At 40.6% G+C, this 72,089-nt stretch overlaps 2 protein-coding genes across 4 annotated transcripts; one reads left to right on the forward strand and one right to left on the reverse strand.

Moving 5' to 3' along the window:
- The first annotated feature begins 306 nt into the window (after positions 1–306).
- On the forward strand, positions 307–8,728 carry DEXI (Dexi homolog). 2 transcript variants are annotated; one of them, XM_054080873.1, is made up of 3 exons: positions 307–716; positions 6,214–6,428; positions 7,581–8,728. In XM_054080873.1, exon 1 carries the CDS (start codon positions 307–309, stop codon positions 586–588), a length of 282 nt encoding a protein of 93 aa, XP_053936848.1. In that variant the 3' UTR covers positions 589–716; positions 6,214–6,428; positions 7,581–8,728. The 2 variants fall into 2 exon arrangements, with proteins under 2 accessions (XP_053936848.1, XP_009558641.2); XM_009560346.2 differs by lacking the exon at positions 6,214–6,428 and having other exon boundaries at positions 7,581–8,723.
- Positions 8,729–13,353: 4,625 nt separating this feature from the next.
- On the reverse strand, positions 13,354–37,675 carry EMP2 (epithelial membrane protein 2). Of its 2 annotated transcripts, none has more exons than XM_054080656.1 (5): positions 37,521–37,675; positions 22,624–22,735; positions 20,325–20,418; positions 18,835–18,981; positions 13,354–18,246 (listed from the first exon to the last, which is right to left on the reverse strand). In XM_054080656.1, the coding sequence occupies exons 2-5, from the start codon at positions 22,699–22,701 to the stop codon at positions 18,062–18,064; spliced, it is 504 nt and encodes a 167-aa protein (XP_053936631.1). In that variant the 5' UTR covers positions 22,702–22,735; positions 37,521–37,675; the 3' UTR covers positions 13,354–18,061. The 2 variants fall into 2 exon arrangements, with proteins under 2 accessions (XP_053936631.1, XP_053936633.1); XM_054080658.1 differs by having other exon boundaries at positions 37,500–37,671.
- Between the last annotated feature and the right edge of the window lie 34,414 nt (positions 37,676–72,089).

Raw genomic sequence — 72,089 nt, forward strand, 5'->3', positions numbered from 1 at the left:
GCAAACCCATCTCGGGGCGGGGCGGGGCGGGCAGGGGCGCGCTACGGGACTCTCGGAGGCGGCAGGCGCTCCCCTCGCCTTCCGCAACGCGCCTGCGGCTCCTTCTGCAAACTTTGCGGGCGGGGGCAGGCGCTGCGGGGCTGCAGCCGGGCAGGAGATGCCCCTGGCGGCGGCGGGGCCGCGGCAGCGCCGCTGAGAGTCGCCCGCCTCTTCCTCCGGGGCAGCCCCCGGTCCCTGGCTGGGGTCGCGCCCTGCGGAGGCCGGCGGGCGGAGGTCCCGCAGCCCCGCCGCAGCCCCGCTCGCTGCATGCACGCCGCGGTTTCGGCGCGGCTGGATTCGCTGGAGTCCTGGGCCTTCCACGCGCTGCTGGTGCTGCCCTATATGTTTTACGTGGGCTTGTTCTTCGTCAACGTGCTGATCCTCTACTATGCCTTCCTGATGGAGTACATCGTCCTCAATGTAGGCATCGTCTTCCTGCCCGAGGACATGGACCAGGCTCTGGTGGATCTCGGGGTGCTCTCCGACCCCGGCTCTGTGCCCTACGAGACGGACAGCGAGCTCGATGTCTTCGAGGGCTACTTGGAGTGACGGCGGGGTTGGGGCCGCCTGTCCCGGCGAGGCCGGAGCCCGGGCACGGCCGCGATGCGGTTCGGCTCCTCCCGCTGCTCTCGCATCCCGCTGCCGGGCGGCTGGACACGCCGGAGGCTCGCGGGGAGGTGAGTCCTTTCCTCGGGCTCCTGCCTCCGGCGCTATAGGGGCGAGGGTGTCGCCGCCTGCGGGCGCTATAGGGGACGGGGTCACTGCAGGGGTCAGGGTACCGCTGCGGGCGCGATAGGGGCTGGGGTCGCCATAGGAGTCGGGGTACCGCTGCCTGCGGGCTTGATAGGGGCTGGGGTCGCTATAGAGGTCAGGGTACTGCTGCCTGCATGCGCTGTATGGGCCGGGTAGCGCTGCCGCCCTAGGCGCTCCCTCCCCGTCGGCCCGGCCCGCTCCGTGTCCTCTGATGCCTTCTCTGATGAGAGAGAAGGGCTCTCCCCAAGGAGTGGTTTTCACCGCAGCTGTTGTGCTGGGTGTTGTGTTTACAGCTGGTCAACAACTTCTCTAATCCGGCCTTGAAAGCAGCTTTGAACCTAACTGAACACCCGGACTAGTATTTATTAACATCCAGAGACCAGAGCCGAGCCAGAAGTACAGCCTAATCAGATGCCCTTTAAAACCTCGGTCTTTAGTAACAACGAACCTACCAAGCTCTACCCTGTTAATTATGGCCTCGGGGTTTGCTCTGCAATTTATTGTTGTCGTTTTGAGTGATACTAAAGCTCTGGAAATGTTGTAAGGATTTAGCATTTTAAAACACTGCGATGCAATTGGGAAGAAAATCACTATTTCTGGCTAGGACTTTCTGTGCCAAATGTATGTTAATGAAAACATTCACAGTTTAAATTAAAATGTGTCAGAAAATCTGCCAGAAGAAGTTTTAGCAAAATACTGTCTATAAATGCAAAAAACAGTTCAGGATTCCTTTTTATTTCCAATCTGAAATTATGGAAATAGGAAGTCCTGTTGTAAGGTTATAAACATAACCCTGATGAACATACTATACAAATACCATTAACATCAAGCTATTTTAAGCAGTCTAATTTAAAACAAACAAACAAACCAACCAACCTTTCCCCTGTAGTGCTGTCCTTCATGTTTATTAAGACTGTCTCCTAAATATTTCTATTCAGATTGCATATAAAGCAATGGTAGCTAATTTTGGTTTTAGTTTAGAAGGAAAAAAAAACCCAGAAATTTTTGGTGTTGGAGTAACGTTGATTGCACAAACACAGCTGAACAAAGCTTGGTCAAATGTACATGAGAACATAACAGCTCAGGGAACAGATCTTTGTTGCTACTGAAAAAATTCCACTGCACATATTTACTGCAAATGAAAGTGTCCATGCCAACGTTTTGTGGCCCATCTCAAGCATCTGGATTAGAATAATTTCTGCTAGAAAAGAAGGTGTGGAGCAGAACTAAACTGCCCATGAAACACTGATGGCTATTTTTGTGGCTGTCTTCTACTCTCCCCTGTTCAGTTTGGGCAAATAACACACATGCTCTGTATTCCAGGAAAGAAATTAATAAAAACTAATGGAAAATTAAGCAAGGTCTTTGTGGCAAAAAGCCCTAGCCATTTTCTCCCTCAAAATACCTTTCCCCAAACCCCAAATCTTATTACTCCAACACCACCTAATACAGGAATTTAAAATGTTTTCTTTAATCACTTTTTTTGTGGACTAGGATTTGTCATGTGAGTTGCATGTAGTTTTCAGGAAGATCTAAGGAGAACTAAAGACAGTTTTCCTCAGTGGATTCTTCCTACTTTAGGAACACATAGTTTGATAGAGCACAATTCTATTCAGTACAGATAAATGGGCTCCTTAAAATTTTCCTTCATATTAATAGGATAAGCAGCTCTGTAAACTTCTTGTTATTCTAGTTATAAAACCATGTAATGGTTCACCTCCATAAGTGGAAATCAAAATAGAGGTCTTCACAAAGCTCAGAAGTAAGTCTCAGTCTGTACCCACCTTGAGCTCACGGAGTTCTGCACAGGTACCAACTCCAGCCTTGATCCTTTAATCTGGAAGTTTTCATGTTAGATGGTGGTGTCCACCGAGAATCAAATCACAAATCCCTAAAGTTAGGTCAGTTAATAGAGAGCAAAAAAGATACTATTACTCTGCTTCATCTATTTAATTTTATTTACATGGGTAGCAACCAGGCCACAAATTGCATAATTATTTAGCTACCAGGCAGGCCCAGCATGTCACCAGGAAAAGGAATTTGTGTTAATATCCTGGTTACATGTTTCTCCACTGTTCTGTACCATTCCCTCTCACTGGTTCCCTGGCAGGACAGGCAGAAGAGGGCCCTGACTTGGAGCTGTGTTTTCTGCTTTGGGAGAAGGAGGAAGGCACTGTAAGGGAAGATATAAATTCCTTGGGTGTCTAGCCCGGATTCTGTACGAGTGGTAACCCATGTTCTTCATGGACCTTGAGGGGCTTCCTGCCTGCCCTGTTCGCTTAGAACCAGAAGTGCTGAGGATTCACAAGACACTGCAGAAAGAATGGGTCTCAGTTTTACCAGCAGAAAAATACATAGGCATACTCTTTGCACTAAATGTCAGAGGAGTGTTTTTCATGTGAGTCACCAGTGATTACTGAGAACAACCAAAAAGCTATGATTAGCCTTAGCTGAAACCCTGGAGTGTGCTCCTGGCATTTAGAAAGCGATGCCTTGCACTCAGGAGGTAAGTGGTATGCATGGCAGGGAAACAAAGGGAGGAAATCCCGTGAGACCATTCAGCAAAATGTGGAAAGGCTAATTTAGATGTGAAAAATAAAAGAGCATGTGGATCAGAAAAGCTCTGGTGTCTCTTCAAGCAAAACCCTCATTTGAATAAACTAAACAGGAGCAAAACGATGTCCAGGTTGCTGAGCATAATTGGTAGCAGAGAATGAAGGTAAACAACTAAGCAGCTCAAAGATGCTTCCTATCTTATTCAAATGGAGAAATCCATCTGTGTAAACAGAGCAGAATTGAGCTTTCTTATGTCATCTGTTGTTTCAGTGTGAGTGTGCCAGGTTCCTTGTTATATTTGAAGTCCCCTGGAATAAGGTAATATGAGCGTTCTCCTCGTACTTTCTTAAAATTAGATGTGACTCATCACAAAATACTCTAACCAGAGCCAAAGTAATCAATAATGAAAACTGAATAGGAAACATTGGATTTATTTGATCTTCCAGTACAAGCATTACCTCTTTATTTTTTTCACCAAGGTGAATTGTGGTGAACACCTTCAGTGAGCAGAATCCAGCACTCAAACTAGTGACTCAGCACTTCTACTGAATGCCAGCATCTAAATCCTAAATCGAGGAAATAGCTTTATTCATTAGCTCTTCAATATGGTACCAATGAGAAATGCAGGCTCACTGTCTGTGAGAGACAGCATGACCCAGGAGAGAGGGAAATAAGCATCCCGTGTCTGCTACTGATTCTTCTGTGAGCTTAACTCACTTGTGCCTCTCTAAAAGAGAGGTGCCACATAAAGGAACAGATCAGAACGTTATCAGTAGCAGTGCCAGGATACACATAAGCACATCAGAATCCACCTCCTGACTTCTTCCTTTTCAGACTTTGAGTCTTAAAGATAATGAGCACAGTCATTTGTTATTTATTTTACTTTGTTTTTCACTATGGTCTCCCCTTATTTGTAGAAATATCCACATTGTTTAAAAAAAAAGGTGGCTCATTGACTGTGTGATACAGTCAGCTCTTTTGTGAGCTACAGGAACAACAACAGGATTAAGAACAATAGCTGTGATTTTTAGAACTCTGTTTTGAATTATTAGGTGTTATTAACACTAACAGAAGTTGAGTGTTCACCAACAGCTCTGCTTTAAAGAGACGTTTGTACTCTGACTCTTCTTAGTCATCCGTCGTGGATGGAAAGAAGACAAAATCATGGTTAACTGATGAACAGTCCATACAGACCCATTAACCACAGCCACATACAGTTCTAAGTGATTTTCTACCAAATGCATTCATTTGTATACTGCAAAAGGAGGCAGATTTTAGAAAAATGTTTTCCAAAAGCTGCTGTTAATAACATGAATTAAAACTAGGCATAGAAAATAAAAAGGCATTCAATTTAGGATAGAAATATTTCAGGCCTGAATATTTCATGTGTTAAAAGCCCCAGCCACAAGTGATTTTAATAAGAATAATAAAAGAATTCTGTTTCTTCCATATAAAAATCAAGATTACTGTAATGAACTTGCCTGAATAGATGACAATAGCCAATTACTGTTTGTAAGCTAGGAATTAAGGAACAAATCCAATTTAATTCTTCATGTTTGTTTCCTCTGGAGGAGGGGCAAAGTGACTCTATAGTTCAGGCAGCAATTAGTAATCCTCAAAGAGAAGAAAAGAACAACTTGTTTAGTAACATTTAGTTTGTATGTTTGGCCAGTCCAGCTCTCTGCAATTTGTCTCCTTGTAATGATTCTAGTTTATACGGAGTACGACTGTCCCCCAGAATTAAATAGTACACAGAAGTGGCTAAATCTTTCCATTTCTTCAGAGAAATTGTCAAACTGTCTTCCTTTTCCCAGCTGAGTTTTAGCAAGTTGGCCATAAACTTGGGAAAAAAACCCAGCTGAATAGTTTGAATGATGCTCTCTGAGGACACAAATGTTTCCAATATATGGGGATAAAAAAGGGTAAAGAATAATAGCAGCCATCTGTGGAAAATAATGGCATAATGTAAAGTCATAACACGCACTGAATGATATATTGCTGGGTAAAGCTCTAGTTCAGGTAATAGATGTAAAGCTATGTACTCTTTGAAGGGCCATGAAAAAAAGACACAAGGCTTGCTCAGACGATAGAGCCCAAATAGGCCATGAGATCTGAAACACACTCCTGCAGAGAGTCAGGGAACAGAAAGCAGACAGTGCCAGAGTGTGAAACAGAGTCACCGTATTTCCTCTGGTCCAGCCTGAATTGTAAAGGATAGTATCATCAGAGAGAGAATTAACAAAAAGATAATTACTGAATTTCTCCTTTTAATGCCAGAGTTACGCTCTAGCAGCTTTGCTGTTAAATGCTTACAAGTATCCTTTAGGCTACTGGAAGACTACAGGTTTGAGATGTTAAAAATATTTGCTGCCTTTTCATTTTCCACTACTTTTTGAAATTCTTGACATTTTCTTTTAAAAATCAAGTTCACATGAAATTTGAAAGACAGACTTCTAATCGGCTAAATAGAAAGGTAAGATTGCATATCTTGGTCAATTGTATCACTCACACCCCATTTAATATCTGCCACTACAAATTACAGTCGTGGACTAGTGGCCCTACAGCAGTATTTGAGACTTCCGTTAGGCAGCTTTGTACTTTGCTTTGGAGGCCAAATGCATTCTACTGTGCTACAGTGCAGAAAAATTGGTCCCTGGTGTACCCTTCTACTGACTTGTTTCCTACTCAGCTTTATTCTTTGCTTGCAGTCTTTTAATTTGTTTTCAATCCATAGAGGACTCTTTCCTGCAGTACTGCATCAACCTCTTTGCTTTTGGCTTCCTTAATGCCTTTGTTGATAACACAGTATTCCTCAGTCTGTCCATGCTCAGACAGAACCTGTGATCATTGTGTTTCATTCTTCAGTGAGACTCTTCGCAGATTTTGTTATGCCTTTTGCTCCTGAAATGGTGCACCCCTCCTGCCTCAGGACCCCTCGTGCCGGACAGACTAACGTATTTTCTACCGAACCTCTGCTCAAAGCACAGAACGAGAAGAACAGGAGAGAGGCTCTGTTTTGCCCTGCGGCACAGCGAGAGCCTTTTCATAGAGCTCCATGCTTAAAGCAGATCTGTTAGCAGGTGTGTTACAGCTCTGTACCACAAACTCCCCCCGCCCCGCCCCGTTATACGGCCAGCACCTTTACTGTGTAGGGTCCCCTGCCTTTTCACACTGCACAGGAGGCCTGTAATACCTATAGAGGGGAAGAAGGGAAGAGCTGGCCTTCAGAGGTTTGCTCCACACAGTGCAGATCACCTCCTGAGCTGCAGGCACTCAGGGCACCCATTCTTGGTCTTCTGTACCTCAGCTTTTCTTCAACACAGATCCATCCCCAGACAATCATCTCCTGTCAGAGCTGCACCATTCTACACTATATAAATTAGTCATCTGTAAGACCACAAGACCAAATGGGTACAGTCTTTGTTGCCCAGCATTTTCATAACCCACAACTCTGGTTTTACTTAAATGCAGCTTCTCAGACCTTGTGTTTATCTCTGATGATAGTAAAAAATCACCTCTTAATAGCTGTTGGATACTTTGACCCAGTCAAGGCAAATTAGATGAACTGGGATAAAGCAATATAACCACCATTTATTCCTGTCAGTATGACTTAAGAAGTTACGCCAACGTGTCATCAAAGTCCATAACTACTTACCAGTAGATCCAAAATGCTTTGAACAAAGTGAGTCTAAAGAAGTAAAAGAGAAAGTGACCGAAATCGGAGGCTATAACAAACATAGGCAATACATAATTAACACAATTACACAAAAAATAACAAGTCTAATGAACAGCATCTGGTTAAGAAAATGTAGCCACTTAAAAAATCAGTTTTAACAGGTAGGTCTATAGATATCAAATCTAGTATAAAATAGGCCATCCCACTGCATGTCACACCTGTCTGTACTCTCTTAAGAGCACCCCTTATGAACTGATGGGATAGACTCCTTAATCTCACACCCCTCACACTAATACCTTCATGCCTGTGTTAAAATTACACTAAGGACTAGTGTGCTCTGACATTGACAGAAACTGTTACATTGATTTCTCTGAAAGGTTGTTCAGGTGTTTACTTCTCGAATAATTACTATCCATAGTCACAAAAGGTTTTAATTTTTCTTTTTTTTTTTTTTTAAAGTCAATAGCAAAGTGATGTATCTAACATACGCAGTGACTTCTCTGTTCATTTTAGTTATAGAGGGTTATCCTGTATTTATGTATTTTCTTTTAAACAGATTCATTAAGCACCTGAAATGGATTATGACCAGGTTAATGGACCATGTCATGGAAAGAAAATATACTCTGAAATGTAGAGGTGAAAAGAAGGACAGTGGGACAGCAAGAAGGGTTGTCATCAGACCTTGTCAGTTGTGACTTTTCTCCATGGTCGTTGCCTTCTGAGTGTGCACTAACTGCAGTGATTCACGCACCGTACTGGGCTTCCATAGGTAATTCTGGGATGGACTGTATGAAAAATTAATATAAGCTATGTTCTATTATAAAAGAAAAATCAAGGTGTTACTCAGATTTGCTAAACTTTTGAATAAATACCATGTCACTCAAGTGGACACACTCTACATCCTGCTTATGCAAGTTTTACAATCACACATTGAAAACTCTACCAGCCAGCAGTTCAAAGACAGGGCTCTCTCAGGGGAAGATACACAGGAGAGATTGTAAGGAGGTTCTGTTCAGGGCAGTTTGACGGCAAGAACTGTGCCAGTAAGATATTTTATTTAAACTGTGAGTTTTGAAATAGATCAGAGAGTGAATTTTATATAAGTCAAATGGATTCATTATCTAACACAGGATACTTTGCACATTGTTTAAGCTTACGTTCCTAAGTACAGATGTGAAAGCAATACAATAAAGACTTACTTTTTCCATGAAGAAGTTAAACAGTCGTGTTGGAGTTGTTTTTTTTCAATCTGAATGCAAAAATAATTGAAATAAGCTTTTCAGGAAATTCCGGTCTTCCTATAGGTACCTGGAAGTAGTTCCAGACTGTTGAGATGGCCAGCACGTAGAAATCCTTCTCACAAACAACTTGAAAAACCAGAGCTGAAATTTCAGAAACTCTAGTGGGAGGGAACACCATGTTATTGAGGGCAGGTGGTGTACTGGGTTTGCCTTATGCTTATACTTTTTAGGAAAGTCTGATTTTCATAACTGCAGTTGTTAAACCAAGTTGACGTATCAAGAACATTTCAGATTCTCAAATTCAGTCACTGTAAAGTGCAGCTGTGGAATAAATCCCTAAGGGGGCATTTGTCATCCAAAGCTTAGTTAAGAGAAGCCAAGACAAGGGTTTACCATAAATCTGCATGGCTGGAATGCTTCAGGCTGATGGGACTATCACAGACAATTTGAGTCAAACTACCTCCCATTCAAGCAGCTGGAAGAGAAGTGTAAATGAGATTTATTTTTTTTTTTTTTCTCCATGATTCTGGCTAGACAGAAGAACCTTGCAGATAGTTTGAAAAAATACCACTTTCTAGTTAACAATCATATTCTCCATAGCGTTTTTCCACCTTACTCTCTTCTACTATTTCCTTCACATACTATGTCTGGTTCCCTGCTCTCCTTTGCTTAGCAGAAACAACAAACCAGGCCTACCTACCTACCCCTCCCTCCTTTAATTTGCCTGCCCTCCATCCCTGCTGACAAGATTCTGCAGGTGCTGAAACTTTAGCCAAGAAGTATAATTAGCTAGAAGGAACATAAATATTGTGGGTTTGAACTGCTTTAATTGGAGACTATTTTAAAAATCAAGTAACAGAGTATTTGAGAGGTTAGTTGAGAGATTCTAGTTTGCACTGATTCTTGGGTCAGAATTGTCAGTGCTTTGTAGCAGGAGACTTCGAGGGGGTTGTTGAGCTAACCATGAAGTAGAGATCTCCTTTTGCAACTTGCAGCATATCAAATATTCCTAGTTTTTTCCAGCTTCCACATGAATCCAGTCTCTTTGGTTAATATCACCTTTACAACCAAGGCCTCCTAACCAAACCAACAGAAACCAGATATTCACAGAAATCTTCAGTTAATGTCAAGACCAAACATTTGCCTTTACAACCAAAGCCACCCCACAGAAACCAGGTTCTCACGTGCAAACAAGACCTACACACAGAAATCAAACATTTGCCTTTGCAACCAAGACCCAAGCCACTCCAATGTATGCCTATAAGACGCTGGCAGTCCGGCATACGCTCACTCTGCATCATATGGTAACGACTTTCGAGCCAAACCAAACGGACCGATGTCCAAACCCAAAAGTAAGATTTCTAAAGTGTACCTTTCAATCGAATGGTCTTGTCTGTCCCCACAGATTCAGCTGAGGAGTCTCTCTGCAGAAATCCCCCGGGGTACCCAAGAGAGTCCCGATCTCAAATGGGCCCTGCAGCCAGGCAGAGAGGAGTCCCATCTGGGGTGCCAAATCTGAAACAAAGAAACTTACACTTCAGAGTTTAATTGAACCGTTAAGGCAGGTACACTTTATTCAGCGCTGGAGAAGACTCGGGATTTGTCCTCCGAGTGCTTCTACCAAACAATGATTTCAGAGAACTTTATATACACAAAATTGTTTTCATGGTCATATTTTTCCCCGAAATGACAAGCACACTCAAGTCGGATAAAGCTGTCATAGAGAATCTAAAAATAAAAGCAGACATAAGAAGAACGGCTGTGAAGCGCCGCCCTCCTCCCGCAATACCCCCCGGCCGCCCTCCGCACGCCGAGCCGAGCCGAGCCCCGCTCTCACGGGGGCACTGGGGGACAGCGGGGGACACGGGGCGCTGTCCCTCTCCCAGCCCCAACCTGCATCCCACTGGCTGCAGCCGCAGGCGGGCTGGGAGGGCCGAAGGGCACCGAAGAGCAGAGCCAACTGTGCCGAACAGTGGCCGGGCGGAGCCGAGAGAAGCCGAACCGAGCTTTGAAAGGCGCCGCCGGCTCGCTCCCCGCCTCGCCCGGCTAGCCGGGCCCCGTGCGCCCCCCAGGCTGCAGTACCGCCCTGTGGCCGCGGCACGGCAGCACCGAGTCCCCGTCCCATTCATTACCGAGCGCAGGGACTCCAGCCAATGGGAGCGCTCTTTTCAGGGCCTGCCCCCTGGGTGCTCTTTCGGCGCTGACTGGCTGCGGCTGTCCGAGCGACGTGCCGCTTAGCCAATGGGAGCGCTCCTTGTATGTCCCGTCCCATCCGCAGACTGCCGGCACTGAGCGGATCCAAACGCAGCCGAGGGGAGCCGAACAGAGCAGAGCCGACCCAAGTGCAACCGAAACGAAGACAGCCGCCTCCGGAGGAGCCAGTGCGCATGCGTACAGCATGGCGACGCCCAGGAGAGTCTGCGCATGCGTTCCGTACAGCATGGCGGCTTCCAGGAGCAGTATTGCGCATGCGTGTCCTACAATATGGCGGGCGCCTAAATGAGTCACTACGCATGCGTATCCGTACAGCATGGCGGCGCCCGGGAAAGCCACTGCGCATGCGTTCCGTACAGCATGGCGGCGCCCGGGAAAGCCACTGCGCATGTGTATCCGTATAGCATGGCGGCGCCCGGGAAAGCCACTGCGCATGCGTTCCGTAGAGCATGGCGGCGTCAGGGCGCGCTAGTGCGCGCGCGTGGGCAGCCCCCCTTCTCGTCCAGCCCCCTGAGCGCTCTGGGGGCGCTGATTGGCTGAGGCTCTTTGAGCGGGGCTCTCTCTGCAGAGCTCGTCCCGTTGGCAGTTTGCCGGCACTGGGCGGAGCCGAGTGCAGCCGAACGAAGCCGGGCCTCACGGGGCTGTCAGGGGTCGCAGGGGACACGGGCATCCTGGGCAGGGACAAGAGGGCTTCGGGGAGGAGGCTGGGGTAGAACACGGTGGCACTGTGGAGGAACACGGGGCGCTGTCCCTCTCCCAGCCCCAGCCTGCATCCCACTGGCCGCAGCCGGCGCGGGCGGTGTGGGCGGAAGGGCAGCGAAGAGCAGAACCGAGCCGTACCGAACGGTGGCCGGGCGGAGCGAGAGAAGCCGAGCGGATCCCAGCCGATCTTTGAAATGCACCACCCGTCCGCTCCCCGCCCCGCCCCGCCCCGCCCCGCCTCTCCCGGCTAGCCCGGCCCTGTGCGCCCCTCCCCCGGCTGCAGTACCACCCTGCGGCCGCGGCACGGCAGCACTGACTTCCCGCCCCATTCATTCCCGAGCACAGCGATCCCAGCCAATGGGAGGGCTCGCTGCAGGCCGGCGCCGATTGGCTGACGTTTAGGGCCTTCCAGGACACCTCTAGGGCCCCCAGGACCCCTAGAGAGCCCCCTGGGACCCCTTTAAGGCTGTCCAGGGCCCTTCTAGGACACCCAGGACCCAACTAGAGTCCTCTGGGATCCTTTTAGGGCCTTCTATGACCTCTCTTAGACCTGCAGGACCCCTTTCGAGACCCAGAGGACCCCGTCTAGAGAATCCTGGGACTCCTCTAGACCTCTCAGGACCACTGCAGGGTAGAACCCCTCTAGAGCCCCCTAGAAGCCTTCTAGGACCCCCAGAGAGCCCCCTGGGACTTCTTTTAGGGCTTTCTGGGACGCGTCTTGGATCTGCAAGACCTCTTTTGAGATCCACAGAACCCATCTAGGACCCTCTGGACACCTCTAGAGCCACCCATGACTCCCAGAACCCCTCTAGAGCCCTTCTAGGACCCATCTGAGACGCTCAGGACCCCTAGGGAGCCCCCTGGGATCCCTTTAGGGCCTTCCAGGGCCCCTCTTGGACCCGCAGGACCCCTCTAGGACACTCAAGAGTCCCTCTAGAGCCACCCAGGACCCCTCTAGGACCCTCTGGACCCATTTAAGGCCTTCCAGGACCCCTCTTGGACCTGCAGGGCCCTCTAGAGCCCCGCAGAACTGCTCAAGGATCCTCAGGACCCCTCTAGAGCCACCCAGGACCTCTCTAGGACCCTCAGTACCACTCGAGATGCAGTAGATCTAATCCATCCTGGGTACTTAAAATTTCTTCTGCTTACACAATATCCCGATAGCTGGCATCAGGAAAGCGTAGACAATTGTGCCACAATATGGGCAGTGCAAATGTCAAACAAATGTCCCCTTTGCTGATGTTATCTTTATCTCCAAGTACAATTACGCTTCACATGTTTCTAGTCCCTCTAATCTTACATAGATATTTTACACCTCAGATAACTGAATTATCGTGGTCATGAAATCATATCTAACGTCTGCGGAAATTCATTTACCATCCTTACTATAAAATTGACCTATTAGCTTGTTAAGTTTCTGTATGTGTAATGGTATCTATTGATACTTTTGAGTATTAAGTGACCCTGGATGTGAGGTAACAAAATGTACTAATACCTCAGGAGATCTCAAAGTGTACCTCAGTAGTGCTATGTGTTATGCAGTCTGAGATCATGAAATCGCTAGATTTTGGGTGACGTGAGAAATTGATTAAGGTTACAGTTTAGAGAGCACAGAAATGTACTACAATTAATGTGTGCCCCTGTTTTCATAAAGCAAATGGAATAACTTTGTTTTATTAAGATGGTAGAAATTCTGGTTTATTTCTATAATAGATGTATAGAATATGATTATTACCAATGCATAGCATGTAAAGTGGAGTGATGTACCAGTTCTAAGTTAAATGACTTTTTTTTCTCTCGGCACCATAATTTATTAAAGTTAATTTACTGTGCCAATATTTTGTTGTTTGAATTAATTTCTTAATCAATTATCTCAGCTTTTAATGTTTGATAGATTTGTGTAGCTATTTTTAATATCTTTTTTAAAAAAAAATAACTAATTGTGTTCCCAAACAAGTTTTATCTATTTTTTTATCAGTTTTGAGGAAGTCATACTGATCTCAGTGGAAAACCGAAATTTGGCAACTGCAAATAATTCAGGTATTGAAATTCAATGGTGAATCCACGTGTGCTAATGAATTTACTGCAGAATATACAAAGTACATCTAGAATATTGACACCTACTCATGTCTTTTATTTTCAAAATGTTATTAAAATCTAATTGTGATTCTGAAATGCATGCAGATGTACTAGATTTTTGTATGTGTTTTTTAAATTGATACATTAGCATGCTTTATCAAGATGTCTATCCATAGACTTAACATAAGTTTAAAAATGTTTAAATTAAAACAATTAAAAGTCTAGTACGATGTGCACTGAGATAAACTTTTATACATCCAACCGACTGTTTTATTATTACAACACTCTTTTCAGGGAATAACATAGAAAGAGGAAAGGGTTAATTTAATTTTTTTGAATGTAAATTATTGACATTTAATATATATTTTAAATGGTAGAAACACTTCATTTTTTTACCATGCTTGACTCCGTTCTATAAATAATATTGTAATAAAGTGAGCATTCTGAGCAGGATGGTTTAGAATTTTATGTAAAGTTAGACTTTTTAAAGACCTTTTCAAATGGGAAAGGACCAGTGTTTAAACAGTTGGGCTTTGAAGGAGCAGGCTTCTCTTTTACCACGAGGAGGCTCGATTGTAAAGGTATTGGAACAGCAACCTTTTTTTTTTAGAAGTAAGCAAATAAGTAAATGCCAGGACATACTGACATTAGAAACAAACACACAGAAAACCGTAACTCCAAAACTTTCTTCCAGTCTTCCTTCCCCCCTTATCTTCTTTTTCCTTTACTTTGTCTTTATCCTTCCTTTCCCGCCCTCCTCCTCCAAATTTGTCATGCCTAAAATGTGTGAAAACATTATTTGCTGACAGGATTTAAAGTTTTACACTATGAGATTTTAGGTTCCAGAACAGTTTTAGTTCAATACAGATATTTTCAGCAGAAAAATCTTACTTATGCTTAAAGTATTTTACTAAAAAGTAAATGAAAATGCTTAAAGCAATATTAAAAAAAAACCTTCTCAAGAGAATATGGCACCTCTTTACTTCTTGCTTGTAACATATAAAGAAGGTTGAGTCTGTGAAGCTGTACACGTGTTACATTCCTACCCTCTCCTTTCTAGCAATGTGTGTGTATGTGGTTTAAATGAAGTTTTCTTAACTTTAATATTTCTGACAATAACACTTTTTTTACAGCTGCCTTTTTTACAAATGCAGTTTTCATTTTTTTTTTTTAAAGAAATAGAACATGAACTTTTTTTCTCCAAGAAGCAGCAGTAAAATAGACCAAAACCCACACTGCATGATGTAGTTTGGATATTATCGGGATTGTTTCATATCTGTTGAAATTTATTGTAACAGTTGAATTTCATGAAGGTACCTGCAATTTTATTCATCTGTGCACTGTACACCTGTTCCAAAACAAAGTACATGCCTTATAATATAAGTTTAAGTTTGCTTTAAGTAAAAGTTTGTGGCTTTTTGGCTAAATGTATTAAGGGGCGGGGGAGTAAGAAGAAAAGAACACAACCGCCCAATCTAGAAATTCAGTTAGTGCAGTAATGAACCAAAGGAAGTAAATATCCCTCTAGATATAACGATAACCTCTTCAGCACTCCTGTTGATAGCACACAATTTGCTGTTCAAAGTTGTTATTAGTAATGAGTAAACAGTATTTTTCACTTTGGGGAAAATTTTACTGGATAGATAGAAAATGAACATCAGCAGTGTGCTGAATATTAATGTGTGAACATCAGATAATCTCTGACACTTGCTTTAGTCTAGAAATTATATAGACTGTTACAATTCAGAAGTTTATAGATTTACATGACACTAAGTTAATATGAATAAAAAATAGTTTAACTGTCTTACTTGTTATTGTTGCTCTTTGTTTAAATCACAACTGGTTTTGTCTTGGTGCCTAGACTGTCAAGCAATTTCCATATCTTCCTCCATGCCAAGGACCCCTTTTTGTTCAGAAGTTGCTGAAGAATTCAGAGATGCTCCTCAGAATGCTGAAACTAAAAATAACTTATGTCCAAAATCTGAAGGGGATTGCTCTGCATGGACTTTTACAGAAACTCATCCAGACTGTGTTTCCCTACACAGTTATCACTTGGGTCTGTTCCATGAAAACCTTAGTAACAATTTTGCATCACATCAGAAAAAAAAACTTCTGCAAATGCTGAAAAAAAGCCTTACAAGTAACTAGTAACTGTGGATCTTGCATTACTCGGCTATTCTTTTGACACCAGACACTTAATATTCAATACACTAATATTTTCTCTGCTTACTCTGGAAGATCTTCAACAAGGGACAAAAATAATTAGCCCGTGGTTCTAGTACAGGCAGGAAGAATTTAATTTTACCTGTTTACACAAGTACTCAACTATTTCTCATTCAACATTGTGTAAATTTATCCCAAGCTTAAAGACAAGGTCGGATTGCTAAATGTATTAAGCTTGCTACTACGGTACCAGAATTTGTTTTAGCTTTATTGTTGTGCACAGTTTCAGAAAATATAGAGCATAGAAAATGGTATATTTTAAAGGCATATCCGGTAGAAAGTATATTCTAGAATATGTTTGTCCTGTTAAAACACTAGTTCAAACTGTTTTGGCATTTGTTTTTTTGATATGCAGACCATTCCCATCTGTTCTGCTTTATGCAGCATCATGCATATGCTGTGGTTTGTACACGGTGGTGTGGGCGCTTTTCAGATTATATTAAAGGGGTGGAGTTTTTACTGTGGAATTTAGCTGTGTGGTTCACATATATATAAATCTTTAAATATTATCAAGGTAAGAAACTGAAGGAGCATCTCTTCAAGTCAGTGGCATAACAGCCTAACTTACAATTTTACAGAACTGTCTTCTAGATATAAAATACTTTAAAAACATATTTCCTTAAGAATTTCCCTTACTATTTTGTGTTTGAATAAAACTAGAAAAATGCCTACCTAACAGTCTATTCACTTCCAACTTTAAACCTGCAGCTGCTCTTTTAAGATACATTCTGTTCACAAGCAAAAATCAAGTTTTGAATCTGAAATGTATTCAGCAAACTGTAGAAACGCTTTTTTTAAAAGTAGGTAATAATTCTTGAAATACAGAACGTTCCCAGTAGGAGAAAAATGACTGACCAAATACTATCATACTGCTGGACTGGTGAGAATGCATTTTGCTCCAACTGATTTGGGGGTTGTACTATTATTATTGTTAATGTGTTGTTCTGCTTACTGGTCTAAATTCTTAACAGTCTTGCTGGGCTTTCTTTGCTCCCATAAGTTGAGTTGTACATGCCAAAGCATTTTAGGACATTCAAGGAATAGAGATAAAACTATACAACCTATTAATCATGTTGGAGGCAGTTCCTATACAGTTATGCACCTCACCTTTTCCTTTCGAGACATCAAGGATGAATTATCTGAAGAAATGGGTCAGACTATGAGCTGATTTATAATGCAGTAAGTATCAACTTTAGTAAAGCTACACTAATTTGTAATAACAAATTTATTATATGTTAAGTATAAAACCTCATTCAAAACCTACTTACTTTTTTATTGCCTGTATATTGGCCTGGCTGTAGTTAATACACTAAAATAAACATATGGTTAGTGCTCTTAGAAAGCCAAATCTATATTTAAGCATCAAAGCTGTGACTAATCAGAAAAAGGCACTTCATTCTCCACATGGATCTCCCAGCTCCCAAATCACCATCACCCGAAGCCAATATTACACTGCTGAGGAGTTAAGCCTGGTATTACAGTACAGATTTATCTTACATTATTGAAAAATAAAAATCACCAAGTCATTTTATCTTTAAAAACTATCCTAGAATTTATAAGCATAGTAATTGCACTTTGATTTATTTAGTCGGAATGTTTAGTTCAAGTAAAATCCACAAAGGAATTTTGAATTAATTTTTTAAAGACCAATTTCCTAATGGGCAAACTCCAGGAATGCTTCTGTAAATGATATATTAGATATGAAATCACTATATTATAAAAGCCCAGTGTAATGAACATGTTGCATTTTGCTGTAAAAACCTAAATTTGGCATTGCTTGATCATTAATTTGCTTAGAAATTTGTAGCTATAGGAAAGGCAATGCTCTTTTCCCCCCTTCTTCTTCCGTCCAGAAGGACAATGCACAGCACAAAAATAAACAGATATAGGACTTGAGTGAGGTCTTTCCTACTGCTCAAATTATTACGGTCCCAAGTTGTGCCATGAATTTGCTGGTAAATTCTCCCACCAAAGACTCTGTATGCTTAAATTAAATAATTTGCTGGAGTACGAAAAGGAGTTGTTTACTTTTGCAAAGCAAGTGGTTTTAACAAAAGCTTGATAACACTTACTGCACATTATAAATGGTAGAACACCACTCCTCTGCCAGAACAGACGCACTGAATGCAGCTTTGGGCTTTTATAATTGTTTGCTTTTTCATTGTGATATGGGCCTTATTTTTAACCCCCCTATATTTATCCCATCCCAAAGGGATACATCTGGTCCTGAAATATAGTTAGCACATTGCTTACAAATTAATTTGCATAGGCTTTATTTGCTATCTACTAGAAGACAGGAACAAACTGTTAATGTCTAGTAAAGGGAAAACCATTTATGATGATGACCTATGTAAAAGAAACAACTTGGCTCTGTCCTGCTCAGGCTCCTGACCTGTCAGTGCCAGGCATTCCATTAAACCTGCCTTTATTTTTTTTTAATTCTGTTTTATACCAAGAACACAGTACATTTTTAGAGAAACAATACTTTTACTACAAAACCGTGTAAATGATTATATACAAAATGGTTACTGGAATTTGGTTTTGTACTGTAGTGACAGAAATAACTAGCTGCTGACAATTATTTACGCTTCCTTAATATTAGGTACATAACACCGCTGATCAGAGTAAAGGCAAATGCAATCCAGGCTAAGACAAAGGAATAGCCATATCGGCCTTCAGAAACTTCAATGCTGTATTCATGGCTCTTGTGCAGTTCTTCATGCCTATCTGTATAAATGGAAACTGCAATCATAACACACAGACCTGGAGGAGGAAGAAAATAGCAAAAAGTTTAGCATATTAAAATATTATCAATATGCATAACAACTATTCCCTGTCTCTCTTCTGCTGGCTGTCTCCAGCATTGTCTATCTTTTTGCAGACACTCATATTCCATCCTCAAACTCAACCGGAAGCATTTCAGGACATGTCTTCAGTTTCTTTGGCATGGATTAAATCTGAAGTGCTGTTGTGTATTTATGTCATTTTTAATGAACACAAAATGATTCCAAACATCTGGATAGTTTTAAAGACTAATAAAAAGTTAAGGAAGTATCTGCCTGTAACTATTACAGAGTTATTTGATTTGTTGAAGCAGTTCACAATCTCAGACTCTTTCCTTTCAAAATTTAAATGACTTTATTCTGAGTAGTGATGTCTTCCATGTTTTAACTGCCTAAATAGTACAGAATGGAAGAGTTCACTGTTTAAACAAATCTGAATGATAAGCAATGACCTCAAGAGCCCTACCAATTTCTTGTGCAACTCATTCTTTTTGAAACCTTTTTCCCCTTCCCTTTCCTACTTTCATGCAAATATCATTAAAGTCACAAGTGTTGAAAAATCACTCACATGACAGGAGCTGGATAACAGAGGTTAACACAAATCTTTCTCCTTGCTTTAGACGGAAGAGTTGAAGAATGAAAACCAGAAATGCCACACAACAGAAAATTGTAGATAGGATCATGGTGGCCTGAACAGCCTGAATTGATTGATACTCTGCAAAAACAAAAGAAGCCTTGATTAAAAATACAGCTTCTTTCTTTGGCTACTCTTGCAACGAGTAAAGGGGCAGAGCTACATTCTGTAAGCAGGAGTTCAGCAGTTACAGCAAACCAGTTATGCAAGCATTGCCTGGGATGCCTTGGTATTAATACAGCCAGTGGCTTAAGGACTTTTAAAAGCTTTTCATAAAACGGAATAAAAATACTGAAGAGACTCCCACACCACATCCTCTGCTACCACCTATGCACTGAAACCACAGTGAAACTGCCAGGTGCCCCGTATCGCTGACAAGTGCAGACCTGGGCCTCTTATCAGACCTGGAGACAGCTCTGTCCAATAAGATATAACCAGAGAGGATATCCACACTTGGCAGAAAAGTGATTATGGTTTTTCATCCTGTGAATTACTTTGCTATAACTAGGACATAAAGTAACTAATACATCTGTAACTACATGTAGCTGCTTTGTGTAACTGCTGCAATAATAAGGACAATCTAAGCTACACCGATAACCTCCTTACAGCAGCTTTCCTCTAGCACAGCTACATTGCAGTTAGCAGCCCTGTGGCCAGCAGACAGACGTGAGCTACTCATCATCTAGCTGGTTCTGGTGCCTAATTTCAATGAATGCATAGTAACACAGATATCAAATGCAAATCTGTGACGTTGATGTTAGCTTAGACATGGCTGTGCATAATGGATCATCTCAGTGCAGCACAGATACGCTTTAAACCAACCTGATGCTTCGAAAACAAACCTACTTTATGGATACGTGTCTCTTCAAATCATCCACCTATTTAATATACGCAAAGATTGAAAGTACAGGACTAGAGTGAACTTAACATTTGAAAACTGTTTTATTTTTGTAAAGCAGGATTTTGGGCTGTGTTATACATGAAGTCCTTTGCTGAAACTTCAGCTAATGGTCTGACTTTCTTCCACTTTTTTCCCCATGGCCATACGCAGCCAGTATTTTTAGCTTCATCTTTGGAGGCTAAAGTTCAAGTCTGAGACAAATTCAGCCTCTCTTTCAGAGGACTTCATTAATTTTACCTCATCTAATATTTTAAGAACACATTAGCACCCATTGTTTGTGCTTACACTTTTGCATTGGGCTTTCAAGAGCACGTGACAGTTCCCTCTGTTTTCCTCTTACAGAAACCACTGGAACAATTTGCTTTTCCAAAATGAAAAGTTAGTATGAAAATTTTTAGAAGACTTAAATAGTTACAGCATGCAGTTTTTTAAACAATTATATCCCTGCCCCTGCAAAGTTTGTGGCAATTTCAGCAGATTTCATGCTAAAGGAACTGAAACAGACGCATGGTGAGACACTCACCTCTGAACTGATCAGTAATAGCCATACAGGTACTAGTATTCATGGAACACATCCTCCAGACATCTGTATAAAAATTATCTCCTACCCACCATGCCTGCAAAATAAATGTAAAGAGCTCTTGCAGGCAAAAAAAACCAACCCAAACAAACAAACCACAAAACTCCTTAGTCGCCCGGGTGCCTCCTGTTCACATACATCAGCCGGAACAAATTTCTGCGCAGTTTTGATAATTAACCATTCCAACTACATTTGAGATCTAATAGCACTTTGGAATAAAGGACATATCATTATTCAGGTGCCATTTTCATTTTAGACCAGTGTCACATCAAAAAGGGAATAGATGGCAACCTTAAACAGCCCGAAGTCCAAAGGATTTTCTACTGTTCAGGCAGAAATTTTGGAGTCAGTGATTGCTCACTCTTTAAGAACCTAGACAAGATCTGCCTTGTTCATCTTGACCCTGTTTAGGATGCACAACCCTCTAAAGGCACAGCACTTTTTAATTTGCAGGAAACAGCAGAGTATACATCTATGAACCAGATGCACTTTATAAATTTTGTGGTTCCTGACAGTGAATTGAAATAATCTCAACTTAATTTTGACATGTAGCAAATGCAGAATGTATACTATGGCATCTGACTGGAAGTGGCTAGCAACAAATTAAGATCCTCCTGTGATATTTCAGTTTTGATGTTTTAACATTTAATGCAAAATAGTACTACAATGACCAAACAGATTTTTACGGTAGCCTGGGAAATGCTGTGAGCATACCACACAACTGGCATTTCCTCAGGAAACCCATTCCCGTTCCGATAGCTACTCAGGCCTTTGTTTTGAATAGAGTTGGAAAAATATGACTTTTAAATATGACTCTTGGTAGCATCTGCTGCTTAAATAGACATTCCAGAAACCTCACAGCTTACTGTGCAGCTTTGTAAACAATACTGCAATAAAAGCTATAATGTATTATGACAGCAGACATATGTGATAGTAACTGTTTTAAGAAAAAGCATTACTTTCTCAGGGTGAAATTCATTTGGCTTTTGCAGTTCAAGTCTAATATATTATTTTTCAGCTCTGAGCACTATATAATCCTTTCAGAGTTATTTTCATCACTAGAAAAAACCTCGAAAGGTGATAAAACCTAATAGAACGTGGTTACACAGTTTAAGCTCAGAGTTGTTTAAAAGTAGCTAATGACACAAAGCAGAGTGCATGGGGGTTTATTTCTATAATAATCTGATTTGTATGTAGCAATTTGTATTTGTAAGTTGCTGTGTCCGCTGTTCTAGCTTTCTAAGTATTCAAAGGAGCAGGCTGAGATAAACTGCTTTAGTGCTCAGTTAACAACCTACTTCAATGGAACACATCAGCTGGCTGACCGAAAGAGAACATCTGAGTTTGTATAAATTTGCAATAAAAAGTTGTGGGTAACACATCATTTCATCTGGAGCATAGTCTTGGAAGAGACTAAGGGATTCAAACCACCTTCTCTGAGTATAGTGAAGTATTTTCAGCAGACAATTTTTTTAATCCTTAAAGCCTGGACATACACTGAACCTATTAGAGAAAGACTCCAGAGCACAATCAAGACATCAGGCTGTTTTGGAAAGAGCAAAATCCAGCTTTACATCTAGATCTAGTTACAAGAGCTAGATGTAAATACTGAAAGGTAAATTCTTTCTGGTCACAAAAATAAAAAGTAAATTTGAAAAGAATGCAATATAAACTATTCTAAAAACTTGTGCTGAAACTGCCTAACTGAATGGAAACAGATAAATTCATGCTGTCTCTTTCATGGCTTAATTGGGCATCTTGGACAACCACTTCTGAGGCAAAGCATACTTTGACTGAAATTATCCCCACGCAACAATCATGAGCTATTTGACTTCATGTACTTAACATAAAAGGACAAGAGATTCCCTCCCCTCCCCCTGCCAACCTTTCCTTCCCATCTAGCTGAACCAAGTGCCGCTGCTCCATCTTGCAAGCACAGTATTTGTAAATGTATTTCCTGGCCAAATATCTTCCAGGGGAGAAGATCAGCTCCCTAACATGGCCTTATAACATGATGCCATACAAATGTACGGCATGTACCTCTATAGTCTTATCCATGGATACCAGCAACGTGTATTGAAGGCGTATTTGTTACAAAATTGCATAAGCAGACCCATGTGCCTAACAAAGTTACGTGCTTTCAATATGCAAGCTTAAGACAACTAGAGAAGAATAACTTTATTTTTATGAAGCAACCAAACATCTCTGTGTTTGAGAGAAAAAGAGAAGCAATGACACTTACATTGTCAATAGTTGAGATGAACAGCAGTGCTGCTGAGGTTATATGAAACACAATAATGAAAGCCAGGAGAATCAACATCCTTGATCTGCAGAGGCTTTAGTCTGAGGCAAATCTGTTAAAAGTAAGAGCATATATGGACAGTTTTTAAAAGCTGTTAACTGAACAATTTGTCATTATGCTATTTCAATGTGGCTCAGTAGTAAGGTCAGCATGAGCAGATTTCAGAGCGAGGTGCTGTCAGTCAGGAACATCGCATGCAGTTTGAATCCACAGCACGTTTCTTTCTCCAGAGATAAAAGATTTCACCTAATCAGACTTTACATCAGCATAACAATTCTGTTTGTTGTACGTGATACTTAACTTGCATCACTGGTGTTAAAATGAATCACAACTTGAAATTAAGCCAAGAGGTGCATTTTGCAACCTGCCAGCGAGATGACTACAGTGAGTAAACACACAGAGAAGTTTCTTTCTGTGTGCTTTTCCAGCATGGATATAAAACACTCCTTCGTGTTGACTTTCAGAGAAATACTTTTCAAATTACAGCCTCGTTTGTATGTGATGCTAGAATTTCCACCAGATACGGTGAGGTCTTATTTCAGCCACGCTGTCAATGTACAGATTTCAAAAGGATGCCTGTAGAACAACATCAAGTGTGTCAATAGCTACCTCCTAGATTTAGTAATAGCTATGTTGTTCCTTAGGTTTCTACTGGTTGTCCTTTGTTCATATAGTTACAAGTTTTATCCATTGATGGATTTTTCTCCAATGTAATGCTCTGACTGGTAGGGATGAATAAACCCATTAGTCATGTAATAATCCAGTTAGTTATATTATGTTCAGTCACTTCATACTCTCTCTAGTCTACCTATTATCTTCATACTATTATCTAACCCAGTTATTAACATTTCACACCTCAAATGAAAAATAAAATAAATCTTGTGTACAAAGGAACCACAACTTTAGTTGAACTGGAATCCCCAGGAAATCTGTGGGTACATAACAAATAGAGTAGGGAAAACTAACACCCAGAAAGGTAGAAGGTTTTGGTATATATATTATCTTTTCTTCTTCTTGTGTAGAAATGCTCACCAATTACTGTATGCTGTACTCTATAAGGAATCTGCAGTCTTGCAGATACTTTTCTTTGCATTTAATGTGCTCCATTCTGTAGCATTATCTGCATGTTATCGCTTATCAGTACATCATGCATGCTTTTCCACTCCTTTGCTTTGGATGCATTCTCTTGATGTCCAATGATCCCATTCACATAACACAGCAAATATTCAGATGAAATGGCAGTTATGATTTTTTTTGTTTCCCTGATATTTTTCATGCCCAACCCTCTCTCCCCTGCTGCCATTTACTAGAATCACAAATCACGGGGAGCATTTAATCAAATAAAAGGACTACTTTGACAGCAGCTCCACTGGCATTCTCATCACGGCGAAATACAACTACTCTGCAAAATTTTAACAAAAAGAGAACAGACAGCATATAAACATGCTGAACAGAGACTACAAGTTCCAGGCTTATCCTTTACATGTACGCTGTCACACTGCAGTGTAGCGCTATAGAAAACACAAAGCCAAAGACTGCCAAAGTGCTTTTGAGAAAATGAAAATTGATCAGATAACCTTATATCCGTATCTAATTGGTATGACTGTATGGGAAAGCTAAGTCAAATCCTGAAATAATAAAAGCATCTACTCAAGTTTTTATTTCTTCCCATTTTCTCAATGCTAAACCTTGCCTTCTCGGCCACAACAAAGAACAGAAGTGGCAATTTCCTCCAAAGAGCCAATTCTGCTGATGACTCAAGATCCCCTGCCTCTAGAAATGTCATTCATGGCTCTCTATTGAGCCTTTCTTGAATGAAAGGAAAGAAGAAGGAAAAGAAGATATTTTGTGGGTTTGTATAATGCCACATCAAAATATTTTCACTGTAAAATGTACCAGTCTTCATACAGCACTCTCATCTTGTGGTTAGTTTTTTTTCTGAGTTTCATTTCTTGCACAGATGGTATCTAAGGAGCCAATAACGCAACAGTCATCTGCCATATAAGGAGAGAGAATCAAATTGTACTCTGTATTATTTTAAGAATAACAATACAATTTCAGCTTATTACATGAAGCATCATAAAGTAATAGAGACAGAAAACATCAACCTAATTAAAACCAACCTTGAAAAATCAAGACTTGCCAGTACAGAAAGATCCATTTAATCTTCAATCAAGTGAATGTTTTTGTTTCACTGCTTTCAGCTATAAACAGAAGTGTTTCAAACAGGATGGATAAATATGTATGGGTGATGATGAGAAGACATTTTATGTTTTACCCAAATAAAGATGAAATTGAATGAAAGAGCTTTTTGTTTTGTCTTTATAAAAAAAAAAAGATAATAAGAATAGTTTGATGTTTCTGTTCTGAAGAACCTTCATAACAGCCATTTTTAGATGCCTCCTCCTGACTTGCTGGTAATGGCTCCTTTAATGAGCCACTACAACTTCTGTGGACACAGAGCTACAACTCTACACAGATACAGGAACTAAATACATTGGGGGAAAGGAAGGAGACGGACCAATTCCAAGTAACTAATATCAGGAAAAGACAACAACAACTTGCTACCCACTCTATCACGCCAGAGCAGGGATCCCCAAAGCACACAGAAAGACCTGTCATCTTCAATCACTCATCCCAACTTTCTCTTCCCATGGAGACCAAGAAGGAGTGTCTCTGGTTCACCACAGCCTGCACAAGGAGTACTGACGAGAGAAGGGTCTTCCAGCTAAGCTCTATGTGACCTGTGCACAGGAAACAAAGGGCAGCTCCCTTCTTCTAAGACGCAGCCAGCAACGACACAGAAGCTCCGATAGTGTCTAAATCCCTCTCAAGGCAGAAACTCTGGACTTATCTCTCTGTGGAGACTATTAGCAACCACATAACGCTGGAACTTAAAAGTTTATTTTGGATACTCAAGATTCTTCTACTCCCTCAGCAAGAAGCTCCTCCCTCCCTGATCCTTTGAGGACAGCCTGCCTGGGTACCTCTCCTAGCGGCAGGCAGCTCCTTCCCTCTATCAGCAAGAGAAGGACACAGCCATGTTTTCACATAGACAATTCCTGAAAACACTGTTTGCATTATCATTCATGATTCTTTCATAATTTATTACTAACCAAACACTTTGGTAACATTCTGTTCTGCATACTAGCTGTAGTCCTTTTGGTTTCTTATTCACACGTAACTGTTTCTCTAGGACTCTCTTCAGGTTCACCATTGTTCCTGGTTCTTTTAGCAGCAGCTGAAATCCCTGCCAAAGCCTGCCAAACCAACAGCATGCCACCTGGCAGTGGCTTTTTCCTCACTCAGGAAAAAAATCCTGAAAATCGGGGGTACCTGCAAGAACAAATAAGATAGCACTGCTGTTTAATCTGGCTGAACTAATTCTGCTCAACCAGCAATTTGGGTTAGATTAAAATCCTATAATGTCTCACAGTTAATTTATTCAGCCATAAGAAAATATTGCTTAAGAGGGGCTGATAGTAAGAACAGAAAATAAGTTTTAAAATCACATAAATTTGAGATTCAAGTACTTTGTAATATTCCACTGAACAGGAATATGCAAACAACTATGTCAAGAAGATGCATAGAAATCAGACTTTTCACTTAAAACTTTGGCATCTGTGTGTGACACGATAGGAGATTCTGCTGTATGTTTTCCCCATTGCTGTTTTGCAGCTTTGGAGGCAGTGTCCTAATACTAATGCTAATACATGCTGCTATGAAAAGGTATCTTGTTCTTACAGGAGTCTTGCTGAATGAATGAACCATTACTCAACTCTTCTGTTTTAGTCTCTTGATTACAAGTAAAAATATTTGTATTGATCACAAAAAGCTTCCCGGGCAGAGTAATTTTTTACATTCTGCCACTTAAAGTAATATGCATTATGCTTTCCATTCTCAAGTTTATGATTTTTAAGTATAGGCATGAATGAAGACTGAGGTGATGCAGCGGATGTTGTTCATCGTTCTTCAAAGTGGTTTGAATTCTTTTAATGGCTTTTACACACACATGCAAGAAAAGCTTTTTGAACACACTATAGGTGCCTTTTAGTAGACATAGTGGAGTCACCCTTCTCAGAAGTTCATGATGAAAAGACTAGAGACAAGAGTCACAAGATACAACAAGGAATATACCAATTGTGAAAAATGTTTTAATTATAGTCAATGAGCACGACTAAGTACTGGAGCAGGGCTCAGGAGGCTGTGGGATCTCTGTTCTTGGACATCTTAATAACTTGACTGAAGCAAGGCCCAGAGCATCTTAAATTAACACCCTGCTTAATGCAGGAGTCTGGACTAAAAGACCTCCAGAGGCCCCTTCCAGCTCTGCTCTCCTGTCAATCTGGAGCTACTTCAGGAACCTCCCTGTACCAATCTGAGAAAAGCTCTGACTAAAGAGAACATAAAATTTGACTTAGCTCATCACTTGACATTAAAAACAGATTTTGGGTTTATAGTAAGACAGACATTAGATATCAACATGAATTCTTTAATTGCATTAAATACCTCACCTCACCATTTAATACACCTTATAAAGTATGTTGTAGGGCAGAAAAGTACAGGTACAGCTGAGCTGGAAGTGCAGACTGCCACTGAACCCAGGAAGAGTAAGTCACGAGAATCCTGCTGAACATATCCCAGTTTGCTGTGGTAACAGGGTTTCCCACAAATGCTGTTAAGTTGCAGGACACAAAACACGTTGAAAACAGAAGGCCCGTTATATTAACAATAAAGACTTTTTCAATTAGTGCACAAGAACTGGGTTTGGGTAATACTCCAGTGCTATCTTATTTTGCACAGGGAGGATAAACGCAGCAGTCATGCTTACCTTTAATCTTTTCTGTAATACAAACTACTGAAAACAGTAATTTGCACTTTCATTATGAGAGCCTGATGTGCTGTACCAGAAGGGGCTAAGGAGGGCCTCTGTCATGATCTTCTAGACGTGCAAAGGCAAGTACCTTTTTACAAGATAAAACAGCATGACGATCACAGAACTGCACAGTAAAAAAAAAAAATCCAGGCCAGGGTTCCCAACACTGCTATACTGTGGTAAACAAACACATTACAAAACTGGATTGTCTCCCTATGTCAAACTACCCACCCCCCTCTCCCAAAAATTCTGTTTATCTTTAAGATAAAGTTTATTTTTAATGTCCAGCAGTACAAAGAATCACATCCATTTGAAAGTTTTCTACTGTTCAGTACAGCAAGCAAGCAAAAAGGAAAACTCTGTCTTAGAAAGCTGTTAGCAGAAGGTTCATAACTACACTCCAGTCCAGATGTTGTCTCCGCAACCTTTGCTTTTGTTTCTTTCCATGTGATTAAATTCTGCTGCCAGGGTATTTCTTGTGTTTGTGCATACCTGATTTTTGCAACCAGAGAAACATGTACGTAGTACAGTATGTTTATCCTGTGCTTATTTGCATTGAGAAGGCTAAAGCTTATCCTACATCACTGTCTGCTTCTCTCATTTCCTAAGATTAAGTCAAGTTTTTGTACCATCTTCATCTGAGTCCAGATAAGAAGAAAATCTCAATACAGACAAGCAGGGTCTAAACTTCTAGAAACACAGTGAAAACACCGCATAGGAGCTCCTGCTCTGTACAGACCAAGGCAGGAGGTGAGCTGACTTCTCATCACCCACGTTTGTGTGCTGAAGACACACCCAAAAGAGGGCGTAGAGGATCCTGCGAAACAAGTTACTGGATTTGCAGCTTTCTACACTGAGATTTTTCACTGCAACTAGAATAGCAGGTCTTGGGCCATCAATAAGGATTTGATTCAGCTGAACTTTCCTGAGGTCACTGGTGTAAAATCCAATTAAAGCAAGCCTTCTTAATGATCAGTTTTTCTGCTACTCGGTGCTATAATTTGGTCTGCATTTGTGAAGTGAGAAGAAAAAGCCAGTATACTAGTAGCATGAGAAATCTGTCATCTTATGATGCTTAGTTTAGCTCAGTGTTCTTGTACCACATCTTATGGTGTCTCTGTCATATGATAGAGAATTCATGAGTTGGCTCAAGCTTTGCCCGTACCATTGTCTCTAAACTTGCATAAAATTCCCTGGTTCATAAGGAGCAGAACAATACTGTTAATGTGGGGGTTTTTTTATATATATTTTTTTTCTTTCACCAAATGCAAAGGATTCTGTTTTTCTTGTGTGATTCTCAGAACTGGAAGCAAAAGTGAAGGAAGTTCAGACAGCAGAGTTCAGCAGAGTTTCTCCCAAACTAACAAAAGCTTTGAAGATTTCAACAATTCTCTCATGACTAAATATGAAACAAAATGAAAGACAAGAAAATCAGGAAATTTAACACCAAGGGAATAATTATACCAGTTGAAACAACTTACTCCAATTTCATATTCCTCCTGTCAGAGTTAATTTCAGTTGGGAACACCGGCATTACAACATATAATTTACTGAGAGATATTCCTTAAAACGAGGCAGGTAATGTCCAAACTCTTATACTTTCTTTCTACACTTTGCTCTTTCAGTGTTTTCCATGCTGACTATTGCTCTGACCCTATTCACAGTCTGTGGTATCTGTACATTAATCCATGATTTGAGTAGTTTCCACTGGATCACCTGTCGGTCACTGTGGCTGCAGGCTTAACCTGGCTACATGCCCAAGGTGCAAGGCTGGCCCGACACAAGTACCCAGCGCAGCGCCCTTCCTCATTGTCCTCAGTCATTCTGTGAACTCCACTGTGTCACTGTGCACATACCCCAGCTGTGACACACTTGGATCCTTTCCGTTGCAGCTACAGAAGAACCCTTCCATCATTCAAGGAGAAGTCTGGAAAGCATAAGCACATCATAGCATCATAGAATCGTAGAATAGTTTGGGTTGGAAGGAACCTTAAAGATTATCTAGTTTCAACCCCCCCTGTTCCAGTGTCTCACCACTCTCCAGAGCTAACAGTCAATACAGGGACAGTATGTCTTTTTTCAACCAGTGAACTCTTCCGCTGGCTGGCAAACCTCTAAGAAGTGCTGGTTTGTTCTGACCAGATCTCTACAATACTGAATAGGAACCCAGAAGGGAAATGCAAAGTGAAAGTCACAGCCTACAAAGTAGACAGGCTCTCACACAGGTTTTTCCTGGTATAAATTTAAGCCTGAAGAACAATGTATGCTCTTCAAGAAATAAAATTTCAGGCCCGTGCTTGACACTGGACCCTGAAACAAGAGGGCGAAGTGTACTGTTAGCCCCTAGATGGCACAGACACCATCAGCTCCTTTTGTTTAGGAACAATCAGTTAACTGGGAATACACTCAAGCCCACAGCTCTTCATGCTACCTTATTTATGTGGAAGGAAGAGAGCTTGTCACTTACACTTCCAGCTGCTTTTCAAAGTCCTTCATCATAAAGCAAGGAAATCAAAAGGAAATGAAACAATGTTCCCTGTATACAAGCACTGTATGTATGCAACAAAATGTATGTATGTATGTTGGTGCCCTTGCAGCAGGTTGTGTTAAGACCCAGCAAACTCCAGCACAGCCAAAGCATTTTGCTTTACGTATTTTGATAACAAAACACAGGGGCTTGGAGACAAACTGGCAAGCTACAGTATGACTTCATTTTTATCCAGCTTCTTTCAGAAAATCTTGCCTTGCGATAAAGCCCCAAGGTCTGCTCTTTGTGTGCACCAAGATTAATATAAATGTGCATCTGTAGCTTAATAAAGCCTTTTGTTACTGTGGTGGCTGGCTGTTTGCCCATCCTGTTGGTACTGTGTGAGGCTCCCTAACCAACAGTGAATGCGTAGTGAATAAGCTCATGTTCTTGGCCTACCTATCATCTATGCCTTAGGTGATAGTGAAGTACTTTTTCAGCTCTTTCTGAATCTATGTCATAAACACTGAATCTTAGCTCCTTCTCCAAAACCTACCTAGTTACCAAAAGCAGAACAGATCGTGCTTACATTTAGGCCTGGCAGATCTTCCCTGAAATTCCTCCATTCCTTTTCATCCTGTCCTCCTCATTAGATCAATGCTATTAAGCCAGAACTCCAAAGTTTGGGAAATTACAACCCTACTATCCCATACATTCTCAAAGAAAACAAGAAAAAAAAAAAAGCAATGAAAATGCAAAGTGCTAGCTTTGCATTCTGAGACCCAAAGAATCTGATGTTCTTCATTTTTTAGGAATGCTTTTAATGAAGTTTTGACCTAGGGACGCCAGCATTGATGCTGCTTCTGCAACTCCATTGGTCATTTATCTGCAAACAAGCTTGGACTGGGTTTAGACTTGCCCTACCACTCCTTTCACTATGGCCCTACTGTGTATACTGCAGGGGCATGTCACTCTGCCATGAAGCCTTTGTGGACAGGACTTATGGGAAAACACAAATACAACACCCTGTCACTGGGTGAGGAAGTGGCACTTACGGGGAAAATAGGCCTTGTGCTGTCTTACCTGAAAATCCTAAAAAACAGCCTCAAGCTTAAGAGAGGCAAGATAAATGTATTCAAATATGCCAGCAAAACCTGGAAAAGAAGTACAACAGCCCCTATACCCTGGGAAGATAGTTCAGCAGGTACAAGACAGACCCTTGACTACAGGCATATTTGAATAAGAGCCTTTAAGCCTTCGTCTTTTCAAAACTGCTCTTTATAAGTTTTTGTGTGTTCCGACAGAAAGACAATGTTTGCCCTCCTCTAGCAGCACAAACCAGCATCTTCCTCAGCAGTAAATCTTTTTTATATCCTTCTTTTTCCCTAAAGCACTTTTTCTTGTATCTGCACTTTTACCCCACGTAACTGTAATTTCACATCTAACCCGTTCGATGACTGCTTATAAATTCCAACGCAATCCACAGTGGTGTAAGGTAGGCTGCCTCATTAGTAAATAACACCTGAAATGGTTACAGTTCATCTCCAATTCCCACCATAGTCATTGTTTGTGGCCCCTCCACCCTCTGCTCATCCACTTAGAGCTTATGCAGAGTCACATTCCTTCGGACAAACGCTAACAAAACCTGCTCTTTAATGAAAGATACCCTATGGAAGCAATCTGCTCAAGAGATAAGTTCTCAAAGAACACATCTGTTTGAGAAGATTCAGCAGTAATTTGAAAGAAGGAACTGCTTGTCAACTGTAACTTCTGGTTTCCTAGAAAACACGCATGTATTCTCTCACGTCTCACAGCGGCACCTACAAAACCTGTTGCAAAAGATTTGTAACTCCAAGTATCTATGAGCAGAATTTAAACATACTTAAAAATTGAAAAGAAAACACATATCATTTCAGGTGTTCAGTGCATCCTCACTGCTCAGCCAGTTTGCTTCAAGTTGTGTAGCAGACACCAGTCTACAAAGTTGTAGTACACATTAAAACCTTCTTAATAATCAAGCTGGTCTGAAAGCGCTAAAAGCTTGTTTTCATAAGCTGAACAAGACAGGAACTTCTCGTTCTGACTTGTTCATTTTAAAAAATGAGGACAGACTAGGTATATACTTGCTCGCAGGTCAAGGCAAACACATGGAAGGAAGAACTCTTTAACCTAAGGATGAAAACAAATGGTTATAAATCAGGTGTGAGCACATTTAGGATGGAAATTATAACTCTGACAGCTGTTAGGTTCTGGAACAACCTTACAATCACCACAGCAGGGGAATAAAAGACCTATGTCCACAAAATAGATGATGTGATCCAGTGATATTACTAGCAGAGGAGTAGACCTGGTGACCTCCAGATCTTCACTCCTCTGAAGGTCATCCCAACAGCTTCTTTGAAGTCTTCATACGTTTGGCAACATGCTTTTGCACGATACCCATGCCCTTTCAAAGACTTCAGGTAATGCTAGAAGCAAAGCTGACTGCGGATTGGTACAGTGCAGTAATACCAGCAGTGATTAGGGGACTGATGACACATACCTAGCCTTAAGAAGGATTCAATCCTCAAGCGGTAAAGTTACATAGAATAAGGAAGGCCTGTGTCCTTTTTCTGAAGGCAACTTAAGGGCCACCATTGCTTCCCAACGCTTGGGAGCAGCAGTCAGGAACTGCAGAGCCCACAGGCACAACCCTGCCTCTGGCTCAGAGAATCTGACAGCCATTTCATGGAGCTGGGAACAACGACATGGAGGTGTACCAATAAGCTATTCAAACTATGACAAGCCTCCTGGGAACCTGCTTCTGAAGCAAATAACTGAATTGAGGTGTGGCCTGGCCTCACCCCTGCTCAATCACTGTGTGGCCACATATTGCTGTTAAGGTTGTTCCTGTTCTATACCTCATCAGCGAAGGAAGGGACAGACCAAGTGTAACACCAGACCTTGTCATCGGCTTGACAGATTAAACATGTCCTCGGTCTTATCCAATGAACAGCAAAACAAAGCACACCTGCAGCATTCACTCAAGACGTTAATACAGTTCTAAGAGCAAATCTCAAATCCTGAGCTGAACTGACTACAGACTGCTGCTTATCCACAGATCATTCCAGATACAACAGAATGGCTCAAGTGATTTATGTTGTTCAACCTAATTAACCAACACACAAAGGCAGAAAAGGTCTGTCTTTCCAGATTGAAAGCAATGCGTTCAATTCAGTAGAAATGAAAGCTGATATTGTTTTAACTTTAACAGATGCTCCACGAAAATTGTTAGCAATTATATGTGTTACATTCACTGTTGTCAAATTTTCAAACTGTTTGTTTTGATTTGGCTTTGACTAGCTCTGTATTGAGAAATTTTGGTTTTATTTATTTTAGAGTTTACACATCATCTATCAGGAGTGTGAAAATACATCTCTATTGACAGCAGAACAGTTGGCTATAAAATAAAAAGAGCAAGCTTTTCCACAACTGCTCTTTTGTTTCACAGCAAAACTGTAGCATATGATTGGATTTCATATGCAGCCTACCTTCAGAATGTCATTTTTTCATTCTAATTTGTAATTGGTGCAATTAAAGCAAAGCTTGAAGGTTGCCACATGAACTTTACCAGGCTGGATAGAAGGATTTCTAACACTTGTGTCATTGCACAGTTGAGCACCCTCATTGCACTGCTGCTCTTCATGCTGGTTTCTCTATGGAAACAGAACCCAGTCACCTCCTGCTATAACCTGTGTCAACTTTGCTCTACCCTATGGCTCCACCTCAACCAGGCCGGCTGCCTCTACAGTATTTGGGTCACTGCAGAGCCACAGGTCTTCGTACCAGCCACCGTGCCAAGTAAAGTCCCTATCAAGACGCTGGCACATGAAAAAATGGGCAGGCTCAGCCTGCTCTCTTCAACTCTACATTAAATTCTTCTTGTAGTCCCTAGATAGTTTGTTTCTGTGTTTGAATTAAGCAGCTGGTTTGTTCCTTCTGTGGATTGAGAACCGTTAGCCTTACAGACCAGTTGAGTCTGCAGACTAACTGTAGAGACCACCAGCAGCACAAGGCATCTCAACATGGGTATTTGGGGTCACCTTCTGCCTGGAAGAAGGCCATAATTTTGATGTATTTCAGGAAACATAACGCCTGAATCGAACACCTGAGTGTTCACACTGCCCACCTTGGCTGTTTGCAGCCTGTGCAATTCCAAACACAGTATAGTGTCTAAGAATCAGTGAAGTAAACCATAAATATATATCCTATAGCCATCTCTAAGGGGTGTTTGAGTCAGTCCACTTTTTGCCCCACCTGCAGACTCCTGTGAACATCTCTACACAGCCAGAGGGTTATATTTTAAGGTCACACCCAAATTACGAGGCTTCACCTGGCATGCACATACCATCATTAAGCCTGCCCATGAAACTTCATAGGCAAAATAAAAAGGCATAATTGCCTTTTCCTCATTCAGTGAAGAAATAATAATTCCTTTGATGGATGAATTCAGGCCATCAGGCTTTCTCTTGAATCCCACACAGCAAGATCTAATTTCTAAAAATGAAGATCATTATCTTCCCAGCAAAGTCATGAGCAACACCTGACATATTGAGATTTATTTCACAAAGTTATCTGCTCTCTAAAACAGTAAAGCTTTCAATAAAGAAAGCGAAGATCCCTGGTTTGCTTCAAGCATCCAAAACCAAAACAACCCTATCAAACACTGAATTCCATGAATGGAATTCCTTAGTGCTGTGCTTATGTTTCCCCTGCTTTCCCTCTGAGACCAAACTGATTTCTATTAAAGCTGTGCATTCCTTTCTACTTTCAAATTTGGCTGTGCTGAAGTATCACATGGATTTTATACAAAGTGTTCAGTACGCTTCTGAGTAAATCTCTTTCTTATTAGTTCCTGTATAACACACCGCCTCATTCTGCTGGGTCTTCTTCCAACAGGAATAGGGCAGTAAGACCTGGAAAGTACATCTTCTGCTGGCTAGCAACATAAAAGATGTTGCCCCCAGAGACCTACTTATCTCTTTAATTAAACACATTCTTGTACTGATTTATGTGGTGGTGTCATGTCTTACATGATGCTCAAAACACAAATAGAACATGGAGCATAAGTCGAAAAGCAAAACATACACAAACCACTGAGGGGAAAAGGGAAGAGTCTCCTTCTGCTGCCATCTGTCTCATTTTTTAATGGACAAGGAAACAGCATTATGAAAGGAAATAAACTACAACTAATATACTTAGCAAAAATGGAGGAAGGGCTTGCTTCTCTAAATATCTATATGGGACTCATCAGTACAACATTCTTCTAATCATTGTAGGCATGTAACACCCAAGATGCGAAACAACCTTGAGACAAACAAGACAACAAAAGAAAAGACATGAAAACAAAAGTAAGAAAAGATGCTAGGCAACTATGAAGTGAGAGATGCTAATAAAATGAAGGGGGAAAGAGTACATTAACTGAAAACAGGTATAAGATGAAGGTAGAGACGTTAATTTCTTTTAAGCAATGTTGGCCAGAAACAATAACTCTGGCATCTAAAAATTGAGTCAGAACCCTTGTCTAAGAGAATGGCATTGCAGCAGACCTTCATTCCTGACCTGCTTTGTCTGTTGAACAACTTCCCTTATTAGCAAGGTTTTAAATCTGTGCAAGCAAGTAGAACACACTATTTTTCTTCACTGGTAGATCCACAGCATAATCAACACTGTTTGGGTGATTATGACAGAAGTCTTTCCAGAAACCACAAATAAAGAATACAACACCAGTAGTGTCTTGTCTACTGACAGTAAGTTGTTTTTATTTCAAATTATAATTAACAGACTGTTTTCCTCCCCAAAAGAGCATACTAACAAGAAATGGATTCTAAGAATTTTCAGGGCACTGCTGCCTTTCACGTTGCTGATGGCTATCAGCAGAGTAATTCCTGGTTTCCTGGCTGGGCAGACAGCTGACCTGGTAACGTCCATGTCAGCCACGCAGTTGACATGATAAAATCCGTACATGTCTTTATTCAGCATGAAGGACGAATCTTCCCCCACGTATCCCAACAGTCTATTCTCCAAGCCTATTCTTGAAGTTCACAAAGGGATGCAGAAGATAGTGACAGTTTCTTCTTTCAATGTCTTTGAAGCAAAGGCCAAATCCTTACATCTTCCACTGAATAAACTCACATCAGCTTCTGGTGAACGTGTTTTCCATACACACGTGTTTCCACTCCGTTTTGATTTTACTAGCTGTTAGGTACCTATACCCCAGATGCATTCCTTAGTATGGCATTTAATTTGTCACGCAATCCCATACTAAAAAGTGGCTGGATTCTCCAGTAAACTTCAATTCGCATTTCTCCTTTCACTAAAACTCATGCCTAGTACTCCCCCACCATTTGTGTGGATTCCTGCCTATCCATCTCAGCAGCCACATGCAATCTCAGTCCTGCAGTCCAGCCCACAACTCTTTTCCTCAACTACCCTACCCTGCCTGGACAGAAAAAGTTTCAAAATCAAGATCAGAGAGCAGGTCTGGATAGAAGAGTCATTGCAGAGTATTTTAGTTGACAGAAGCAACATCTGCTCAGGCAGACAAGAAGGCTTATTTTACATAGGTAACATACCAGCACTGGATGTACAGAGACTGAAAGTAAGAGACGAGAAAGTGGTACTTTTTCTTTTTTTGAAGATTAACCAACCATAGCTGTTTACTTTCAAAGTTCCTGAAGAAAACGCTAAGAAAATCTAGTCTATATTCACAGCTATTCGGTGGGTTTCTCTCCGGCCCTGTATCCAGTCAGAAGATACTTTTAAGACGCTCAACTGCAATAATTACTGATCACTTACAGTTTTGGAGGGAGAAGACCTTCCTGCACCATGTGAACAAACTATTTCTGCTAAGAAATTAATGGAGGCAGGTTTTTGGTGGCAGTATGAGCAGGAGCAAGCTCCGAGTATGTCTGCTGAGGAAAGGACAGCGATGCACTTTTCTTCCTAAAGATGTCCAAACAAGGAGCTGACCTCTCCAATTCAATCCTCAGAGTTACAAGCCCCGCAAGCTGCCTGTCTGGTATCCAGCACACAACCTCCAGAGTGGGGGGTTGAGGGGGAAGAAAAACACCAGTGAGAAGGACAGGCTGGCTTGTTAAAACTGTAGATTGACTCAAAGGAAAAAACGTTTAACGCTGGCAAAAAATATCGCAACCCGGGATCTGCTCTGGATCACAGCTCAGCGACGGGCGGGGGCTGCCCAAACCAGCCCAGAGTGCGCAAAAGCCGCTGCAGAGAGCACGAAAAAGAGATTTCCCGTGGAGAGAAGGGATTTTCTGCCGCTTTAGCCCGAGTGGCTCGCCACGAGCCGAGTTTTCCCGTCCCGCTGCCAAGCGGAGCCCTCCCCGCCCCCTACAAAGACCCCGAGAGACGAAAGAAGGTTTGTTTCGTACAAACAAACCCCTCAATATAGTTTTCCGGTTCTCCCCTTACCCCCCCGGCAGAGTTACTCACGGCGCGGGGCTCCGCGCGGGACCCTCCAGAGCGTCCCGCCCGCCTCCTGCAGCGACGACTGCGGCAAAGAACTGCGCGTGGAAAGAAAACAACGTGCAAAAACGCCCCTGGGCCGCCTACGAAGGCAGAAGTGCCTGCCTGAGTCTCTGTGTGTGCGCGCGTACGGGGAGGGAGCACGGGAGGAATTTTGCCCCGCCCCTTTCCAGCCAGTCCCTCCCCATCCCGGCGCCTGGGTAGGGCGGGTAGAGCCTCGGGCGACGCTGCCGGGCTCGATGCTCTCCGGGCGGAGCCGCCCTGCGGCTGGGCAGTGCGGGGCGAGACAGGGCGGTGCGGCGTGCTGCGATGGGCAGGGACCGCTCCGGGCAGCGGTAGAGGGGTGTGAGGGCTCCTCCCGCATCCCGCCCGTCCTGCAGAGCTCCAGGGGCTCCTCCCGCATCCTGCCCATCCTGTAGAGCCCTGAGGGACCTTGTCCCCCATCCCGCCCCGCAGAGCTTCGAGGGCTCATCCCGCATCCCGGCTTCACCGCACAGCCCCGAGGGACGGCGGGAGCTAATCACGCATCCCGCCCCGCAGAGCGGCAGCCATCTGACAGCCTCAGCCAAGGGAAGTGGCAGAGGGGACGGGCGAGGGCTTTCCCTGGGGGTAGGCACAGGAGCCATCGGTAGGAAGGGACCCCCAGCTCCTGAACCTGAGGTGCCTCCTCCCCGGGGCAGAGGGACGAGCCCGGGCCCACCTAGAGCGAGTGCCCTGTTCGGGCAGAGCCTCCTCCTCCTTCTCGGCCTTCTCTGGTGTTTTCGACACGGATTAGAACTCGTGGGTGCAGAGCTGAGGATGTGCGTTTACAAAGCTGTCACCGAGCACCTCAGGAGAGCCCAGCATTCCCACACCTCGCGGAGCTCCTGGAGAGGTTCACCAAGCACCACCACCACCAGCAAGGCAGGAATAAGCTGTGTCCCTTTGCAGCTTAGTTTTCACAAAATACATCACAAAATGTTTGAAATAATGACCATCCCCAGCCAGAAAGAGTGACCGTCATCCAGCTGTTTACTCACAAGCAGAATGAAGACTCTAATTCCTCTTCTTGGCTGCCTTGTTGCTTTTGCTGTCAGGAACGCCTTTGCTTGCTCAGAGTGACAAAAGCTCTCTCCCGCTGTTCAGGATTAATGCTTTCCACTGCATAAAGTTGGGGAGAAAATCTGTCTATTACACTGTGTCTGTAAGCCTGTCTGGTTTATGTCTGTTTTCTTTGTGCTTTACCTTCTGTTACAGTTCTGCTGTTAAGGTTTGTTTTGGATGTTACCTAAAATTCAAAGACCATGACTCTTTGGATTCAGACCAATCTCATGTGTATGGGCAGTGTTTCCCAATCCCAGAGAGTACCTGTTCTGTAAGATCTTCAGCTAATTCCAGCAACGCTGTAGTGAATTCCAGCAACACCATCCCTATTACTGTAATCTTCACAGAAATAGCAACTACTCTGTTGAGTAAAACACTGTGTTGGTTACTACTCAAAAACTGGTAGCATGACCTCACTTCACTGCACCTTCAGCCCTTCTGAAGTGCAGCAGTGGTGGCCATGTACCACTGTTAGGAATCTCTCGTGCTGCTAAAAAGTGAAATTATGCAAACACTGGAAGAGTTGCTTTGGCAGACTAAGTGCCACCAACTCAACCAAACACTACAAGCAGTTCAAATGGAGTAAATGGCATTTGGTGGCATGGTAATTCCTCTCACTGTGTAATCTTCACTCTATTTGCTATTCACTTTAAATCTGTTACTAATACCAAAAAAAAAAAAAACAAAAAAAAAACAAAACAAAAAAACAACCAAACTCTTCAGTTCATAAATCACTTTGGAATCATACACAAGAGTATCCAGTGCCATAAACAGTCCCCACCATTCACTGAAACTTCAGGTTTCTGTATGCTCTTACGTATTCCAAGTTTCTGAGTAGGAGGAGCTGGCAAAAACCTCTGGTGGCTGCTTCATTTGCACATCACCTGTTTTCTGGTAATTGCCTTGGAGTAGGGATTCAAAGTGGCTCACAGTGGTGATGCTCATAGCTTTGGAACCGAAAGAGCAAATGTGAGAAGCTTGGGAGTATCATCATAGGAGGCAGCCCTGCTTGTTGACTTCCAAGGGTTTCAGGGAAGAAAGTAGTACCTCAGGCTGAATCAACCACTGTAACCATAAGCAGCCCAACTTCCACTGGGCTGAATCATTAGAGCTGAAGTTGCTTAAAACATTCCCCTCATACAGAGCTAACTTTGCAAGTGGAATTGTGGTATGAGACAGAACACTTGATTTTTCAACAAAAGTTGCTGTTGCTTACAATTTGAGTGACTAGAAAGAGGAAAATAGACTGTCCCACTTCATCATATACTATATTAAAGGCACTGCTTGCTAGTAAGTGTATAATATTGTCGCTAAAAGAAAACATTTACTGGTAAAACCAGTCTACTTTCTTCTCCCTCAATTTCTCTTGCTTGTCTTTTTAATTGTTATGTAGTTGCAATTCATATTTTGTCTTAGCAAGAAACAAAGAAAAAATATTTTTAAAGCGAGATCAACACACTGCCAGATGACTTCAGGCTTTCCATGGAAACAATTTATCCAAGTTCTGCTTTTCAGACTTGTGTTAGGCTGATGTGCTTTGGCTGAACTTTTTTCTTAATGCTGTGCTAAGTATCTGAAAGTGTTGTTGACCTTTTCCCTGCCTTTTCCTTCCCTCATTTGCATGAAGAACGATGGTGTAAGGTGTGAAGGAAAAGGTGGCATATCCAAGTGCCTCCTTCTGCCTCAGTAAGCTTATATTGAGAGATAAGCCATTTGAAAGCAGAGTTACTGACAACAGAATTCATAGTGGGCAAACAAAATGCAGCCGTTCCATGCCAGTTCTTCTTTTTTTGTCTTGCCATATCCTAGACTGTAGACCTTTGAAACCAGATGGAATACATATATGAACAGATGTACTTCTCTTACTTCCCACTACCAACTGTTATAGAATGGACACAATTTGCCCTTTTACACATGAAGAGCTTCCAGAGCAAGGTCTGAAAGTGCAGGCTCAGTAGCCATCATGAGCCAGAGACTATGTAACAGAAATACAGACTCAAATATGACTGCACAACCAATGTTGAATATTTTATGTGAAACAGCTTACAGACAATTTGCAGATATGTAAAATGGGACAGTGATATAAATGTTGGTCTCATTAACTTGTAATATATGGAGTAGAATAATAAGTTTGGTTGGTTTTTCTTTCTTTACATTCAGTGATTACATAGCTTCAGTTTATGCCTTATCATGTACCTATCAAAATTAGTAATCAAGTTTGACATTTACGTAGCTACAAGGGATCAGTGCATGCTTTCTGCTGTACAATAAGAGGTTATAAGTGAAAACATAGGCCAACAAGATCTTTGGATTTATCTGAACAGGAGTAGGAGGGAACCTGCAAGAAAGGATCGTGAGTGCCAGTGACTCCAAGACAGAGAAGGGTTTAGACTGGAGGAGCTACTGATCAGTAGGGTAAGAGTAATTACTTGTCCAACTCTTAAGCGACTTCTGTTAAAAATATTTCTGCCTAGACGTGCTGCAATTTGTCCTCGCTCAAAGTGGAAATACTATGCCAAAGCTCCTAGTAACAGGCACCATCCTCTGAAGGCATCCTTGTAAAACCAATCTGTTAGCTTGTTGCAATGAAAACCAATTTACCAATCAAGGGCTTTTCACACAGTAACAAAACTGACACTGTATTTTTCTTCAACAGTCTGTGTAAGAGTCCTCCAGATTATTGTTTCACAGTATGCAACACTATCAGACCCTTCTCATGCTTTCAAACAGAAGTTACATTTACTGCCAACGTTCAGCTACATAGATTTAAGTAATATTGATGACCTAGTGCTGAATAATGAGAGGTTTCCTCAATGACAGTGATTTCAAATGTAAGCTTGGATGGTTATGCTGCCGTTTTTATTACTGAATAAACTGTTGTTAATCTGCTAGGAAGAGAAATATGGATATAAGTATTCTGCAAGCAAGAATGAAAGTTGGAAGCTTGATTTTGCTCGTTTCCTCCCAGAAGTTGTTTCTTTCACTCTTAGTTTTATTTTACTTCCTGTTTACTTCATTTCTTGTGTTGGAATATAGGATGGTTACGACTATTAGACCTGGTGGTTTGTGCATTATACCTGCAAAGAGTAGCACATGGGTTTGTGTAAGGAGTTTACATAAGGAGTTTATATAAGTTGACCTGAAAAACTCGGTCTCCTTTCAGTTGATTTTGTATCATGAAGCTTTTAGTAAGACACTTCCAGTTTTACATCTGAATTAGAAGAAAGTCTGAATGTAATGGCTTTATTTAGCAAACTTAGACCTGTTTTTCAGTACCAAGAAATGGCTTATACATTCCTCAAGATATGAGGCAGTTTAAAGGCCAGTAAGACAGTGAGCTGTCACCCATCTGTTCTTCTCTAATGTCAAAAAGTACAGCCATTTAAAACACCTGATATTTTCCTGGTGATTGTTGTGTATAGATGAGTGAGAGAACAACGCTTTCACTGCAATCTGCTCATTATATTTTTTGAAAGCAGTTATCTAAAGAGTAGATTGTATGGTGTTAGATTTCTCTTATTTTCTGTCTTCCACAAGGATGGATGCTGAATTACCCCAATCATTGCTTCGTCTGTCTGCAAAAAAAAAAAAAAAAACAAAACCAAAAAAATGACTAAAAAACAACCAACACTGCTTGAACGTGAACATCCTCCTGTTGGAGCTATGTTTTTCCTATATTAGTTTTTCACATGAAGAGGCAGTATTTGCCAAATAATTAGGGAGGAGTAGAATAGACTTCAAGGCATTCTTAAAAGAGCAGGATGGAAGAAACTATATTTCTTCCATCAGTACCTACTAGATACTGTAGCATAGGAAAAATTACCATGCAGCTTTAGGTAACTTGAAGGTCAACTTACTTGTAAACGTGTCTTTCTTTCAGAAAAACCCTGTAATTTGTAATCCTTTGCCTAGCAGTTCCTGTGAATAGTAAAACGTTGCCCACTAGTCACAGAGCTATCATCCACAGAACTTCCTATGCTGCAGCCTTTATCGCTCTGTTATTTGTCAGCTTTCCTTAACATAAGGTCTGACAAGCAAAGAAACCTTTGCATAAATACTAAATTGAGATTAATATTTTGTTTATTTAAAGTTAAAAAAAATACAGGAAATTCTATAAAATGGGGCCCAAAAAGTTTGAGGATAGTGTGAAACATAACAGTAAATGCAAATCTGGAGCTGAGATTTCTAAACTGCTTGCTTTGGAAGCATCCATGCCTTATCATGTGATGCATGTAATTTTAGGGACAGAGAGACAGGAATACCATTCCATTTACCATAAATATGTATTATGTCTTTTGGAGCAAAATCACACTCTGCTAACCCTCAAAGTCCAGATGAATATAATTTCCTCGCCACTGTGGACCTTAGGAATTATGCTGAGGAATGATTCCAGCATTGGACAGCTCTGTGAGAGTAGGAGTGGAGAAAGCAATGAGAAAGTAGAGAGTGAAATGGACTTTTCCTCTCATGATTCTTTAAAAGTCCATACAAAGGGAGCTGCCATGCTCTGTGTGCAACATCATTTCATTAGCCATGCACATCTAGGTTCTCACAGCTTTGTTCCCTTTCTCCTTTCCCTCTGCAGGTGTCAGAGAGTTCCTTGCTTTCATCTCTGAAAGCCCTGGTATGCTCATAAAAAGCGTCTCAGATCTTCACACACCATAGTGTGTCCTTGGTAAACAACCTTACTCACATACCTCTTCCTGCTCTGGCCTTGGGAACATTTTCTCCTCCTCCTCAAAGGAACATGATGAGATTAAATAAGAGCAGCAGCTTCCCAACAGTCCTTAACTCCTTGAGAACTAAAGTCCTTGTTTAGACTTGCTGAACCTAGAACAAGGAGGCTGGATGGAGTTCTGACAAAACTTATAAAATCTTGAGGGATCTGAAAGTATTTCCTTTTTCTCATTCCTCACTTTCATCTCAGTTAGTGTTCTTCTCCACTGCCTCTTGTCCCAATATTAGATTCCAAACCAAAAGATGCACAAGTCCAAAGATATTCCTGAAAATGAAAGCCTTTAGTGACATGCTGCAAGGCCTTGCTAAAACAAATGAGAGACTTGGGCATAAACAGCGCAACGTATCAGGGAGCTATGTTCAATGTTTTATACAGGAAACATACATAAGATATATTGACTTGATTTTTTGATTGCCGTGCTGATCTGCAGAGCCTGCAAATCTGTGGAGATTATATTAAATTAAAAGGGAGACCTTACCCTTCCTTTCTTCCCCACTCTTGTGTCTTTCCCACTCTTGTGTGTTCTCTTGAAAAATGTTCTTTTTGACCTAGTGTTGTAATTACTTTAAGAAAACAAATACAAATGTCTGGCAAAAACTAGCCAAGACAAACTGTAGTGCTGCCCCTGAAAATGTTATTACTGGACCACACCAAGCTGTTTGCCAGTGCAGTGATCTCACTATGAGACTTCTTAAAAGCAGTGTTTCAAAAAATGTTTATCAATGATGGTAGTGAAAACATTTAATCCAGAGGCCTTTCAGTCAGTTGGATGTTTTGATGCTGCTGGATAGTTGGTCACATCTCTTTAGCCCATTGGCAGAAGTCTTCTATTTAGTCAGAAGTTCTATGGACAATGGTAAATTAAAAATTAGTTCTGTAACTGGATCTAGCTATTAAAATTCTTTGATGTTAGGATTTGACCACCCTAGTTTTGTTTGGAAAAGGAAAGGAAATAAATTGGCGAGGACTAAAGGCAAGCCACAACAAAAATTAAGTTGTGGAAGTACAGTACACTGTGTCAAGGACTTAATACATTAGAAATGAATCTGTATGTTGCTTACCACTCTGCCTAAACAATTGCAATAGCAACACAACTGTCTAAACTTCATCATAGAATCATCATAGAATCACCAGGTTGGAAAGGACCCACTGGATCATCAAGTCCAACCATTCCTAACACTCCCTTAAACCATGTCCCTAAGCACTTCATCCACACGTTCCTTAAACACCTCCAGGGAAGGTGACTCGACCACCTCCCTGGGCAGCCTGTTCCAGTGCCCGATGACTCTTTTCGTGAAGAATTTTTTTCTGATATCCAGCCTGAACCTCCCCTGGCAGAGCTTCAGGCCATTCCCCCTTGTCCTGTCCTCAGTCATTTGGGAGAAGAGGCCAGCTCCCTTCTCTCCACAACCTCCTTTCAGGTAGTTGTAGAGAGTAATAAGGTCACCCCTCAGCCTCCTCTTCTCCAGGCTAAACAACCCCAGCTCTCTCAGTCGCTCCTCCTAAGACTTGTTCTCCAGCCCCCTCACCAGCTTTGTTGCTCTTCTCTGGACACGCTCCAGAGCCTCAACATCCTTCTTGTGGTGAGGGGCCCAGAACTGAACACAGTACTCAAGGTGCGGTCTCACCAGTGCCGAGTACAGAGGGAGAATCACCTCCCTGGACCTGCTGGTCACACCGTTTCTGATACAACTCAAGATACCATTGGCCTTCTTAGCCACCTAGGCACACTGCTGGCTCATGTTCAGTTGGCTGTCAACTGTTACCCCCAGGTCCTTCTCCTCTGTACAGCTCTGATCACCCAGTTCTCTTGCATGTGCTTCATGATAGTACTCAAGATTACCTGTTCCATGACTTTCCCCGGCACTGAGGTCAGACTGACAGGCCTGTAGTTCCCCGGATCCTCCCTGCAACCCTTCTTGTAGAACTTATAACATTATAAATCAAATGCATAATAAAACAAGTTTGGACAAGTCACTCTGCTAGAGATATGAATACAGGAGACTAGATCTTGTTATTAAAGAGGGGTAATAGAGGACTTGGCCACAGAAAGCTTACCATTGTTTGAAATCTGCAGGAGTGTGTGGTTAAAATGGCAGGACTAGGATTTCATTGTGCAAACAAAATCCCAAACAAGGTCAAAGTGCCCTGCAAGAAAAAACAATTTTGGAAAGTAGCCACTTGCACTGCTTAGGGGAAGAATATATTTCTGTCACTTTGGTTACTGACCTTGTCATCCAAAAAAGCACAAATCTAATTACTTACAAATCATTACGAGTTAAGTAGAAAATACGCCTGTTTTTTCCCCTAAAAGAACTGCTCATTCACTGCATATTCCAAGTAACGTCAAATATTTAGACTGTAAGGAATTAATAAACCACATTTTCATCTGATCTGTGAAGTAAAACAAGCTACTAACATTATTTCTTATTAGTGTCTGAACACACAAGGAAATTTACCCATATGCAGCAAAAGGTGAGTGAAAAACAGCTCCACCAGTGGTGATGCTATCTTTCTGTATGAATTTGTTCTGCAAAACACACATGTAAATAAAGAGCTCTAGACTCTGACCTGTCTATAGGATGGTTCTGCTGCCCTCCCCATGGAGCAAACCACACCATTCCTGCAGCTTTCTCAATTAAATAGCAAGCCCGCTATGCAGATACACTTTTCTCCATATAAATTTGTGCACGTGCACACAGGTACACTTCCGAATATGTGCACATAAAAGTTCAAATCCAGGACTGGGTCATCAGGGAAGAATTTTTGGGTTAGTGTATTTTTTAGCACATGCTACAGAAGCTCTTCTTCTGTACACAGTCTGGAAATTCATCGTATTTGTTTATTGTTGTGATATGTTTCCATGCATGTAAGTGCCAGCTCCTTCTAAGGCTGTCTATTAGAAGAACACAATATTGTTATTCCTACTGAATTCTTATGTAAGTTTAAGTATTTTAATGATGACTTAACTAAATCTCGCAGGAAAAGCAGTAAGTAAATCTTGCAGGAAAAGCAGTACAGAAAAGGGAGACAACTCAGACTCTACCATTACTGAAGTCAATAGAATAGGCATTTAACTCTCCATGAAAGCATTGAGGTGCTGTGTGAGACATAGACATGGCAATGAACCAGATTTTGCCTGCAGATATGCATTTTTAAATCTCATTGACTTAAGTGATGTCGCCACAGGCATGATTTGAACCTGAGTATGCTTAAAGTGGGAATTGTTTTCATAGTGATTTCAAGTATTAATACTAAATGGGCTCAGTATGAGCCCTATCAGTAATAAAAGCTAAGTTTTTAGTGAATTATAGGCAATTTTAATAAAAACCTTAAATTTGAAGCATTAATGGTTCCTGTGAATTTTACATGTAACTCTACATAAACATTGCAGAAGGATATCAGGAAGCAGCACTGTGTTGTAACTCTTGCAACATTATTGGGAGTCTCAAAATGCTTAGTGTTTTCTCAAAGAGAGCCATAGGAATAAGAGATAACCTTTTACCCTCATATTAAAAAAAAAAAAAAAAGGAAGAAAATATAGTTTTCATCTAAAGGTAGCCCAAAATTCATTTTTTTGAAACTCGTCATTTTTTAAACCAGTCGTGAAATATATTGTGATCTGGTTAATGATTTTTGCATGTAGGTACTTGCCAATACTGAGATGCTATCATACAGGTCTTCACCCAACCTCCACAAAATATTAATTAATAAGTGGAATGAATAGTAGTTCCACAAAGCAGGTGAAACTGTATAGTAATAGCTGGGACCTGTATATGTGTTCTAATTTTAAGTAAAATTTGGAAAGTAAATGCATTGTAGCAGAGTATAAAAATCGCATTGATGTAAAAGTAATGAACAAGAGATACTGATTAGTTCAAACAAAAAGCCTATTAATGAGTGGAAGAAGATTTGAAGCTGAGAAGGAAGGTACTAATGAGAGAGTTAGGTCTGTCTGTACAGGGAGTGCAGATCTGGGTATATACAGCCCACCTCCCTTTTCCCTCTGACCCACTCACTGTTTCCACAGGAAGGAAATATATACACGCAATTCAAATCTCAGTGTGCCCCACCAGGCTGGCCAGTTCTCCAGGACTGACATCCGCCCTCCATTAGAGGTAAAAAATCAGTTAGGCAGTTTGAATGCATCATAGGGAGCAAACTGGACAGCGGAAGGATTTAGATAAAGAAGAAGGACTTTGCTGAAGGCAGGAGTAGCTTTATAAATTTTAAGTAGAAATTATTTAAGTTGCAGGGGTTTTTTTAATTTATAAGAGTGGGTACCATTAGGATGTTCAGTAAGTGAGATGAGACAGAGTATGGGATCTGTGCAAATAAATTTTAGATAACCAAGGGGCATCAGGTATATGCCTACAAAAGATGGGGAGAGAAACAGTTAAGGACATAGTATCGTGTTTTGAGTAGAAGCAGAAAGATTTCAGTGGGACTAATTTGAATGACTTGTGCAGTAGTTGTGTTTGGGACTCGGCTTTTCAACTTGATCTGCACAGACTTGTGTTAAGAAAGAGGGAGACATATTTATCTAACAAAGACGAGAGCAAACTTAGCTAAGCTTTATTTTCCCACTGAATTCTCCAGAACTGAGTGCACTTCTGGGAAAATGGTTTCTTTCTCCCTCCCTCCTCATTCCAGGACTTGAACACTTGTAACTGTTCCCTCGCCAGGCAAATGTCATCCATTGCGTAGCTGGATCCACTTCTTTTCCTCTTGCATTTATCCTATGATCAGTCTAGACTTGTTTAGCATTTGCATTCTTGGCAGTTTTAAGGAAACACATGTCTTGCTGGCTGCATGTGAGCAGCTCACATTGAATGAGTGGTGGCTGGAGTGCCCAGGCTGCCCTGTTTTTGGAAAACCACCACAGCTTCATCTCTTTTCCCTTTAAGAATTCCATCTAAACTGTCTTTTCTTTTCTCTGTGCTTAAAACGTCGTATAGAATGCTGTTTGCAGTCTTATGTGTGGAAAAGCATATTCACATATAATATCTAGCTGTGCAGTTCTTCCTCTTTCACTTAAACTGAGCAGCTAATTGCTATTAAGGTATGAGGAGGGGCACTAAGGGTTGAGAGAATCTGCATCTGATTTTTGTTCTTATACAAAACTATTTTCTAAGTGTGCATTTATAAAGTTTTAATGGCAGATAAAATCCAAAATATTTCAGAAGGAAAGGAATAACAGGGGTTCACATGAGGTTTTGCAATTTATTTCCACAGGAATTGTGTAAACTACTTTGTGTGTTTAGCCTACAGAGTAACAAAAGTGCATTTCCTGAACCTGCCCTGAAGGTAAAAAGCTTAGTAAAAGGGCCCTTGCAGCAATGATTAGAAACTCCAAAATCAGAGGATGGTGATGATTATACTACAGTTACTGCTACTACAGTTCATTCATCCTTCAAAAGGCCAAGGTTCTCCCTGCTCCAAAGCTGAAGATATTATATCACTTCCAAAGCTCTATTTCGTAATACTTATTTTAGAGCTGTAGATATTGCTGTTAATAGAATCATCTCACCCATTTCTGAGTCCAGTGAATCAATAAACATCAGTGACGTCTTGTGACAGTGAGTCAGCTACACACTGCTGGAAGGAGCTACTTTTTCCAGCTCTGAATGTGTCACCTTTTCTAAAGTGAATACTCAGTACTTACCATGCAAGAAGTGCTTCTGAAGTACATTCAGTATGTCATTCACTACTTTGTTTAACTTTATTCTGTACTATCTTTTTAATCTTTTCAATGAGCTAAAGAGACTCATTCTTTTCAAGTGTCCTTATTCAAGATGTTTTCCACTCTGTGATTTTTGTTACATATCTCTACGTTTCTTCTAAGAATTTTTAGTAGGTAACAAAATCTGGAGTCAAATGACTGTGTGGAGTCTTTCAGTTTCAAAATAAACAATAACCTTAAAGAGAGTTAAGCTTCTTTCTCTTCTTCTTAACTAGCAGCAGATTTTCATGCAGATAAATGTATATCTGGCTGAGAGACAAACGACTCAAACAGAGCTGTTTCTTTTTAAATCTTCTGCTTTTATTTTTTAAATCTTTTGCTTTTACTTAATCATTCTCTTCCTTCTAACTTCTTCCCTAAAGCAAACAAAAATATTTTGCTTGCAAACTCTGTGCAGTAGTGACCACTTTATTCCTTCCATCTAGTGGCAGGTGTTTGTGAATCTGCATCTTCATGATGAGACTACAATTTACTAACTTTTGTCAAAAATCTTTGGGCACTTTGAACAGGTGCACTTTAGGTAATGAGTATTGGATCATCCTTTGATGCTTGTTTTTCTGCCATGTGTAGACCATGTCCGCGTCCACAAGAGACTCTTAGATTTTCTTCAAATTTTATTCTCCATTTTTCCCTAATGCTTTCTCTTTCTAGTTTATAAGCACACTTTTCAGTAGTATTGAGGTATAAGTAGTGAGTGAATGTTACCTGAAATTCACATTTGCCAAATCTGCATTTGCCAGTCTCCACTGGCTATTTAGGAGTATCATGATGCATTTCCCTTTCTTTGTGAGTTTTAAATTTATCACCAAAGTCTATCTATATTTCCTATCCATCTGTAAATTCTGTAAAGTGGCGGTCCCTGAAAATCTGCTTTTTCCATGATTGGGTTGCTAATTGGTTGATTCTCTAGCTGAAAGGAAGGGTGGGAATATTTTTTACTTTCTTATCCTTCTAATTATTTGAAAGGTAGAAGCACTTTCCATATTTGCTCAATACCTCAGGGTTTTTTTTCCTCCTCACAAAGAGGACAAATTAGCTTGTTTCCTTAATCTCCCACAACTTTATAGGACTGTTCTAGTCTCAGTGCAGGACTGCTTTGCAGAAAGTGTGGAACGTAAAGGTCTTGTCCTCAGCAGCCTTTTATGTACGAGGAAGCTATTGTAGTTAGTAGATCAAACCAGACTTTAGCTGTTGTGAAAATATGGACCTAACAGTGTCTTGTAGGTGCACATGGTTGTGGTTTGTTGGGATGTAGCAACATTCTGTCATCAGCATTTAAATTGCTTAAGTTCAGAAGCTGTATGGGATTCCTGAATTGTTCCTGTTGGGATGGGTCATTTATCCTATGTGCTTTCATCTGCGTTTTCCCATTAGTCTCATCCATTGATGTTATTCGTCTTACATTTCTTCACTCAGTTCAGTTTCAGGAGCTTCTGGGGAGTGTTTTTACCACATCTTAAGAAAAAGTTGTATTGGCTTTTAGTTTGCAAACTTCTGTTTCTAGGTGCATTCCTCTCTTCTGTTTTAGCAAGATTTGTCTGGTTTGAACACAGTTGGAACTGAATGGAGACTGGATTTTTGTGTGTTGGTTCCTCCCAGTGGGTCCCTAGTCATCATTGCTTACACCTGTTGCTGGGCAGATGTGTCCAGTGGTGCAGGACCTGTTCTGCTTGCGAGGCTGTGGTCACGCTCACCATCCTAGAGGGGATCAGTTCCTCTCCCTTTTCACCCATGTATCCTGTCTTGTTTGCCACATGGCCAACTTCCTATTCAAGCTTTGCTCGTGTGGTTTAGGAGGAAGCTAGTGCTGCCCATTCAATAAAGAAGTTGTGCTGATTTTTTTTAATGATCTATTTAGAATTAAATGTAGCTGGTATTCTGTCTTCACTGTGAACAGTTTTGACTCAAGCCAGTGAGAGCAGCTTTCTATTTGAGCCCCAGAAGGGCACAAATATGAGAGATCCTAGAGCTGTGTTAAGCTTCTTCTTCATGTATTTTCTTTCCTTACTTCTCCTAGCTCTCTTATGAGACAGGCTGTTTCCCTTACACGAGAAGAGCAGTGTTCATTCTAGTCAATGTGTTAGGAAGACAGTACTAAAGTTCAAAAAGATCTGGAGTCTGAGACCTTGGAGTCTATTACGTTACTGAAGTCTTCTGAATAAACCATATCAAGCAGTTTATTCTCCTTTCATTGAGAGCCTATTTCATAGTCTCTTAAATTATAAGTGAAAAAATGGTTCTGTATCTCTTGTCATTATTCCTCTATTAATGATGCACAAACTTTGTGCCACTGTAGTGACTTATTTTCCTCAATTTATTAACAGACTCCCAAGAATAATACATAGCCATCCTCTTTTAATTGCAAGAATACATATTCAGTTCCTCTTCTGTTTAACCTGTAATGTTTGTCTACCTTCCTTTCAGGTTTGCATAAATTAGTTGCTGACTGCTTGTCCCACTGATTATAGCCTCGGAGCAAAGTGCTGATCACAGCTGCTGAGACAGCCCAGGTGAATGCCCTAAGACTGGTGCTGTGGACAGAAAGAGCATCTCACTGCCTTTCTTGCTCAACCATGTGCTGAGATGGCCCTGCCAGCAGCCTCAGGGTAAACAAGGGGTGGAAAGGAACCGGCAGCCCTGAGGTAGATATGAAGGAACAGGAGACAGAGAGTCCACTGAGGTACACAACACCGCTCATTTGCTCCAGTGAGGCTTTACGATAAACAAGTAGCTTACACTAGCTAGAACTACTACCAGCATTTTAAAAATCAGCTTCGTCTTTGCAGTTAGCTGCACCTACTACATGCTTCAAGCAGTAATTTAACCAAAACATGACAGCAAGAGTTCTTAGCTCTTTCTTGCAAACTGCAGGTACTGTACAGTGTCCTTTTAACTTCTTCAGGCCAAAGCATGCTGCTATATGTTAGCAAGGTGAACTTGCAAATAATTACTTCCACCTGAGAAGAAAAATTGCTTCAGTTACACCTGTAAGACAAAAGTACAATACTTATTAAAAAAGATATATATATATTTTAAGGAACATTTTTCTGCCAAAAATAATAGTCCAGCTGTGAGTGAGGGTTGTTGTGGAACTCTGAATGCAGATTCTTCTCCATTTTAAATGCCATAAACTGGTCATCACATTCCATACAAGATGATTCTCTTTTTCCAACCGCTTCAATGTTGCACATACGGAATCTGTTGTGTATTGTCCACCAGTACTGCACTGTTTCATCCCTTTGTGTATATAAACCATGCTAAGTCTTGCAAACACTCCTGTAATATCCTTACTTCTGCAGCGTTCCTCTTGGGAGACACAAGGCAAGGCTTTTTGATACTTCATTTTGTAATCCTAATATGGTATCTGACTGATATATTAAACTTAATTGTAATAGCTACTACAAGGGCACAGAAGATTAATTGATCCTGTGTTAACTTGGACAATTTGACTTCAGAGTGCCTACTTGTGATCCTAAATTTACGTTTACTTTTGAGATTGTAGTTTCTGGGTTGGTTGGTTTGCTTGTTTTTTGTGTTTGGCAGGTTTTTTTTTGTTGTTGTTGTTTAATAAGATTATATTTGAGCTTTTTAAATCCTCTGCAAGTTTTGACAGTCACATTTGTAGAAGATAAAAGCTTCTTCCTATGGCACAAGTCCTTCTCATCTGCCTTATCCTTTCAGTGTCTGGCAAATGTGATTAAAGCGGTTCTGTGCATCAAAACAGAAGTTTAAAATAATCAGCTGTCAATAAACTTGTTGGCAGTTGTTCCAAAATATTCATGATAGTTTATAGATTGCTGTGGCTGATCAGCAGTGCTTGCTGAATTCCTCCAGGGAGTGGAATTGGAACCAGATCTAGTGGGTGTGTTGTGAGGAGCAAGGGGGCTCTGTGGATTTGTGTCTTCTCATTTCTTCTGGCTTCTAGTCTGGAACTACAGCAACCTGTCATTTTTATTCTGACCTTTGGATGTTACAGTAGTCAAGCTTTTTGTGTGCATATGTGTGTCTGTGCTCTAAATGATAGCAGCACCAGCTTTCAGATTAAGCCTGTCTTTTCAAGTTTTCTATGTGACTAGCAGGTGCAGTCTACTTCCTTTGGCTTGTGTTCGTAGCAAATGAAGCGCTTCAAATTTTTTGTAGCTTTGTCCAAACAGGGAAGTCACAAAAATAAGCCTTAAATTAAGGCATAGCATAATGAAACTATTCTTAAAATGTTGACTCACCTGGGGATCAATCAAATGTTGAAAATATTGGGGACTTATTGAACTTGTTGAAGAGTCAGTGCTGGAGAGTTATTCCCTTACCCTCCTCCCTCACATGCACCTAAAACTAGCCTGACAGGTGAGAAACAGGCTTTCTGGTGTGGGTTTTTTTTGCCTGCTTTGATAGTGCCTGCAGCTCTGCCAGGTGCAAGGTGTGGCTGCATGGAAGCTGAACTGCCCTGTGTTCAGTTGCTTGTCTTTGCTGGGAAACGTGTGTTTACCAACTTGTGGTAGGGAACGTTTTGCTTAGGCGTTGTGCTCAAAGAAGGCCACCTGTGGTGAAAACAGCCCCAGCCACCGCAGTGAAGGTCTATCAGTTAATAACGAATAAATAAACCCATAATGAAAAAAATCAGAATTTGTCACTTTGGAATTTCACTTTTTTTGTTTATTTTTTCCCCAATGGCTAAGTGTGAAGATTATAGCCTCCATCAGAACTGGAGAGAACAACACTCTCCACCCTTCCAAAAGCAGAATTGCTGCCTTGTAAAGTTCCTATATTCTCAGTTTTCTGCATATTCAGAATAAGTAGTGGTGTATTGTTTGGGTTTTTTTTTTTTTAAAATAAAGAATCTCCTAGTGACAGTCTGCCTTGAAGGCCTTGTTTCACAGGCCCATGACCAGTAGTAGAGCCAGCTGAGAAGTAATTCTGCTATACTAAACCCTGTACTAAAGTACTGCAGTAGCTTAACTGTTAAATGGAGTATTTGCACGTGTCAGTAGATATTGGAATGCAAACTCTTATTTCATAAACAAATTCAGTTTTGGTATAAACAGGTTGCCATATTTTGTTGTTTTAATGGGCTTGAGGACACCAAACATTTTCACTTGTTTTTCTTTTTTATCATCTCAGGTTGTTTGTGTCCCATCTCCCCCACAGTCTCTCCTTTCTTCTCTCAGGGAAAAGCAGGATTATGTGAGAATCAAAGTTTCCATTTACGAGAAAAGAGAGAAAAGCAATTGTCTGGCTTTTCAGAAGCATTATGACACCAGCCTTATAGGTTCATCCAGTAGGTAAAGATATATAAAACACTTCTATAAATGTCTTTATGCAATGTGAAGAACCGCAGGAGCTTGTTTCCTTTGAAATCTTGCAAAATGCAATTATTGCTTTTCAGATCTTGAACTTGCAGTGGAATACTAATATGAGATCTTATAGGGAATTTTCTTAATGGCTTTGCCTAAAATGACTGCTTTACATAAAATACATAAGGGAAAATACTGACTTGTTAAAAGTCAAATTATTTTGTGGGAGCAAATAATTTTCTTGGGATTTTTGACAGGGAAGGCTTCTTGTCAGTTGAATGAGATATCTTCTACTGTGTGTGTCCCTCGTCCACTGAATTTGGCTGTCCTTAAGTCTCTGCTCACAGTTTTGAGGGCAGCCTTGCTTGGTAACTTGTTTTTATTTTTTATTCTCTCCTACTGATGTTGTATCATTGCTTATCTGTGTTAAATACCCTTTAGGGCAGAACTGAGACTATGTAGTCTACTTAAGCAACTCACCTGGTTCAAATTTCTGCACTGCTGTTCCTAGCATATGCCAGGCATCCGCCCTAGGAAGTGCTTGCCAGTCAGCTGGTGGTTGAATAGAGACAGGCTGAGGGTGAATATCCTGTTCTGAACTGATCAGTCCAATTCATGTTTTATCCTTACCTCAGTGTAGCCTGCCTCTGAGTCTGTTTACCTTTCTAGGTTGGATCAGCGTATACCTTGTTTGCTCTCCTGTCCTTCATACACAACAACAACAAAGCTTAGTGACACCTGAGTCATCTGCATGGAGAACAAGCGTACTCAAATCGTGGCATCAGAGAATGCAAAACCATTTCCGTTTCTGAAATGAGCATGAGTCCTACTACCACCTCAGTCTTAGGGAGTTCAGTAGTATTCTATCAGTTTAATTCTGTGCTTTTGGACTTCATTACAGGATCAGCGGCCTGAATATACAAACTTTTTCTAACAGTGCTTGTTTTCAAGTCCATAAGGGTAATACCTACTACTGCTTTTCTCTTAATTGAAGATATGTAGTAGAATATGTTCAGTAGTGTAGAGCTGCCTGATACTTTCTGACCTTCCAAGAAAGATGCAGTTTGTTGGAATAGTTTGACTTGCTGTTGGGAGGACCTGCCAGTGAACTGATTTATGCATTTCAACGTTTCCATTTTGCAGTTTTCCATAAGATACCGATTTTTTTTTCCCACTTTCTTGGATAAGAAAGTAAGTCATACTCTCGAAATGAAACCAAAACTAAGGAACATTAAAAGGAATATCTGCTTTCAGTTTGTTGTTTCCTGTTCTGATCATAAAATTTGAATCAAATTTTTTTAAAAGATAACAGCAATTTCATAAATCAGTGTTTAGTATATCTATACCTGCTATCCCTGCTATCCCTGCTTCTTTGAAGAAGGGATGATTATAAACTCTGTCTTTTAGGGATTTCCAGTACAGTGAAGACATTCTTGTTGCCGATATCATAGTCCTTGTTCTACTTTCTCTTTTTTGCCTATTTTAAATCAAGTAAAGAATTAAAAAATTCCACAGAGTTCTCACTAGAATCCAAACACCAAGTATTTTCTTCTTGTGGGGAAAAGATGGTAAAGATTTCAGTCTGAAAGAAAAAAATTATATTCTCCTGTACTGAGACTGATTTTTTTGATTACACTGAAAAAAGGTTTAAAGTAAAAAGACCTATTTTATAATTATTTGATATTAAAAATTCCATTGATTTGCTTAGTGAAATTCTTTCACTGCAATGTGAGATGTTTGTAAACAGAAGGCTTGGAAGGGTTTACTAAAGAAATATTTATATTTATCACAGAAGAGTGAGAATCCTACAAAATGTTATCCTTCTGCTCCCACCACCCATGCACCCATCCCAGTCACAGGATTCCTGTAGGATCATTAAAAAAAAAAGTGACTGAGTTCTGTGATGCTCAGTAAGATAGGAGTCTAACTTTCTAAAGGCACATGAATAGGTTTTGCTAATTCTTCTATTTCAGTGCTTTCTTTGACAATGGATTTTAGAACTCTGAAACTTAGAATGAAAGATTAATGTGGCCATAACAAACTCTACTTTCAGGATCCTAGTACTTCTGTAGGGTATGATCATGTTTCTATCTAAAAATCAGCCTGCACTGCTTGCTTTTGTACAAATCCTTTCAGTTCTGCTCCTCTGCAGTCACTCTGACTAGGAGGAGTTTAATTTGTACTCTTGAATTGTTGCATTTGAACACCTACTGGCTGCAAATCAAAAGTTTCGTAGTAGTAACCACAACCAACTTTATCAAGCCTTTATACATACAGTGAAACACGAAGGTGGGTTTTTTCTTCTTTTTCGAAAGGGGAAAACAGAACTCAGCTTCTTTTTATTGTATGACAATACAGATCAAATCGTCATAAGCGGATCTATGTTTAAAAATTGTCCAGGCCCAAATCAGCTGACTTGCAGCTTCTGAAGAACATCCACAAACATTAGGCTATAAGGTAAGTTTCAGAATTGCCAGAAGTCCTTTCTGCTGAAATTCCAAGCAGCTTTCTTAGGTGGTACATCCTCATATTTGGATTGAAGCGTGAGTGGGTGTGCCAAAGTGGCAAAGCCTTTCTTACCTTTTCACACAGTGATCTCCAAATACATGACTTAATGAAGCTTGAGTGTGGCTCGTTGCACATTCTCAGCTAGCACAGAGTATGGTATTACAGGATGCTGTCTGAGCGGCATGAGATTTTTTCACCTTGATCTCAATGATATTTAATAGCACTTTGAAGAGCGAGCATCCTCAACCATTCAGGTATGGAAGCAGATGCATAAATATTGGTCTTGTCAGACACGGTGCTTTTCCTTTTTACCTGCATGGTTTATGTGGTTCTACTCATCTGTTTGAATTTTCTGTAATGACATAGGTGTCTTGGTAGTTATTTTGCAATGATGTTTAGACTTCATAATTTCCAGAACATCAGCTTTTGCTTAAATATGTGGTGGAAGATTTGTCACTGCTTTATTCCAGTATTATAAAGAAGAAGAGAATATGAATATGATTTCCTCAGTACAGTGTGAGGGCACTGAGCTGTTGACTAAAAGACCTGATGATAACTCAACTTTTTTTTATTTTTTCCTCTTCCTTCTATTGAGGAAACTGCTTCATGTGTTTTTATCTTTGGCTGAAACTGATTTTCTGTGTTGACAACTCACTCTGGTGGATGTTATGGCATGGCACTAATTAAAACAATCTCTAGTGTCAAGACTTGATGTGTCTGAAGAGAAAGCCTTGCCAGTTTCAGCAGTCATAGTTTTAGTATCACTGTCTTCCTTTTTTTCCCAAAAAGAACTGGAGAAGATGAAATAATAAAGGATACTGTTTGAGTTCTGGACGGGTAAGTGTTTTTTCTGTTGGGCTGGTGGCTACAGGTGGTGCAGCCAGACTCTTCCACCCTTCTGAATTCTATGAACAAAAGGTTATTGGAATTCCTACTTCTATTAAAAGAAGAAAAGTGAAATATGAGTTTATTCAGTTCAGTGGATAGCCCACTGGACATGTGGCCCATATCCACCCCTGGAGCTGCAAAGCGAAGAGACTTTCAGTTGATTCCAGCAGCTACTATGAAGGAAATAGATTTAAAGGACAAGTGAAAATATAGATATTTGACTGTAAGTAACCTGCTGTAGCATGCATACGGCTATGAATAAATACGAACTACATTTGGATGCCTACAACTATTAATTTTACGACCTACTTTGTGCTATTTGTTGGTAGCTATTAAGTGTCCTATTAAAATGTAACGGTAAAGAAAAGGTAAAAATAGTGAACAAAGGGGTAATGTGTGTCTTAATACAAACTGTAGAATACCATTAATACAGCAATATCCTTTGAGTAATGTTAAAGATGACATCTAAGTTAATTAATTATTTAGACAATATCATATAAAGACAATTTTTTTAATGTTTGTCTCTCTAACCTAGTTGCCTTCTAAAGCGCTGTCATCCTTCTGCCATTTCAAATCTTTGGGAGTGTCCAGCTCCTTCAAGTCAGGTTCTCCATCTTGCTGAAGTCTGACTGGGCTCCCATCTGTGTTCTACAATGTTTGGTTTAGATTGCATGTATGACTGTTCAAGGACTAACTCAAACAGCAGGAATGCAATTCCTGCAGGAGGATACAGCATTGTCATCAAGACTCCTACCGGCTGGTTTCTAGGTAATAACTTCATGGCAAAAATTGCCTGTAGTTACAGGAGTGCAAAGCCAGCATTTCCTTGCTGCTTGCTGAAGCTCTTTCAAAACACTTCCCTCAAACTTAATATTGATATTTGTTCAAAAATTAGGCTTAATTTGGACCCAGAGTAAAGTAACTTAAGCCATGTGTAGCAGTGCCACCTAGTGTAGCCTGACAGTCCTTGGTTTTCAGAGACAAAGGAATTTTACTCCTGTTGTGTGTTGACTCTGTAATGGTTTGGGAAAATAAATATTACCTCTTTGGTGTATAAAGCAATAAAGGGGATTTTCTTGAAATCTGTACCAGAATATCTTACATGAAACAAGCTATTACCTTATGGTTTCTTTCACTCTTCTTTGTAGAATTAATGACAAAAATATTTTTAAGAAATCCACACACAACAAGTCTATTTTCTTTTTGTCATGTTTAGCTTTGAGTATGAAATGAACAGAAAGGATGGAGCAGTGATTGGCTACTACTCTTGCTCAAGAAATATCAGCTTGATATTGTGGATATTTCTTGAGGATCAATACAATTTTGTAAAATATTGTGGAGTAATAGTCTGTAATTCCAAAATAAAATGGAATAAAGTAGCATTTATTATGACCAAAATTGGTAGAATTTTGCCTGCCATTCTACATAAAACTTGACTTGGGAAGTGGTGGAGTAGAAATAAGGACTAGCTTACACACTTTAAGCAGCAAACTGTTTATCCTGTGTGAGAATTCTGAAAAGAAATAGATTTTGTCTTGCTGTGATTTTTCACAAATTGTTATAATTTATAACTCTTAGCCCAGCAGCTGTTTATTGCTGTTAAGTTTAGGCTCCTAACCAGCTAAGAATAGCCAACACAAGTCTGAATCTTGTTCTTGTGACAAATAAACAAAGCCATGGTTTGGATTTTTATTTTCACTGTAATAATTCTAGAGATTGACTAATGAAATCCAGAGTTTATCTGCATTTTCACCAGTTTTAAGAAAACAGATTTAGTTCTGTGTACCTCTAACCGAGACGATGTTCATAGCTGCAGCTGGAGCTGCTGGGAATTGCATGTTTTTTCTAGATTCCCAAAGGAAACACTGTTGGCCAAAGTTAGAAATGGCAGGACAGACAGAAAGCAAAAGGCACAATTGCTGGCTTTATACTTACATAGAATTTGTGCTGCCTGGACTTCTGACTTAGCTGATGAAACACTCCTCCACTTAAGAATTGTTTATCTGAAGTATTTCAGAGCATTTTCTAGCACTCATAAACAACTGATGGCTTTGCAGACCAAGGTCTTCAGGTAGAATCTGAAAGATACAGAAACAGGGAGATCTTTGCTGTTGATAAATGTGAATCATCTTGTGTTGGTTTTACTTGCTAATCTAGTGGGGTTTAATGGCTTATACACAAAAGAAGGCAATCTAGTTCCTTCAGTTCTTCTCTGTTAATATGCTTCTTTGATGCATGTGTTTTATGACCAGCTAATAGAGGAACATTTCAAGGGACTCCTTGTTAAAATGTTGGCATTGCATCACAGGCTGTTCCCTCCCCCTCACCCAAACAAAGAGTTATGCGACAAAGAGTTTTGAAAGTGCAGCAGAGGTGAAGATCCTAATGGTAATGACTTCCCAATACTGTAGAAGCCAACCTGGTTTGTTTTGGTGCTGCTGTCTGCATTAGATCTATCCGCAGACCCCTTCAGTGTGGTCTTCTACCACAGTCAGCAAAGCCAAATAGCTTTGGAAGGCAATTGCTTGAAACTCCACCTCGCAGCTTTGCTTTTATTCTCGAGGCATCCACATCAAATGGCAAATGGACTTACATGGTTCTTTTAGATCCAGGGTAGATTTGTGGATGCCAGACTGACATATATGGTAAGAAGTATGTGTTTTGGCCCAGGGAGAATCAAAACTAAACAGAAAACACAAGTTAGGCAGCCTTCCAAGGAAGTCCAGAATCATGACTGGTACTTTACTGTTTCTCACCGTCCTTGCATCACCAATAGCAGGGCATCGTACAAGTTACTGTGAGGTGGCATTGTGCTGATGGCTACAGTGAAGATTTTATCTGGTGGAGTATAACTAAAATATGGTGTAATATTACAAACCCTTCATGGGAATCTAGCAAGACTCTTTTGATTTGAAAAGTTGGCAAGTTGCCAGGTAATCCTGAAAGCTGGAGAACTTTTTCATTTGCTACCTTCCAGAAGGGTATTCCTTGTCCGTTTAATCCCTGCTGGATTGGTTGGGCTTTGCGGCTTTTTTCCTTTCATTTTGCTGTTGCAAGTGAAAGCAAAAATATTTATGTAATATGTCAACAGTTGTAGGTCTTGATTATTTTGAAGGATTCTAAAGGAAAGGTTATGATAATGCGTAGACTTGAAGGTGGAGTTTGCTGTGGCAGAGCTACATTGGGTGCAGCTGAATCTTTGAGGCAGTGACAGGCTTTAAAGATGGAACCTGTGTGGAGCTGGAATTTTGCCACATGCAGTGTGGTTGACAGTGTTTTAAAACAGGCCATACTTACCAAAGGAGTGAACAGTTAAAGTCTGACCATAAGTAGGGCAAAGCTGCAGGAAAATGAATTGTCTCTGTCTGCTTAACAACTGTACTTGAGTATTTCACAAGCAGATAAGAAATCTGGTCACTCATAAGAAACTTCCCCTCGTGTCCTTTGTATGAATTTCAACACTTCGCTTTTTGGTCATTAGCAGCTATGCTACATGAAGGGTCCTTTGAGTTTACGCTTGTTTATTGACTTTATATTTTTATAAACATATATAAAAATGTTATACATGTTTATATGTTTTAAGGAAAGTGAAACAACTTTGTTCTGTTATTGTCTGAACCAATATTTTACCTTTTGAAAAATCTCATTCATTAGTCGAGGTATTCGGCTTAAAGAATTAAACATATTGATGAACTTCTAGTTCAAATATTAAAGGAAGCCGTGAAAAAAACAGTAGCTCACACTGAACAGGAAAGGAACTGCAAAATAATTCCCTATTTGGAATCTTGGTAGTTTCCTGAGTGAAACTGGGGAGGGGGATTTTCTGGAAGAAAATTGCTTCCTATTTAAAAAAAAATAAAAAATAATACTACAGACAGCAGTTTTCTTTGTCTTAAAGATGCTGTGAGCTCAACCACATTTTGATGATGATAGAGTAGGTAACAACGTTGTTCAATCTATGCCATATTTTGTTCTATAGTAATATAGTATTTCAAATATTTTCTAGATGATTAATAAAAAGCATGGTCCCTTGCACTTTATAAAGCAGTTAAGGTTCCATATAATATAAGGCTAGAAAATATTTTAGGATGAAGACCAAATTTTGTTCTCACACATATAAGCAACACAAATGCAACTGGAAAACTAGACTAACAGGTACAGCAGAGAACATTTGTTCTATTTGTTTTGCCTATCTACAGCAGAAATGGGAATAAATAAAAGGAAACAGTGCCAGTACCTAGCATGCACCTCTTTCCTTTGGCTACACTTTTTTCCTCTGGGCTGATGCTTTGACAAAAAATGGTTACAATAAGACCTCATGCTGACTTCAGAGAGAGATGCCACATTCGAAGTCCTTGGCTGATCTCCTGTTGCTCCAGCTGAGCTGTGACTTGAACAATTTGACTGCTAAATTTTCCAAAGTGACTCGAGCCATGGCATTGATACTAGGACTATGTACAGACTTAGCTGTGTGTTGTTGGATTGGGCATCAGTATTTCCTAGACATGAAAATAAGAGAGCAGTAAGAGGTGAAGATCTATTTCTCCCTCTGAGTTGGCATTACCTGCTTTCTGTGACACCAGAGTCAGCTTTAAGCTGCCTAAGTCGGGGATGGCTGTGCTTTGAGATTTTTTGTCTTTGTGGTGTTACCATATTCTTAGTCACAGCATCTTGCTTTGAGATGCTGCTATGCATTCCAGTTGGGTATAATTTAACATTTAGATTTTTAGCTTAACTTAACATCCCTAGAGGCTTTAGAGTTTGAAGACTTTCTTTTAATTAAAGAATTAGGATGCCAGGAAAGCAGTATTTTCCCAGGCTGTCTGCTGCTGATGCAAAGTGTCACACTTGTTTTGCACATAGCATAGGGTAATGCCCTGCTGAAGGAACTGCACAATTCAATGGCAGAGGCTGAGGAGCACCTTGATTATTAGTTATCTCTGAAATGGGAACTATTTTAAATCTTGGCTGTTAGTCTAATGAACTCCCTAAATAAAAAAAATCAAACCAACCCCTTCCCCTACCCTCTGAACCCACCTCTCCCACACAGAGAAATTCAGTTACAGCATTGATACAGTAGAGAGGGTAAAAGTATTTTGACTGCTCTGCCATGAATGGGTAACAGAACTGCATCTCCCCCCTTTTTTCAGTAGACAAGCATAGCTATGTTTGTTATTCTGAGTAAAGGATTCAACACACTTCAGATATCTGGAAATAATTCAGGGTTTTGTACTCTGTGAAGAAGGGTTTGAAATGAAATCTACTGCTTCTTAAAAGTCCAGAGCAGTGGAAGCCAAGCCAGTATTACTGTGAGGGGAAAAAAGAGGGAGAAATTCAAGGAACAGAAATGGATGTGCAGGATTATGTCCCATGATAAGAATGAGAAACATCTGTGAATAAAAAAGAGTTCAGTGTAGTCTTGACCTTTAAGAAACACTGATGAACAATCCCTCTGTGGAGTAGGTGCTACCTTACATACTTGAGTCCAGTCAATGAATAGCACAGCAGGGACGGAAAGTAACTCCCACTGTTTATTCTGATATTTTAACCTTAAGCACAGCCTCCTGTCAGTAGAAATTTTTCTGAATAGGTGCAACTTTGTAAAAATGTGTGTAAGATGTAGAGTAAAAGGAGAGAAGAAATGGAAAATAATAGGGAAAGTGCACCATCACATACAAGTATTTGGCTTGTTTCACCTGTCTTGGCAGTTTATTTACGCTACTAGAGGAGGGTAAATGTTTTGTAGTTGATGCCATCCATGGTCAGGCTGAAGTTGTGGCAGTTCTTACATCTTTATTCAGTCACTCCTTTGCCTCTGCTCTTACAGGAGATAGGGAGCATTTGTGTGAGAAATTAATTTTAATTTTTCTGAAAAATATAATTGTATTTGGATTCAAACTTTCTGCCACAGTGCTAGAACACCATGAAATTAACTTAATTAGCATTTACAGGAAACATGAGCCACTGCAATGATAGAAGTATGGTCAAGCACTGATTAAGTCAAAGATTTTCATACCTTTTGGGGTTTTATAATTTAAAACACTGGCAAGATATATGGGAGGGAGAATCCTGTTTATAACATGTAGTATATCTTCCTATGGGTGAAGTTATCTGCATTTAAAAAAGCAAACAGACCTATATAGAAATGTATGTTATGAGATTTCCCTAAATCACAAATAGGGCACACATGTTTGTTAGTAATGAAAATTAACCTAGTAAAGGTGATTAATCTAGCAGAGTGCTTCCCCAGGGTAGTGAATGCTTTCATTTGCTCTTTTGAGTAACTTGTGAAGAAGCAGCAGGAATATCTCCTGAATGTTATATAGATCTACAACAGACTAGAGCAGAAAAATAACTTAAGAGGGTTTTATTCTTTCACCTTGCAATACTTCTGGACAACATAACTTGGTAAGTTTGGGGGTTTTCAGAACTCTCCCTTTTAAAATCTGTTAGTAAAGCTCCTCTAACAGAATTCTCTTCAGGCTCTGCAGTTTAAAATGCATGGCTTTTGAGAACATGTTTGTAATACAATACTAAAATACTTCTGTCTTTATGTGTGCTTAAGGAAGAAATAGCAAAGTGACTCTGAAGTTTTGAACTTGGATTCTTGTTTCTGTTTATTGTTGTAAGTTGACCAGCCAGTAAGCAGTTTAAGTTCATTATGCCGATGTATGGGATGTGTTGAGAAACAACTGATATTATTTTTGAAACTACGGCCTTGAGTGCTTCTCAGATTTCAACATCGCTTTTCAAGAGGGAATAGTAGCAGAGACCTATGTATAAAATTACTGGTAGCTTATTGTTCAACCTGAATGTGTTCAAGTTCCAGCAGCACTGACACTGCTGGATCTTAATCCATATCTATGTTTTATTGCAATGCTATGACCTGTGCTGGTTATTCTGAGAGGGCTTAGTTTGGGTCAGTTGAGATCATTAACATATTTTAATAAGTTAACTTGAAACCAGTGTTCAGTGTTCAAACAATCTAGGAGATGAACGGAAATAAAAGATGTATTGGAAGTAACTAGTCTCCATTGCACAGCAGCCTTGAAAATCAAATTAAACAGTGACTAAACATATTGATTTATTTTTTCCTCTTTTTTTTTTGAGGGCGTGGAAGTGGGGAAGCAAGCAGGGCTTAATTTACTTTGCTGTCATCTTGGAAGAATTAAATTGGTAGCTAATCAAAAGAAGCAGATGGCTAGTGTTACAACACTAAGTCTTTTTTTGGTTTTTTGCAGTTCATTATTAAGCTCTATACTTGAAATGAGAGTTGCGTGTACTTGGAAAGAGAAAATGCAAGAACTGCAGTACAACTGCATCTTTATAATCTTAGTTCCATGTCTGCATCTTTACAATTCTATATGATGAGGCTGAGTACTAAAGTCTCAAGCTAAAAGGCTATGTTGTGCTTCTGTGTGGGTGTGGAAGGACCTTGAATGTCAAGAAAAGAGTCTAGGACTTACTAATGGTGGTTCACAGGGGATCATTTTTAGAACAGAGATAGTGCCAATCAGATACACGCACTCAAGATTGTTTTGCAATCAGCTCGTTGCCTGAGCCTTCTGATTTACGCTACAAGAGTTTGTCTGGACTTCATGAAAAGTCAGGAACTCTTCCTGTTGCCTTGCAAACCCTCGGAACAACTTTACTTAAAGATGCATGCAGTTGAAAGTGTGCCAACTGATGAAACAAAAGACATTCTGAAATGGAAACAGGAAGCCTATTGTATCTGTGCCCCTATCCAGCAGTCTTGTTACCAGACATACCCACAACAAGAGTTTCTGACAAGTCCTGCCTGCTTTACAGCTGAATGAAAGAAGTTTGTTTTACCAAGTGTCTCATGTTTAGAAATACCCCATTTTCCTGCATAAGCAGGAAGATGGAACCTTCTAATAATCACCAAGGGAAGTGTCACCAAAAGTGCCACAGTTGCTACCAAAGCATTGAAATGTTGCGTCTGATTTGAAGAAGAAATTTAAATACAAGTAATGTTACATTCTTCAGCAGAAAGAAGCTGTGATGGAACTGATAGTATAAAACAAATCCAGTTGCTCACAGTAATTATTCAGGTAGTACACTGTCTTTGCAAATGTGTAGTCCAGAGCCTGTGACAACATGTGAGAATATACAACTTCTGTTACTCCACCATGCTCTCTTTTCCTATAAGAAATGAATTCTAACTTGGGCAAACTGCTTCTGTATCTTATTTTCGGCTTTAAACACTCGAATTAAAAATGCATTTTTGAACATAACAAATTCTGGAGCTGAAATGAATGGGTGGTTTTGCTTTAATCATCATAGTAAACTAATTTTTCATTTCTGTATCATTACTTAGATTTTATAGTTCAAATAGAATTTTATTATTCGACTAATGGAATCTAGGCAGCATACTTCATATACAGCAACATCTTCCAGATGATACGTGCTTTAATGAACTAGTTAGTGGTGATCTGTTTCTCTGCCACTGGATTCTTTTGCCACTGGCTCTCTGTCATTGTTGTTGAGCAAGAAAAAAATAAGGCAGTGGTTTCAATACCAAAGTCTTCAGAGAATAGCAAATGGGGGATGTGCAAATGTCCAAGTAGGAACTGAGGGTAGAGGCCAAAGAAAAGCTCCAAAAGAAACTGAACTAGAAACTGAGAACACAACAAACCCTTAAATAAATCACTGCTAGCTTTGTACCTAGACAGGACTCTGAACTGCAGTTTTTAAAAAGTAATGCTTTGAACATAGATGTATCAATATTTGTGACTGCATTGTCAAAATAAATGAGACATTCATAACCTGTGTGTTGTAAAGGAAAAGTCATATCAACAGACGAGGAGAAGGCTGAGGTACTTAACTTTTTTGCCTCGGTCTTCACTAATAACTGCTCTCCTCACCCCTCCTGGGTCATGGGACAGCAAGATGGTGACCAGGGGTTAAACCTTCTCCCACAGTAGAGGAGGATCAGGTTCATGAACACTCAAGGAACCTGAACATAAATAAGTCCATGGGACCTGATGAGATTCATCACAGAGTCCTGAGGGAATTGGCGGATATGGTTGCCAAGCCACTTTCCGTGATATTTCAAAAGCCATGGCAGTTATGAGAAGTCCCTGGTGACTGGAAGAAGGGTAACTTTGTGCCCATTTTCAAAAATGGTAGAAAAGACGGCCCTGAGAACTACTGACCTGTCAGCCTCACCTCTGTGCCTGGGAAGATCATGGAACAGATCCTCCTAGAAGCTCTGCTAAAGCACATGGAGGACAGGAAGATGATTAATGGCAGCCAGCATGGCTTCACCAGGGGCAAATCCTGTATGACCAACTTAGTGGCTTTCTCTGATGGGGTAACTGCAGCAGTGGACATGGGTAAACCAACAGATGCGATCTATCTAGACTTCAATAAAGCCTTTGACTCAGTTCCCCACAATATCTTTCTCTCTAAATTGGAAACATATGGTTTTGATATGGCTGGACGGTATGGTGGATAAGAAACTGGTTGGATGGTCATATTCAAAGAGTAGTGGTCAATGGCTCAAAGTCCAGATGCAGATCAGTGACAAATGGTGTCCCTCAGGGGCCCATACTGGGACCGGTGCTGTTTAGTATCTTTATCAATGATATTGACATTGAGATTGAGTGCACCCTCAAGAAGTTGCAGATGACACCAAGGTGAGTAGTGTAGTTGCCAAACTGAAGGATGGGATGCCTTCCAGAGGGACCTGGACAGACTGGAGAAGTGGGCTTGTGAGAACCTCATGAGGTTCAACAAGGCCAAGTGTAAGGTCCTACACCTGGGTCAGGGCAGTCCCTGTTTTCAGTACACGATGGGAGATCATGTGTTTGAGAGCTGCCCTGCAGAGAAGGACTTGGGGGTGCTGGTTGATGAGAAGCTTGACACAAGCTGGCAATGTGCACTCACAGCCCAAAGTTCAACCATACCCTGGGCTGCATCAAAAGAAGCGTGGCCAGCAGTGTGAGGGAAGTGATTCTGCCCCTCTATTCATCTCTTGTGAGCTGCATTTGGAATACTGTGTCCAATGAGGATTCTGGAGTAAGGATAAGAAGGATATGGAGCTGTTGGAATGGGTCCAGAGGAGGGCTACAAAGATGATTGGAGGGCTGGAGCACCTTCCATACGAGGACAGGCTGAGAGAGTTGGGCTTGTTCAGCCTGGAGAAGAGAAGGCTCAGAGGAGATCTTATAGAGACCTTCCAGTACCTGAACAGGGCCTACAGGAAAGCTGGAGAGGGGCTATTCATAAAGGCTTGTGGTGATAGGAGAGGGGGGAATGGATATAAACTGGAGAGGGGAACATCTAGACTAGACATCAGGAAGAATTTCTTCACCATGAGAGTAGTGAGACACTGGCACAGGTTGCCAAGGGAAGTTGTGGATGTCCCATCCCTGGAGGCATTCAAGGCCAGGTTGGATGGGGCCTTGGGCAGCCTGATTTAAAGGGATGTCCCTGCCCATGGCAGGGGGGGTTGGAACTAGGTGATCGTTAAGGTCCCTTCCAACCCTAACTATTCTATGAAGCTATGATTCTGTGAATAGACGGTTCTGAGGAATACTTGGCTTCTGTGTATTATTCTCTGTTTTGAATTCCCTCGAATACAAATCCATACCAGCCATAAAAGATCTGCATTATAATCTTCCACAGGCTTCAAAGCTGCAGTGATGGCTGTACCCTGCTGGAACTAAGGAACTGTCAAACATCAGGAGGAATGCTATGACAAGGACAAAAGTGACTTTTCCAAGAACCTGTGAGTAAGGGAAAAAGCAACTGGCTGTGTAGTTTTCAGTGACAGACCAAAGTTTATTTCTATTACTTTCAAACAGAAACTTTCTTGTAGATGCTAGTTAAGCACAGCAGAATTGTCCCAAACATCTAATAGAAGTTGATAGGGCTACTGTAGGTGACTGGAATATACTGTCTTAACTTCTGTTTGTTTAATACAAGATGTACTGTGAAAAATAGTATGGGAGGAAATAATATACTTACATATTGTGTCTGTGTATATTCTATCATTGAATTCTAAGTGACTTTATTTCCTTTTTTAATTTGTTTATGGTGTTCTTGACCTAGCTACTGTTAACTTTGTTCACTAATACAATCCCTTATTATGCAAACAGTAGTAATGGCTTTTAGATGAACGGAGGAGGTAACAAAAACCCACCGAAAAACAGGTGTACAAAATATTGCCAAAAAGCTGTAAATATTTCATGAAAGGAAAACAGGGTTCAGCTAGAGTTGCTAGGGAACCAAGCCACCATAGCATTAAAAATACATAGCCTTATGTGTTCTAGTAAGACGGCACCTGACTTGTTCATGGTGTTCTCTGCTTGCCAGCAGTAGATGTAGAACTGCAATGTGTGAAAGAAATTGGATGGAATAAGGCATGTTGGCTGAAGTGGTCTTTGACTTGCTGGATGGGGGTACTTTCTGAGACCACAAAAAGAGGAAAAACTTTCAGTTCCATGGAGCACACTCGTATTTGTGGAATCAGAGATATGGATGGAAAGTACCTCTGACCATGCCTCTTAGGTGAAGCATGGCTATGGCTGTCATTAAATCAGATCAGCCATAGCAGTCATGAAAACTACAAAGATGAAGATGTTTCGTCTCTCCCTCCAGAGGAGAAAAGATGGCCCTGCTTTAGCAGTTAGGTTAGAGTAGGTGATCTCCAGAGGTCCCTTCCAACATCAATCATTCTTTGACAGGGGAAAGTGGAATGCAACTTAATCAAAGGCTCCTTCCCTGAAATGTTAAGCAGGAACACACGTTCACAACCAAGTGTATCTGTATGATTAATATTGTATAGTGACCTTTTAAAATGTGTTCAGTTAAAGAGTAGGTATAGTAGTCTTGCTTATAAGATATGACTTTAAAGTGTTCTGTGAGCCTTGAAGAATGTTATCCTTCTTGAAGATTACTTAAGCTAAAAAAAACATACAAAGACAGACTGTACAGTCAGAAAATCATCCAGGCAAAGAAAATGCTAATGTCATCCAAGCTGGGAACAAAAATGAGGGGGAAGAAATGGGTTTTGCTTGAATTGAAGGCAGTGGTAGCTTCAGCTCTGAGCAATCTCAGCAGAACTAAATCTCTAGCTCTACAATAATGTGAGGTTATTTTTGGAAGTCAAAACTAGGGATTCAGTACATTACATCTTCTCTCATATCTGCTCCAGGGACATGACTCAGAAATGTCTTGAGACAGCTGGAAGAATTGAGCTGTTTCAAGTATGTTCTGTCTTATTGTTTTCTTTTTGATAACTTTTTGTTTCCTATTTTGTAACAAAGAATGTAACATTCTTCTTTGCTAGACTAAGTTTATTTGCCTTTTTGGATTTGTTTGGCATTAATGATAGCCTCATACTATTATGCATCTTGTCTTTTTCCCAAAATAGCTGTATTTATTATAGTGTAACAGAGAATCCAGAAAAGGTTCAGGAAGTCAAATCAGGATTATTTTCCCACCAAGCTGCAGAGGTTGATTTGATAGCTAATATAACCAAGATCTGAGTTTGAAAGAGAAACACCAGCCAGTAAACATTCTCTGACAATTATGAAGCAGAATATAATTCCTCTGACTACTACTTCATGTATTTCATGTAGTCTAATTTCTGCTGCATTGTGTAAACCCCAGGACTGCCACGGGTGTGCACAAGGACAATAGCACTTCCATTTCTGATTTCCAAAGACTTCTCAAGAGATGATGCAATATCTTTGCCTGATCTTCTAAAGCACTGTAGACAGGTGAATTTTACCCATTTAAGACTAAATAAAGGAGAATTGACAAAACAAAGCCTTGCTGGAAGCTGTGGAGAAGTTGGAGGTACCCAATGATCCCATCACCAAGTGAATCAGCCCAGGAAATAACTTCCATCAGAACTTATGTACATCAACAAGTGCTTACCTCCTTATACTGTGTACCTCTATATAACGTATATTAATGATACCTCAAGTCAAGATTAAACAGGAGTACTATCCTTGAGAGTGGCAAAGAGGATGGTTAAAGTGGGTTGTTTTCATCTTCCATCTCTTCCCTTCTCTCTGATTAAATGTTTTCTTACCCTATAATTTCAAGGGATATCTCAGTGGATAAAACCTGTTGTGGGGAGTAAGCAAACAACGTGCTTACTGCTTGCCTGCAGTTGCATATTCAGTGGTGCTTATCATACCAGTCTGAGCACCCAGTTTCACTTTTTCCTCATTAGACTGAACACATATTTTCAAAATTAAACATGGATTTGCATTCCTGCTGAGTGCCTTTATTATGTATTGGGGTTGTGGGAGGAATATCCCTGTGGAGGAAGCCAATGTAGATAAGACTGCACAAAGTTTCAAAACAGAGGAAACACATGTGCATCTGAGATGTGGCTAGATGCACTGAATCTTCTTTTTTCTTTTTGATGAGGCCCAGCCCCTCTACAAGCAGATATGATTGGACCAAATATTTTAACAGATATAGGAATCTATTCCTGCCTTTCTGGATGAGACTTTATTTTGTTCTTTGCAAGCTAACCTGATGTTAAATGTGACAGACTTCTTGGTGTAAAAGAAAAGCCCATGGGCTACAGATTCCTATATTGACAGTATGTTCTTCAGGATTTCAAAGTGGAAAAAAACCAAACAGTAATTTACTTTTTTTTCTGTGTTGTGCTTCTGTGGGAATATTTATAATAGGAAAGGAACATGCACTTGGGGTATCCTGTAGCATCACTAGATATTTTGTAATATTGTTAGCTGTAGCATTTTGTGTGTATTGCTGCTGAAAATGTAAATTAAGGTTGCTGCTCATTCCTTTTAAGACATAATTTAACCCATTGGATTGAACCAGGATCAGGTCAGCATTGCAGTTACATGTAACAGTGCAGAAGTAGCCAGCTCAGAGAGGGATAAAGGAGTTAACTCCACAGGCCACTAGACTGCAAAATTGCTTTCCAAACCATATAACAAATCCTGTATCAATAAAGAAGATTCCCAAAGCCACAGACATCACAGAAGAATGAAGTTTGCCACAAGGATTTGGGGCACTGCAATAATTATGAAATTTGATAAATAAAAATGCAGAATCTTACCAAGAAAGGACACTTCTTCTGTTAGAGAGGACATCTGTATGTACCTCTCGAATCCCAGCCTTAAGTTCCAGGTTTGTAGCCACAGTGGAATTTCAGGATTTTGTTGTAACTTCTGTGATTTTTTTAAAAATCTTTTTTAAATCCTTAAAACAGGTCATTTTTTTACTTGTGTGTGACCTGCTGTGTTTTGAGAGTCTGTATCTATTTTTACTGC

Source organism: Cuculus canorus, chromosome 15 (assembly GCF_017976375.1).
Source record: "Cuculus canorus isolate bCucCan1 chromosome 15, bCucCan1.pri, whole genome shotgun sequence".
In the NCBI taxonomy this organism is placed as follows: domain Eukaryota; kingdom Metazoa; phylum Chordata; class Aves; order Cuculiformes; family Cuculidae; genus Cuculus; species Cuculus canorus.

Coding starts and splice junctions, on each gene's coding strand:
- DEXI (XM_054080873.1), top strand. CDS start 307: ATGCACGCCGCGGTTTCGGCGCGGCTGGATTCGCTGGAGTCCTGGGCC.
- EMP2 (XM_054080656.1), bottom strand. CDS start 22,701: ATGTTGATTCTCCTGGCTTTCATTATTGTGTTTCATATAACCTCAGCA. Junction 18,982..20,324: donor TATTACTGATCAGTTCAGAG/GTGAGTGTCTCA, acceptor TTGTTTTTGCAG/AGTATCAATCAATTCAGGCT. Junction 18,247..18,834: donor TGTTATCCAGCTCCTGTCAT/GTGAGTGATTTT, acceptor TTCCTCCTCCAG/GTCTGTGTGTTATGATTGCA.